General features: G+C 47.3%; 1 protein-coding gene across 1 annotated transcript; it reads left to right on the plus strand.

Moving 5' to 3' along the window:
- The first annotated feature begins 14,106 nt into the window (after positions 1-14,106).
- On the plus strand, positions 14,107-56,419 carry LOC136487784 (uncharacterized). The gene is made up of 3 exons (XM_066484897.1): positions 14,107-14,336; positions 29,700-29,984; positions 53,591-56,419. Exons 2-3 carry the CDS (start codon positions 29,936-29,938, stop codon positions 56,074-56,076), a joined length of 2,535 nt encoding a protein of 844 aa, XP_066340994.1. The 5' UTR covers positions 14,107-14,336; positions 29,700-29,935; the 3' UTR covers positions 56,077-56,419.
- Positions 56,420-72,089: the final 15,670 nt, after the last annotated feature.

The following is a 72,089-nucleotide window of genomic DNA, read 5'->3' on the forward strand; positions in this document are numbered from 1 at the left end:
TGAACTATGCATCCGGGACCTACCTAATTTGCTGCCACCCACAGCGGTACAATTCCATCGTTCTCAGGCAACAGCGTGTGCTTTAGATCCTAACACAAGGCCTCAACAATCAAGGAACATTGGAGATTCTTTTCTTGCATTATTCCTTGGCACGTGCATGGTATGCTGAGTCATCTCTCTTTTCTGGCCCTTTCCAGTTTCCATGCTTCGTCGCTTTGAGGAGGAGACGGTATGTACGTCTTGTCTGATCCATATGCTGTTTAATAGCCGCTACTTTTTTTTGCTAAGTCGACGGGACGGGAGAGAGTCCCTCACCTGGATTTCATTTCATTGATCGGCTCTGAAAACCTTAGTCTGATTGATAGCAGCTACTAATAAAGAAGGGGCAGCGAAATGGACCGTGGGAGTGACACTTGATAGGAGAAGAGACCTAAATGATCTATTTCAGCTTTTGGCATGTAGTGAGCATGCAGTCTCGAGACATAATGCAAACTTACTTCTCTAGTGCACCCACGGACACTGTCCACGGCCTTATCTCTATGGCATGCTTATTAGTGATCAAGTGATCGAGCCATCGAGGCGCGCTTAAATTATGTTTTTGGCCTACCGGCACTATCTATAGGCCGGTTTGTTTTTGGCAAGAGGAACTTACTTAAATTTTTGAATTGCAGTCCATTGGATTTTCTCTACTAGACCATGTCACGCTTTTAGCGACAGTCATCTTTGGGTAGACTTACTGCACTTAAGTCTCTTGGTAAATTAATGATCAAATTATCTGCCAATCGAACTCGTTGGCTAAAGACAGTAGACTCACTCCATTTACCCTTACTCACTAGCAGAAGTTATTTTGTCGATGAAACTTATGTTTTAGCAAAAAAATAAAAGAAAAGAATGAAAGCTTCATTACCCAAAAGGATTCATTACAATCAGATTGCAGACATCTCTGCAAGAAGCTAGGGGGAGAAAGCCAAGAAGAACTCTCTAATGTAGCTGAGGCATGCTGGGCGCAAAGATGCGCCGCGAAATTCAACGATCTCCTTGTATGTATTACTCTGAATGATGAGGCAGTCTAATCAACGGCCACTGCAGAACATTTCGGTCATTTTCGTACAGACAACCAGAAACAAGATCTTTGCCGTGTGTCCAAGGCACACGGCGATGTCCAAAAAACACTCGGCAAAGGCTTTGCCGAGTGTACACTCGGCAAACAACACATGACGTGCACAGTGACGGTAAAAGTTTATTTGCCGAGTGTTTTTTATCAGGCACTCGGCAAAGACGTTGTCGAGTGCCGAAACCAACGCTCGGCAAAAAAAGTAACGTGACAGCGCGGAGACGGCCACGGTGTGTTTGCCGAATGTCTAACGGCCTCGGCACTTGGCAAACATGACCTTGTTTACCGAGTGCCCCAGCCCTAACACTCGGCAAATAATGCATGTTTGCCGAGTGTCCCAGCCCAGACACTGGGCAAATAATCCATGTTTGTCGAGTGTCACATCCCGGACACTCGGCAAAGACTGGCCATTCCAGATCCATCTTTTGGTCTCTTTGCCGAGTGTCCAGGAGCTGACACTCGGCAAACATGCCTTCTTTGCCGAGTGTCACAGCGCAGACACTCGGCAAAGAAGCCATTTTAGCTCCAGATTGCACAGATTTTTGTCACGTGTCCGCTTTGCCGAGTGTATTTTGCCGAGTGTAACACTCGGCAAAGCTGCCACATATAGCCAGTTTATTTGGTTCGGTCACAGCCACGTACCACATTTAAATAAACATCACATATCACAGATAGTTCACAATAGGCATCACACGCTGTTCATATAGCTTTACCGACCACATAACAGATGCAAATGAACTTCCCAATCACAAATGCAAATAAACTTCAGAATCACAAGGACATAGTCGCTCTCCAGGCTCATCAAGAATGCAAATAAACTATGACCACGGTGACCACTGCCAGTCATAAGGCTCATTCGATGCCGTAGATTGATTCTGCACAAAGGAGAAGAGATAAATCATTAGTAGTGATTGAGAATGAAACATACAAGTATTAGAAATAAACTAGCAACGAGAAAAGTGATTAATTCTACGGAAACTAAAAGTAGCTAAGTTACAGTGATCGAGAACGAAACAGTGATTACAAGGTTAACTACAAACTAGAAATAAACTAGAAATTAGAAACTATAAACATACGCACATCACAAAGGAGAAAAGATTGATTCTGCATAAACTAGAAACGGTGATTATAAGGTTGTGAAGTGACTCATAGTGCCTGAAACAGTATTTGGAGCGGGTTGAGGAGGAGGGACTGGCATCGGTGGCGGAGGTTGACCGATTGCAGTGTAAACACCCCTCATATATTCATACATCCGCAGACGCTCTGCCTCTATCCTCTGCCACTCTACCTCCATCTTCGCCTCTAGCTCCTCCCAGCGCCTCGTTTCTTGTTTCAGCTGAGCCTATAATATTTCATCCCAATGTTACAATGCAATGCAAAAGTATGTAAAAATCAATGAACAATGAATAAAACAAAAATAACCTGGACTGCGTTCATCTCGAACCGTGTAGAGTCTGGCCGTGGGTGTATCGCCGGGCTGGAACTCATGCTCCATGCTCAAATCTGGGAGAGAGTGGGAGTACTGGCCGTGTCGATTGTGCCATCGCCAATCTAGAACCGACCATGCTTCTTGCCTCCTCCCGCCGTCATGACCACTTCTCCATCAAGGTCATGGGCACTCAGATCGTACTTTAGGCCATGGACCGCCCTTGCCATCGATGTGTATCCATCGAGGCGGCTGTGGACGGACTCGTTGCTGTACGCCGAGGACGGGTCCTTCAGGTTGTAGGCAACGTCGGCCGTCGCCTTGCCCTTGTGGGCCAAAGCATATGCCATGAACTAGGAGCAAGGCTCGCCACCATGTGCCATCGACCGTAAAAAAAGCAATATGATTAGAAATTATGCAGAATTGAGCGTTAGAATAAAGAAATGAATTCGCGTACCCATCTAGCTGCGTATTCTGAGAGGTTGAGTTGCCTTGATGGTGTGGTGCACCCGGCATCGGCAAACGCCGCTCCCGGCAAGCATTGTGATTCTCCTCCCACGCGAGGTCGCACCACCTGTCCACCATCCGATCCCAGCACTGCAGATCATAGGCGCACCACCACGGAGGCACCTAAGTCATCAAGTATATGACATATAAGAAGATGAAATTAAGCTTAATTAATCTCAGAAAAAATAAGTATTAATGTTCTATATTTACCTTCAGGTATTGTTCCGGGGTCAGCCTCAAGGTTCTTGGCGCACTTTTAGGGACCCTCACTCTAAGAATTTCCGCGTGGTATTGGATCACGGCCTGGATGCGCACCTCATAGTGCATGTCCTTGATGAGTTTCTTGGCGGCTTTGTCAGCCACAACATTCTCCTTGGCCTCGTATCCCTCCTCGCATCTAAAGATATCCTGCATATAGACGCGATGTATCCAGTAATTATTTCAAGAATGTCCAATCAATGCGATGTATTGAGCAATTAGTGCGAGAAATACTTACCTAAAGCTCGGCCTTGACATGCTGCGCCTTGTCGGCGAATACCCTGCTGTCCCGATCAGGGGCATCGGGGACGGCGGCATAGTGGGCCCACGTGTAGGCTGGCTCGATAGTTTCGCCGAACTGCACCAGGCCAGGGAACTTTTCCTTGATCAAAAGACTAAGGATGCCGTTCACATGGTGTGCGTGATCACCCCCACCGACCTTCCTCCAACCCCTGCCCAAGTGATTAAGATAAATTATTAGTTTCTATTGTAATTTTAAACATGTCAAATGAAAAATTAGTGATAACATCTAAAGTTACTTACTTGTCTCCATCGGGTTGAATCAGCGGGCGTCTCTCAAGAGGTATCGGTCGCCTTGGGAGGGTCGAGGGACCTCGCAACCACACACGCGACGAAGTAGAGGAAGAGGTACCCCCTGTCTCCTCCTCCACCCCTGCCTCCTCCTCCACATGTACCTCCTCTTCCTCAGAGGATGAGTGAGCGGAAGGTAACTCAGACGGCGATGAAGGTACAGGAAATGGTTTCCTCATCTTGCCTCCACCCTTCCCCCGACCCCTAGGTCTACCTCGAGGTCTCTTCCTAGACCCCTCAACTGCATCGGACCCTACAACTGCATTGGACCCTTTACGCGTCGCTGTCGCTTTTGAGTAAAGCGACGTTATCCTCGTCATACCGCCCACCATTGTTCAATCACCTGCAATTAAAAAGAGTAAACCAATTAGCACAGATAATACAACAAAATAGATGCAAAATAAACAAAACATACTTAGAAAATAACATGGTATGCCAAATAATAAATCAATTAGCACGGATCATACATGTATTAGAAATAATCATCATGATTGGGATTAGCTGGATCATAAGTCTCATCATCACTATCATGCATGTCGATATAATCATCCCCGTGCTTCGAAGGAAGAATGTCGTCATCACCGTCATTGTTTAGATGTAATCGCTGAAGTAATTCTAAGTCCTTCACATTCTGAACCTCGTCTTTGGCGTCCTCGTCAGCACCACTTTCATTATCTACTTCCATACCCTGAGCTTCGGTTAAGTCTATCTCAAAACTCCCTTCAAGCCCATCTTCTTGAAAGAACTCTCCGTCATATGTGTTGGGGTCTATGTTGTAATCTTGATTGTTTGGGATAAGTAGTTTACCGTGTGGCAATACCTTGTACACGACATCCCAACCCTTAAGACGGTCTACGGTTTGGCACGGGTGTGAGAGATAATAAACTTGCGTGGCCTGTTGAGCCACAATATAGACATCGTCTCCTGGTAAGACGAATGATTGTCGAATTTCAACTAGCCCAAGATTAGGGGTCCGTCTCATTACTTCAGGATCAAACCAATGGCATTTGAATATAATGGGATTAAGAGGTTTGCAACCTTGAAACATGAGTTCGTATATTTCTTCAATTCTTCCGTAATACTCAACCACATCTAAGCCTTGCGTAAAAACTCCGGTATTTGTGGTTCTTCGATTGGGCTAACTCTACTCGTGGCTTGTTGTGTGAAAGCGATATCCATTCACGTCATAACCGGTAAATGACCTGACCCTGTAGGCACAACTATCGGCAACCTATCTCAACTCGGCACTCATAGACGCATCAGTTTGTCCCTACAAGTTCAAGCAGGGTAGTTCGTTATATTAGTCGCATGTACGAGCAACTTGTAATCGGGGACAAATTGGACAGTACCTTCTGTTTGAACCAAGAAATGAAATCAGGCATTCCATTTCCCGCACCGTCTCTAAGAAGGGTCGAAGTTTCTTGTGGGGTAGGTTCCCTTGATTCACGCCAGAATTGTTCATGAAATTCCCTGTACCAACGAGAAACAAGGGAGTTGGACACCAAATTGTGACTACTTGAGAAAAAGTTTGTTGAGAACTTACATCATGTATGGCTCCACTTCGGATAGGGTGGTCCACACATATAGCATAATAGTGCACCACTCTTCATGTTTCAAGGTCTTGTTAGTCGCACCACTTGCACTTCCTAGTTGCCTCGAAAAATGTTAAGGTTCAATTCATCTTCGCCAGCATTGTAACGAGGGGGTGGATTATGCAAGCTAGGAAGGTTGACAGCATAGTATTTTGTTGTGAAGTATGACACCTTCTCCAGAATGTATGCCTCTGCTATGGATGCTTAAATTTTGTATTTATTTTTATATTTAGTTCAAAGAACCTTTTGAAATCTCTTAATTGAATAGCACCAACGGCCCTGCACAAGCCCCCCCATTCATGCCTCATACGGGAGGTGCAAAATCAAATGCTGCATCAGATTGAAGAAGCAAGGTGGAAAGATATTCTCCAACCTATAGAGCAACACATGCACCATTCTTTCCATGTCTGCAACCACAGTACGAGATAACTCCTTAGCACAAAGCTGGCGGAAGAAATTGCTCAACTCTGCCAGCACTATCCAGACATGCTTAGGGACATAGCCTCGAACTATCACTGGTAGTAGCCGCTCAAGCCATATGTGGTAGTCATGACTCTTGAGCCTATTGATTCACAAAGTAGTTAAGTTCACTCCCCTCTTTAGATTCGCTGCATACCCATTAGGGAACATTAATGTTTGGAACCATTCTAGTACTTCCCTCCTTTGGACCCTCATCAAAACGAAATCGGCCTTAGGCTTTCTCCATGACTTCCCACCTCTGGGAGGCGCCATGTCTAGCTTGGGTCTATTGCATAACCTCGCTTGATCCACTATAGCCTTAACATTATCCTTTGTCTTATCAGGAATGTCCATGATTGTACCAAAAATTGTCTCAGCGACATTCTTTTCAGTGTGCATTACATCAATGTTATGTGGAAGTAGAAGGTCATCAAAATAAGGGAGGTTTCACAAGCACGACATGTGAGTCCAGGCATGTTGCTCACCATATCCCAGAAAATGATCTCCTTGGTCATTGACCTCGAGAGCGTCTAACTGAGCACGAACTGTGGCACCAATCATCATCTGGGGTGCAGGGCCTTTAGCTACCACATCTTTCGTAAAGTTCTTGATGTCTCGTCTGAATGGATGGTCAAGAGGGAAGAATTGTCGATGTTTGTTGAACGAAGAATACTTGCCACCCTTCGTCAACCAAATGAACATTAGAGATGCCTTGCATACTGGGCATGAGAAGTTCCCGTGAACACACCAGCCGCAGAATATCCCATATGCTGGAAAGTCATGCAGGGAGTACTGGTACCAAACATGTATTTTGAAGTTTGTCTTTGTAGCTCGTCGTATGTCCATACCCCTTCATCCCAAGCACAGACCAAATCATCAATCAGAGGCTCCATGTGCACACTCATATTATTCCCTAGGTGTTCAGGAATTAGCAACGACAAGAATATGTTCTGTCATTGAAAGAGGACGCTAGGGGGGAGATTGAGGGTATAACAAACATGGGCCAACAAGTGTATGAGGCAGCCACCATTCCATAAGGATTAAACTCATCTGTTGCCAGTGCAACACGTACATTACGAGCCTCTAGAGCTTTCTCACGATGAATCATATCAAACCTTGTCCATGCTTCACCATTGGATGGATGCACCAGCTTCTTAGGATTGTATCGACGTCCGTATTTGTGCCATGTCATCTGTTTCGTGGATTCCACATTCATATAAAGCTGTTGGATCCTCGGTATGAATGGAAGGTACCGTAGGATCTTCATGGGGATTGCGAGCTGCCTCTTCTGACCATCACCAGAGTCTACCTCTGGGAACCTAGAGGATTTACACTTCACATAGTACTTTGATTCTGCATGTTCTTTCCTAAATAAGATGCATCCCTTTGGACAAGCATGTATCTGCTCATATGGCATCTTAAGTGCATGAAGGAGTTTCTTTGCCTCATACATGCTCTTTTGTAGAATGTGACCATTCGGGAGAAGGCTACAAAAAACTATCAGCATAACATCGAAGGCTTCTCGACTCAAGCTAAATTGAGACTTTACGGCCATTAGGCGTGCAATGGCATCTAGTTGAGAAACCTTGGTATGCCCATGAAGGGGTTGTTGTGCCACATACAACATATCATAATACGCCTTTGTGGTTGGCTCTGGCTCCTCCTCCCTACGTCCTTCATCGAAGTGTGCTTCATGATAGTCATTTAACATGTCTCCTACCCCGGCATCAGCATCATAATCCTTGATGCGTTGTCTCACGACCTCGTCTCTCATATGATCGGATTCACCATGGTAGATCCACCGGGTATAGTCTGCCGTAAATCCATTCTTGAAAAGATGTTTACCCATGACACCCTTTGGTTGTCGACGCGTGTTTGCACAAATGCTATAGGGACACCAAGTGGCACGTGCTCCTTTAACCCTTGCAAATGCTAGTTCCAAGAAAGCATCGGTCTTCTCAATCCATTCATCGATCAACGAACCCTGACTAGAGCGGCCCATGTACATCCACTCACGGTCATCCATCCTCTAACATATCAGCAAGTAATATAAAAATCAATTGCATCTATAGGTTCCTACGTGGTGGTCTAATAGGTGAAGATAGGTCCTAATCCCACCCGATGATGTGTAGATGGGGTTAGTTTCCATGCTCTACTCCTATCCGAGATAGAATTTCGACAGCACCTCCCCGCTGTTCTCCAAATACACGTCCTAGCAGGGAGAGTGTGTATCCAGAGAATAACCGGGAGATGCTACCGAAACTCTGTCTCGGATTGGAGTAGAGCATGGAAACTAACCCCATCTACACATACTCGGGCTATCTAAAAAATGTGGACAATTCGAAACAGATGCGGTTGTAGATATGCAAAGATTTGCATATTTCCAACCGTATCTCTTTCGAATAGGAGACACCTAGCTAGGTTACATGATATACGAACATCATACGGAAAGAGGGGTGTAGGATGCCTCACCTTGCTATCCTGAAAAGTGATGAGTCGAGGACGATGGGGAATGATCTTTACAATAGCCTCTCCTACAACAAAGGAACATAATAGTGTCAATTGTAAATTTTGGTAGACCTCCCCTGCATGGTGAGTTAACCAAAACCTGCAATAAACCAACGGCACGATGGTCGACAACCACATACACACCAAACCAACGACACGATGGTCGACAACCACATACACAGGTTATACCTTGCAAAACCACGGCATGTCCAAGGTATGGGACAGCGGGAGGACAAGGCACGGAGCGGCGGACGGCGGCGACAGGGCAGGGCAGGTAGCGGCGGCCGTGTAACCTATTATAACATAAAACAAACCATGTTATAACCAAATTATAACACTAGATATGACGATGGCTAGCTAGCTCCTAAACACTAGATATGATTTGCACTCCTGATCACTAGATGATTTGCAGGGTTTTTCTTTTGGCCCCTAAACACTGGATTCCCAGGCCATAGCTACTACTAGTGCTGTCGATTCACAGATGAGGAAGAGGACGAACGTCGACGAACCTTGCAGGCAGGGTCCTACGCCGGAGGGGAGCGCACCGGCCTCCGGAGGGAGGGCGCCAGTCGCCGGGGTGCCGGGGTCTAGCGAGGGCCTGGCGTAGGGAGAGCTGGGGGGCAACGGCGAGGTCCCGGGGCGGCGGCAGGGCAAGGGACGTCGGTGGGGCAAGGGAGGCCAGATGTGGCCGGCAGCACGAGGCGTGGCGTGGGCCAGCAGCGGCGTGGCGTGGCGTGGGCACGGGACGCCGGCGGCGGGGTGCATGGCATGGGACGGTGGTGGCGTTGTGTGTGCATGCGGGCGCGGCTGTGTATGTGAGTGTGTGTGCAGCCGGGGGTGCTTATGAGGGAGGTTTGCCGAGTGCTATATCGCGGGCACTCGGCAAACCTGTTTTGTTTTTTTTCATTTTCAAACCCTAAACTACTGCACATGTGTGGGGCCCGGTGAAGTGGTTTGCCAAGTGTCCCAGATTTTAGGTTTGCCGAGTGCCAGATCAGGGGCACTCGGCAAACTTTTTTTTCATTTTCCTTCTTTTCCATACGTGTTTTCCTCAATTTGTTCTGATGTACTTTGAAAATACCTTCTCAAATTCACTCAACAATATATATTTGATTTTTCTAGGAATATTATTCCATTATTTTATACAGTTATAGCTCAAATTCAATTTATATCAATTAAAATTCTATAATTGCACTTAATAAATTAAAATTATCAAACTGATCCAAAAAAAACCAAAATTTCACATGAAACAATCTTTATTCTCTATTGCCTATACAAAAAGTTTTGAAGTCAAACCTCAATTCGACCATCACTTTGACTCCAAATTTTACCGAATCCTTCTCGACGCTACGATTCTTTTTCTGAGATACTTCGATTTGTAAACATCATACGTGATAGATTGTGCGAAACTTTCTCAATTTTTGACCACAGCCTCCACGTATGATATCATGAGATCTTGACAAATCTCATGATTTTCAGACTTCGTTTGCTTTTTTCGAATTTAAAAACCATTTGGCCACATGTTCGTGGTCGTGTTTCTTGAACCAGATGTTCGAAATTTCTTTTCAATTCCCAGGTATGGCCTCACACTGGACTCAAAAACATGAATATCATTTTTCTACTCATTTTATTCTATGATTTGAATCACTTGCGGTTCAAATTTGACTTATACCAAAAAAATTCGTGAAACGCAATAAATTAATTAAATATAGCAAATCTTAACATGGAGTACCCATGTTGTATGTGGAGAGTAAAAAATGTTTCAAGGTTAGAAGAGAAAAAAACTTATTATTTTATGCAGTTATAGCTCAAATTCAATTTATATCAATTAAAATTCTATAATTACACTTAATAAATTAAAATTATCAAACGGATCCAAAAATTTACCAAAACTACACATGAATCAATCTATGTTCTTTATTGCCTATACAAAAAGTTTTGAAGTCAAACCCCAATTCGATCGTCACTTTGACTCCAAATCTTACCGAATCCTTCTCAACGCTACGATTCTTCTTCTGAAATACTTCGGTTTGTAAACATCATACATGATAGATTGTGCGAAACCTTCTAAATTTTTTACCACAGCCTCCACGTATGATATCATGAGATCTTGACAAATCTCATGATTTTCAGACTTCGTTTGCTTTTTTTAGAATTTGAAAATCATTCAGCCACACGTTCGTGGTCGTGTTTCCTGAACCAGATGTTCAAAATTTCTTTTCATTTCTCGTGTAAGGCCTCACACTGTACTCAATAACATGAAAATCATTTTCTACTCATTTTATTCTATGATTTGAATCACTTGTAGTTCAAATTTGACTTATAATAAAAAATTTCGTGAAATGCAATAAATTAATTAAATATAGCAAACAGATCCAGAAATATACCAAATCTTAACATGGAGTACCACATGTTGTATGTGGAGAGTAGAAAAAGTTTCAAGATCAGAAGAGAAAAAAAACTTATTTATTTGCCGAGTGTTTTTTCTTAGTTTGACGAGTGTTTTTTTTTCAGCACTCAGCACAGAGTTTGTTTGCCGAGTGCCATTATTTTGCCGAGTGTGTTTTTTGCAGCACTCGGTAAAGAGCTTGTTTGGCGAGTGCCCGATAGAATGCACTCGGCAAACATTTTTGCACTCGGTAAATCTGCTGTTTCCGGTAGTGAGCTATAGATAGTGCGGGTTTAAAAGAAGATACATATATTAATGGATAGCTGATTAATTGATGGCACCAATATATAATATATATTGTACGCATGTGCTCGGCTGATTTTGTTTATCAACTTGATATAAATATGATAGCAGTATATACACTTTGGAAATAACAGTTATGTAAATCTTCGCCAGCCATGGGTGGATGTTGACATAATAGGCTATGTTCTCAATGTCATCCACTTTGTTTTTTTTTGTTTAAAGAGTTGTTTGCTATTTGTTATCATCTTTGCTGGCAGTTGGTGGTTGTAATTCTAATAATGGATGGTTAAGTGCACAGCTTACGCAGAGGCCAGAATAAAAGCATTCTTAATCTAAAATATATGCCATGCCTGTATTGTACATCTGTTTTACTCCCTCCGTCCCAGAATAATTGCATTTCTGGGACTGGGCACGGAAACCTACAATGCATGCCAAATTACGAAAATGCCCTTGCAGGGAGGCGTTGGGTGCGTCGATGACACACGAGCAGGACCGAAGGATCGCGTGAACGAGGAAAACGAGTGGACAGGACCTTCTGGAGCCTCCCACGCTTTCTTCCTTTTTTGTGGTTTTCATATTTTCTTGGGCCCACACACTGGGCAAACGTTGCAGCGCTGCAACGTGTATGGAGGTGCAGATGTAGTAACCTGTGGCTGCTCAGTCTGTCACGCCAATGGGATAGCTGGCCTGTTGCCGTATGTGAAGGTGTTCAATTATTTCGGAAAAAAATTTGAATGCTAGACGTGTGATTATTTCGGGACTGAGGGAGTATGAATGTATTGGATGTCATGTTAGTCTGCTTTATTTGTAAATATTGATAATCAGATCTCAAAAAAATAGCAACAAGGACAAATCAAAATGAACATATATTTTCTATCAGAGGAAGTAAAGGGACATCAGCCCATGTACGTCTTCTTTCACACTCTCTTTCACCTCCCTTTGGTTGATTGTTATATCTCATAATATGCATCTAATCTTCTCTGGAGCCCATGAACTATGCATCCGGGACCTACCTAATTTGCTGCCACCCACAGCGGTACAATTCCATCGTTCTCAGGCAACAGCGTGTGCTTTGGATCCTAACACAAGGCCTCAACAATCAAGGAACATTGGAGATTCTTTTCTTGCATTATTACTTGGCACGTGCATGGTATGCTGAGCATCTCTCTTTTCTGGCCCTTTCCATGCTTAGTCGCTTTGAGGAGGAGACGGTATGTACGTCTTGTCTGATCCATATGCTGTTTAATAGCAGCTACTTTTTTTTTGCTAAGTCGACGGGAGGGGAGGGAGTCCCTCACCTGGCCCTTGTTTAGTTACCCCAAAATCCAAACTTTGGCACTATGCAAAAAGAAGATTCCCCGTCACATCAAACTTGCGGTACATATATGGAGTACTAAATGTTGACGAAATCAAAAACTAATTGCACAGTTTGGTTGTACTTTGCGAGACGAACGTTTTGAGCCTAATTAGTCAACGATTGGACAATTATTAACAAATACAAACGAAATGCTACAGTGCGCTACAGTGCGCCAGAATTCAGGCGGCGCCAATTCGGCCGGCAACTAAACGGGGCCCTGGATTTCATTTCATTGATCGGCTCTGAAAACCTTAGTCTGATTGATAGCAGCTACTAATAAAGAAGGGGCAGCGAAATGGACCGTGGGAGTGACACTTGATAGGAGAAGAGACCTAAATGATCTATTTCAGCTTTTGGCATGTAGTGAGCATGCAGTCTCGAGACATAATGCAAACTTACTTCTCTAGTGCACCCACGGACACTGTCCACGGCCTTATCTCTATGGCATGCTTATTAGTGATCAAGTGATCGAGCCATCGAGGCGCGCTTAAATTTTGTTTTTGGCCTACCCGCACTATCTATAGGCCGGTTTGTTTTTGGCAGTCCTTTGGATTTCTCTACTAGACCAAGGCACGCTTTTTGCGACAGTCATCTTTGGGTAGACTTACTGCACTTAAGTCTCTTGCAAAATTAATGATCAAATTATCTGCCAATCCAACTCGTGGGTTAAAGATAGTAGACTCATTCCATTTATCCTTACTCACTAGCAGCAGTTATTTTGTCGATGAAACTTATGTTTTAGCGGAAAAAAAACAGAAAATCTTGGAAAAGCGTCCTCTGCTGATGGGAGAATTCCCCACATCAACCGAAATTCAAATGAACATGCTACAGCTACATAAAATATCTACAGAAACGCAGTTACAATAATTTATTTACCTACTAGGGAAGATGTGTATATAACCCAATGATTGAGCACAATGATTGATGGAAACAGGTCTCTCCATCTTTATCCATTCATGTGCTCGACTCTCTTATTGGCCTAGCTATGTGTGATGGCGGGACAAGCCAAGCAGCAAGGCGGGCCAAGGTTGCCAAATTGACTTGGATCAAAGCTCCCATTCGTGGCCTGTGGAAAGTATGACATGCCCCCTCCTGCTTCCGTTGGAATTTAGCCTGCAAATTAAAAGTGTCGACGCTTTCCTTTGGGATTGTTCCTACAGTTTCCCACTTTCCAAATACGACACAAATTCTGCACGAAACCAGAAGAATGTGAAACATTTCAGAAAGACTATTCTGAAAACATTTCCAATCGTCACCTCCCGAGTCCCCGACATGTTAACAGAAAACTTAAATAGTTGTATAGAATTGCAAACCCTTGAGAGAGTGACTAAGTTTGGAGCGACTGAACTTCAAGGTTCTTTTATCACTTTTTACCCATTATATATTCACAACTCACGTAGTAATCCAAAGTTGGTATCTGTAGTTTCGTTCTTCTGCGAGACAGTCAACTTTCAGGTGACTGAAAATTAACTTTATTACCCTGTAACTCTAAACACAATGCGAATCTATAACTTTCTTACCACCTGAACCTACTTGCTTGCCCGTAGTGTGAGTATGTGACACATCAAACTTCTGCGCGGCTGCACCACTACACTACCAACTTACGCCTTCACAGCTAGCAAGCACCCCAGTCGACCGACTCGCCGGCGCTGCCTCCGGGTCGGGCATTCAGGAAACGCTCGTGGCCGGCCAGCAAGCGTCACAGTTCTGACTACCCATCTGCTGCTCTGTCCACGGAGGGTTTCGCCATCTGTGTGTGCCTGTCCCGCTCTGCTGCGACGCCATGGCTGCCAACGCGTCCTCCTTCGATCAAGCGGCGCCTCCTCTTCAAGGTATTGTGTAACTATTACAGTTGTCATTCTTTTGAGCGGAATTATAGCTAACACTATAGTTACACTACTTACTGACCAACGTCTGTATGCCCACCTTTATTTTCGGCCAGACTCCAGAAGTTCAGCTGCTGCCAAACATTAGCAGGCACACGCATGAACATCTGGACTGGCCCGACCTGGTAGGTCAGCCCTGCAAAGAAAAGCATCCACGAGATGTTAATACAGGCTGATGGTCGATTATCAGAACCCTACTCTCTCTCATGATACAAAGATGAATCTTACCGTAAGGTGGCACACATGTACTCGTCCACACACACTACCACCCTGTTCGCCTTGGCAGACACCTAATCAAAATTTTACCACTACAAACACTTGTGTAAATGGTAAGAGCCAAATTTGAACTGTAGTGTATGGAGTCGCAACCTGGGCTAACTTCTCTAGTGCACCCACGGGCACTGTCCACGGCCTTATCTCTATGGCATGCTTATTAGTGATCAAGTGATCGAGCCATCGAGGTGCGCTTAAATTATGTTTTTGGCCTACCGGCACTATCTATAGGCCGGTTTGTTTTTGGCAAGAGGAACTTACTTAAATTTTTGAATTGCAGTCCATTGGATTTTCTCTACTAGACCATGTCACGCTTTTAGCGACAGTCATCTTTGGGTAGATCGACTTACTGCACTTAAGTCTCTTGGTAAATTAATGATCAAATTATCTGCCAATCGAACTCGTTGGCTAAAGACAGTAAACTCACTCCATTTACCCTTACTCACTAGCAGAAGTTATTTTGTCGATGAAACTTATGTTTTAGCAAAAAAGAAAAGAAAAGAATGAAAGCTTCATTACTCAAAAGGATTCATTACAATCAGATTGCAGACATCTCTGCAAGAAGCTAGGGGGAGAAAGCCAAGAAGAACTCTCTAATGTAGCTGAGGCATGCTGGGCGCAAAGATGCGCCGCGAAATTCAACGATCTCCTTGTATGTATTACTCTGAATGATGAGGCAGTCTATTCAACGGCCACTGCAGAACATTTCGGTCATTTTCGTACAGACAACCGGAAACAAGATCTTTGCCGTGTGTCCAAGGCACACGGCGATGCCCAAAAAACACTCGGCAAAGGCTTTGCTGAGTGTACACTCGGCAAACAACACATGACGTACACAGTGACGGTAAAAGTTTATTTGCCGAGTGTTTTTTATCAGGCACTCGGCAAAGACGTTGTCGAGTGCTGAAACCAACGCTCGGCAAAAAAAAGTAACGTGACGGCGCGGAGACGGTCACGGCGTGTTTACCAAATGTCTAACGGCCTCGGCACTTGGCAAACATGACCTTGTTTGCCGAGTGCCCCAGCCCTAACACTCGGCAAATAATGCATGTTTGCCAAGTGTCCCAGCCCAGACACTGGGCAAATAATCCATGTTTGTCGAGTGTCACATCCCGGACACTCGGCAAAGACTGGCCATTCCAGATCCATCTTTTGGTCTCTTTGCCGAGTGTCCACGCGCTGACACTCGGCAAACATGCCTTCTTTGCCGAGTGTCACAGCGCAGACTCTCGGCAAAGAAGCCATTTTAGCTCCAGATTGCACAGATTTTTGTCACATGTCCGCTTTGCCGAGTGTATTTTGCCGAGTGTAACACTCGGCAAAGCTGCCACATATAGCCAGTTTATTTGGTTCGGTCACAGCCACGTACCACATTCAAATAAACATCACATATCACAGATAGTTCACAGTAGGCATCACACGCTGTTCATATAGCTTTATCGACCACATAACAGATGCAAATGAACTTCACAATCACAAATGCAAATGAACTTCAGAATCCCAAGGACATAGTCGCTCTCCAGGCTCATCAAGAATGCAAATAAACTATGACCACTACCAGTCATAAGGCTCATTCGATGCCGTAGATTGATTCTGCACAAAGGAGAAGAGATAAATCACTAGTAGTGATTGAGAATGAAACATACAAGTATTAGAAATAAACTAGCAACGAGAAAAGTGATTAATTCTGCGGAAACTAAAAGTAGCTAAGTTACAGTGACCGAGAACGAAACAGTGATTACAAGGTTAACTACAAACTAGAAATAAACTAGAAATTAGAAACTATAAACATACGCACATCACAAAGGAGAAAAGATTGATTCTGCATAAACTAGAAACGGTGATTATAAGGTTGTGAAGTGACTCACAGTGCCTGAAACAGTATTTGGAGCGGGTTGAGGAGGAGGGACTGGCATCGGTGGTGGAGGTTGACCGATTGCAGTGTAAACACCCCTCATATTTTCATACATCCGCAGATGCTCTGCCTCCATCTTCGCCTCTAGCTCCTCCCAGCGCCTCGTTTCTTGTTTCAGCTGAGCCTACAATATTTCATCCCAATGTTACAATGCAATGCAAAAGTATGTAAAAATCAATGAACAATGAATAAAACAAAAATAACCTAGAGTGCGTTCATCTCGAACTGTGTAGAGTCTGGCCGTCGGTGTATCGCCGGGCTGGAACTCATGCTCCATGCTCGAATCTGGGAGAGAGTGGGAGTACTGGCCGTGTCGATTGTGCCATCGTCAATCTAGAACCGACCATGCTTCTTGCCTCCTCCCGCCGTCATGACCACTTCTCCATCAAGGTCATGGGCACTCAGATCATACTCTAGGCCATGGATCGCCCTTGCCATCGATGTGTATCCATCGAGGCGGCTATGGACGGACTCGTTGCTGTACGCCGAGGACGGGTCCTCCAGGTTGTAGGCAACGTCGGCCGTCGCCTTGCCCTTGTGGGCCAAAGCATATGCCATGAACTAGGAGCAAGGCTCGCCACCATGTGCCATCGACCGCAAAAAAAGCAATATGATTAGAAATTATGCAGAATTGAGCGTTAGAATAAAGAAATGAATTCGTGTACCCATCTAGCCGCGTATTCTGAGAGGTTGAGTTGCCTTGATGGTGTGGTGCACCCGGCATCGGCAAACGCCGCTCCCGGCAAGCATTGTGATTCTCCTCCCACGCGAGGTCGCACCACCTGTCCACCATCCGATCCCAGCACTGCAGATCATAGGCGCACCACCATGGAGGCACCTAAGTCATCAAGTATATGACACATAAGAAGATGAAATTAAGCTTAATTAATCTCAGAAAAAATAAGCATTAATGTTCTATATTTACCTTCAGGTATTGTTCCGGGGTCAGCCTCATGGTTCTTGCCGCACTTTTAGGGACCCTCACTCTAAGAATTTCCGCGTGGTATTGGATCACGGCCTGGATGTGCACCTCATAGTGCATGTCCTTGACGAGTTTCTTGGCGGCTTTGTCAGCCACAGCATTCTCCTTGGCCTCGTATCCCTCCTCGCATCTAAAGATATCCTGCATATAGACGCGATGTATCCAGTAATTATTTCAAGAATGTCCAATCAATGCGATGTATTGAGCAATGTAGTGCGAGAAATACTTACCAAAAGCTCGGCCTTGACATGCTGCGCCTTGTCGGCGAATACCCTGCTGTCCCGATCAGGGGCATCGGGGACGGCGGCATAGTGGGCCCACGTGTAGGCTGGCTCGATAGTTTCACCGAACTGCACCAGGTCAGGGAACTTTTCCTTGATCAAAAGACTAAGGATGCCGTTCACATGGTGTGCGTGATCACCCCCACCGACCTTCCTCCAACCCCTGCCCAAGTGATTAAGATAAATTATTAGTTTCTATTGTAATTTTAAACATATCAAATGAAAAATTAGTGATAACATCTAATGTTACTTACTTGTCTCCATCGGGTTGAATCAGCGGGCGTCTCTCAAGAGGTATCCGTCGCCTTGGGAGGGTCGAGGGACCTCGCAACCACACATGCGACGAAGTAGAGGAAGAGGTACCCCCTGTCTCCTCCTCCACCCCTGCCTCCTCCTCCACATGTACCTCCTCCTCCTCAGAGGATGAGTGAGCGGAAGGTAACTCAGACGTCGATGAAGGTACAGGAAATGGTTTCCTCATCTTGCCTCCACCCTTCCCCCGACCCCTGGGTCTACCTCGAGGTCTCTTCCTAGACCCCCTCAACTGCATCGGACCCTGCAGCTGCATTGGACCCTTTATGCGTCGCTGTCGCTTTTGAGTAAAGCGACGTTATCCTCGTCATACCGCGCACCATTGTTCAATCACCTGCAATTAAAAAGAGTAAACTAATTAGCACAGATAATACAACAAAATAGATGCAAAATAAACAAAACATACTTAGAAAATAACATGGTATGACAAATAATAAATCAATTAGCACGGATCATACATGTATTAGAAATAATCATCATGATTGGGATTAGCTGGATCATAAGTCTCATCATCACTATCACGCATGTCGATATAATCATCCCCGTGCTTCGAAGGAAGAATGTTGTCATTACCGTCATTGTTTAGATGTAATCGCTGAAGTAATTCTAAGTCCTTCACATTCTGAACCTCGTCTTTGGCGTCCTCGTCAGCACCACTTTCATTGTCTACTTCCATACCCTGAGCTTCGGTTAAGTCTATCTCAAAACTCACTTCGAGCCCATCTTCTTGAAAGAACTCTCCGTCATATGTGTTGGGGTCTATGTTGTAATCTTGATTGTTTGGGATAAGTAGTTTACCGTGTGGCAATACCTTGTACACGACATCCCAACCCTTAAGACGGTCTACGGTTTGGCATGGGTATGAGAGATAATAAACTTGCGTGGCCTGTTGAGCCACAATATAGACATCGTCTCCTGGTAAGACGGATGATTGTCGAATTCCAACTAGCCCAAGATTAGGGGTCCGTCTCATTACTTTAGGATCAAACCAATGGCATTTGAATATAATGGGATTAAGAGGTTTGCAACCTTGAAACATGAGTTCGTATATTTCTTCAATTCTTCCGTAATACTCAACCCCATCTAAGCCTTGCGTAAAAACTCCGGTATTTGTGGTTCTTCGATTGGGCTAACTCTGCTCGTGGCTTGTTGTGTGAAAGCGATATCCATTCACGTCATAACCGGTAAATGACCTGACCCTATAGGCACAACTATTGGCAACCTATCTCAACTCGGCACTCATAGACGCATCAGTTTGTCCCTACAAGTTCAAGCAGGGTAGTTCATTATATTAGTCGCACGTACGAGCAACTTGTAATCGGGGACAAATTGGACAGTACCTTCTGTTTGAACCAAGAAATAAAATCAGGCATTCCATTTCCCGCACCATCTCTAAGAAGGGTCGAAGTTTCTTGTGGGGTAGGTTCCCTTGATTCACGCCAGAATTGTTCATGAAATTCCCTGTACCAACGAGAAACAAGGGAGTTGGACACCAAATTGTGACTACTTGAGAAAAAGTTTCTTGAGAACTTACAGCATGTATGGCTCCACTTCGGATAGGGTGGTTAACACATATAGCATAATAGTGCACCACTCTTCATGTTTCAAGGTCTTGTTAGTCGCACCACTTGCACTTCCTAGTTGCCTCGAAAAATGCTAAGGTTCAATTCATCTTCGCCAGCATTGTAACGTGGGGGTGGATTATGCACGCTAGGAAGGTTGACAGCATAGTATTTTGTTGTGAAGTATGACACCTTCTCCAGAATGTATGCCTCTACTATGGATGCTTAAATTTTGTATTTATTTTTACATTTAGTTCAAAGAACCTTTTGAAATCTCTTAATTGAATAGCACCAACGGCCCTACACAAGCCCCCCCCATTCGTGCCTCATACGGGAGGTGCAAAATCAAATGCTGCATCAGATTGAAGAAGCTAGGTGGAAAGATCTTCTCCAACCTATAGAGCAACACATGCACCATTCTTTCCATGTCTGCAACCACGGTACGAGATAACTTCTTAGCACAAAGCTAGCGGAAGAAATTGCTCAACTCTGCCAGCACTATCCAGACATGCTTAGGGACATAGCCTCGAACTATCACTGGCAGTAGCCGCTTAGGCCATATGTGGTAGTCATGACTCTTAAGCTTGTTGATTCACAAAGTAGTTAAGTTCACTCCCCTCTTCCGATTCGTTGCATACCCATTAGGGAACATTAATGTTTGGAACCATTCTAGTACTTCCCTCCTTTGGACCCTCATCAAAACGAAATCGGCCTTAGGCTTTCTCCATGACTTCCCACCTCTGGGAGGCGCCATGTCTAGCTTGGGTCTATTGCATAACCTCGCTTGATCCACTGTAGCCTTAACATTATCCTTTGTCTTATCAGGAATGTCCATGATTGTACCAAAAATTGCTTCGGCGACATTCTTTTCAGTGTGCATTACATCAATGTTATGTGGAAGTAGAAGGTCATCAAAATAAGGGAGGTTTCACAAGCATGACATGTGAGTCCAGGCATGTTGCTCACCATATCCCAAAAAATGATCTCCTTGGTCATTGACCTCGAGAGCGTCTAACTGAGCACGAATCGTGGCACCAATGCAGGGCCTTCAGCTACCACATCTTTCGTAAAGTTCTTGATGTCTTGTCTGAATGGATGGTCAAGAGGGAGGAATTGTCGATGTTTGTTGAACGAAGAATACTTGCCACCCTTCGTCAACCAAATGAACATTAGAGATGCCTTGCATACTGGGCATGAGAAGTTCCCGTGAACACACCAGTCGTAGAATATCCCATATGCTAGAAAGTCATGCAGAGAGTACTGGTACCAAACATGTATTTTGAAGTTTGTCTTTGTAGCTCGGTCGTATGTCCATACCCCTTCATCCCAAGCATGGACCAAATCATCAATCAGAGGCTCCATGTACACACTCATATTTTTTCCTGGGTGTTCAGGAATTAGCAACAACAAGAATATGTTCTGTCATTGAAAGAGGACGCTAGGGGGGAGATTGAGGGTATAACAAACATGGGCGTGTATGAGGCAACCACCATTCCATAAGGATTAAACCCATCTGTTGCCAGTGCAACACGTACATTACGAGCCTCTAGAGCTTTCTCATGATGAATCATATCAAACCTTGTCCATGCTTCACCATTGGATGGATGCACCAGCTTCTTAGGATTGTATCGACATCCGTATTTATGCCAGGTCATCTGTTTCGTGGATTCCACATTCATATAAAGCTGTTGGATCCTCGGTATGAATGGAAGGTACCGTAGGATCTTCATGGGGATTGCGAGCTACCTCTTCTGACCATCACCAGAGTCTACCTCTGGGAACCTAGAGGATTTACACTTCACATAGTACTTTGATTCTGCATGTTCTTTCCTAAATAAGATGCATCCCTTCGGACAAGCATGTATCTGCTTATATGGCATCTTAAGTGCACGAAGGAGTTTCTTTGCCTCATACATGCTCTTTTGTAGAATGTGACCATTCGGGAGAAGGCTACAAAAAACTATCAGCATAACATCGAAGGCTTCTCGACTCAAGCTAAATTGAGACTTTACGGCCATTAGGCGTGCAATGGCATCTAGTTGAGAAACCTTGGTATGCCCATGAAGGGGTTGTTGTGCCACATACAACATATCATAATACGCCTTTGTGGTTGGCTCTGGCTCCTCTGTCCTACTACGTCCTTCATCTAAGTGTGCTTCATGATAGTCATTTAACATGTCTCCTACCTCGGCATCAGCATCATAATCCTCGATGCGTTGTCTCACGACCTCATCTCTCACATGATTGGATTCACCATGGTAGATCCACCAGGTATAGTCTGCCATAAATCTATTCTTGAAAAGATGTTTACCCATGACCCCCTTTGTTTGTCGATGCGTGTTTGCACAAATGCTATAGGGACACCAAGTGGCACGTGCTCCTTTAACCCTTGCAAATGCTAGTTCCAAGAAAGCATCGGTCTTCTCAATCCATCCATCAATCAACGAACCCTGACTAGAGCGGCCCATGTACATCCACTCACGGTCATCCATCCTCTAACATATCAGCAAGTAATATAAAAATCAATTGCATCTATAGGTTCCTACGTGGTGGTCTAATAGGTGAAGATAGGTCCTAATCCCACCCGATGATGTGTAGATGGGGTTAGTTTCCATGCTCTACTCCTATCCGAGATAGAATTTCGACAGCACCTCCCCGCTGTTCTCCAAATACACGTCCTAGCAGGGAGAGTGTGTATCTGGAGAATAACCGGGAGATGCTACCAAAACTCTGTCTCAGATTGGAGTAGAGCATGGAAACTAACCCCATCTACACATACTCGGGCTATCTAAAAAATGTGGACAATTTGAAACAGATGCGGTTGTAGATATGCAAAGATCTATATATTTCCAACTGTATCTCTTTCGAATATGAGACACCTAGCTAGGTTACATGATATACGAACATCATATGGAAAGAGGGGTGTAGGATGCCTCACCTTGCTGTCCTAAAAAGTGATGAGTCGAGGACGATGGGGAATGATCTTTACAATAGCCTCTCCTGCAACAAAGGAACATAATAGTGTCAATTGTAAATTTTGGCAGACCTCCCCTGCATGGTGAGTTAACCAAAATCTGCAACAAACCAACGGCACGATGGTCGACAACCACATACACACCAAACCAATGGCACGATGGTCGACAACCACATACACAGGTTATACCTTGCAAAACCACAGCATGTCCAAGGTATGGGACAGTGAGAGGACAAGGCACGGAGCAGCGGATGGCGGCGATAGGGCAGGGCAGGGAGCGGCAGTGGCGTAACCTATTATAACATAAAACAAACCATGTTATAACCAAATTATAACACTAGATATGACGATGGCTAGCTAGCTCCTAAACACTAGATATGATTTGCACTCCTGATCACTAGATGATTTGCAGGGTTTTTCTTTTGGCCCCTGAACACTGGATTCCCAGGCCATAGCTACTACTAGTGCTGTCGATTCACAGATGAGGAAGAGGACGAACGTCGACGAACCTTGCAGGCAGGGTCCTACGCCGGAGGGGAGCGCACCGGCCTTTGGAGGGAGGGCGGCAGTCGCCGGGGTGCTGGGGGCCAGCGAGGGGCCTAGCGTAGGGAGAGCTGGGGGCGACGGCAAGGTCCCGGGGCGGTGGCAGGGCAAGGGACGTCGGCAGGGCAAGGGAGGCCGCGCGGCGGCCGGCGGCACGAGGCGTGGCGTGGGCCAGCGGCGGCGTGGGGTGGCGCGGGCACGGGAGGGCGGGCGTGGCGTGGGCACGGGACGCCGGCGGCGGGGTGCATGGCATGGGACAGTGGTGGCGTTGTGTGTGCGTGCGGGCGCGGCTGTGTATGTGAGTGTGTGTGCAGCCGGGGGTGGTTATGAGGGAGGTTTGCCGAGTGCTATATCGCGGGCACTCGGCAAACCTGTTTTGTTTTTTTTTCATTTTCAAACCCTAAACTACTGCACATGTGTGGGGCCTGGTGAAGTGGTTTGCCAAGTGTCCCAGATTTTAGGTTTGCCGAGTGCCAGATCAGGGGCAGTCGGCAAACTTTTTTTTCATTTTCCTTCTTTTCCATACGTGTTTTCCTCAATTTGTTCTGATGTACTTTGAAAATACCTTCTCAAATTCACTCAACAATATATATTTGATTTTTCTAGGAATATTATTCCATTATTTTATGCAGTTATAGCTCAAATTCAATTTATATCAATTAAAATTCTATAATTGCACTTAATAAATTAAAATTATCAAACTGATCCAAAAAAAACCAAAATTTCACATGAAACAATCTTTATTCTCTATTGCCTTTACAAAAAGTTTTGAAGTCAAACCTCAATTCGACCGTCACTTTGACTCCAAATTTTACCGAATCCTTCTCGACGCTACAGATTCTTTTTCTGAGATACTTCGGTTTGTAAACATCATACGTGACAGATTGTGCAAAATTTTCTCAATTTTTTACCACAGCCTCCACGTATGATATCATGAGATCTTGACAAATCTCATGATTTTCAGACTTCATTTGCTTTTTTCGAATTTAAAAACCATTCGGCCACATGTTCGTGGTCGTGTTTCTTGAACCAGATGTTCGAAATTTCTTTTCAATTCCCAGGTAAGGCCTCACACTGGACTCAAAAACATGAATATCATTTTTCTACTCATTTTATTCTATGATTTGAATCACTTGCGGTTCAAATTTGACTTATACCAAAAAAATTCGTGAAACGCAATAAATTAATTAAATATAGCAAATCTTAACATGGAGTACCCATGTTGTATGTGGAGAGTAAAAAATGTTTCAAGGTTAGAAGAGAAAAAAACTTATTATTTTATGCAGTTATAGCTCAAATTCAATTTATATCAATTAAAATTCTATAATTACACTTAACAAATTAAAATTATCAAATGGATCCAAAAATTTACCAAAACTACACATGAATCAATCTATGTTCTTTATTGCCTATACAAAAAGTTTTGAAGTCAAACCCCAATTCGATCGTCACTTTGACTCCAAATCTTACCGAATCCTTCTCAACGCTACGATTCTTCTTCTGAAATACTTCGGTTTGTAAACATCATACATGATAGATTGTGCGAAACCTTCTAAATTTTTTACCACAGCCTCCACGTATGATATCATGAGATCTTGACAAATCTCATGATTTTCAGACTTCGTTTGCTTTTTTTAGAATTTGAAAATCATTCAGCCACACGTTCGTGGTCGTGTTTCCTGAACCAGATGTTCGAAATTTCTTTTCATTTCTCGTGTAAGGCCTCACACTGTACTCAATAACTTGAAAATCATTTTCTACTCATTTTATTCTATGATTTGAATCACTTGTAGTTCAAATTTGACTTATAATAAAAAATTTCGTGAAATGCAATAAATTAATTAAATATAGCAAACAGATCCAGAAATATATCAAATCTTAACATGGAGTACCACATGTTGTATGTGGAGAGTAGAAAAAGTTTCAAGATCAGAAGAGAAAAAAAACTTATTTATTTGCCGAGTGTTTTTTCCTAGTTTGACGAGTGTTTTTTTTCAGCACTCGGCACAGAGTTTGTTTGCCGAGTGCCATTATTTTGCCGAGTGTGTTTTTTGCAGCACTCGGTAAAGAGCTTGTTTGGCGAGTGCCCGATAGAATGCACTCGGCAAACATTTTTGCACTCGGTAAATCTGCTGTTTCCGGTAGTGAGTGATAGATAGTGCGGGTTTAAAAGAAGATACATATATTAATGGATAGCTGATTAATTGATGGCACCAATATATAATATATATTGTATGCATGTGCTCGGCTGATTTTGTTTATCAACTTGATATAAATATGATAGCAGTATATACACTTTGGAAATAACGGTTATGTAAATCTTCGCCAGCCATGGGTGGATGTTGACATAATAGGCTATGTTCTCAATGTCATCCACTTTGTTTTTTTTTGTTTAAAGAGTTGTTTGCTATTTGTTATCATCTTTGCTGGCAGTTGGTGGTTGTAATTCTAATAATGGATGGTTAAGTGCACAGCTTACGCAGAGGCCAGAATAAAAGCATTCTTTATCTAAAATATATGCCATGCCTGTATTGTACATCTGTTTTACTCCCTCCGTCCCAGAATAATTGCATTTCTGGGACTGGGCACGGAAACCAACACTGCATGCCAAATTACGAAAATGCCCTTGCAGGGAGGCGTTGGGTGCGTCGATGACACACGAGTAGGACCGAAGGATCGCGTGAACGAGGAAAACGAGTGGACAGGACCTTCTGGAGCCTCCCACGCTTTCTTCCTTTTTTGTGGTTTTCATATTTTCTTGGGCCCACACACTGGGCAAACGTTGCAGCGCTGCAACGTGTATGGATGTGCAGATGCAGTAACCTATGGCTGCTCAGTCTGTCACGCCAATGGGATAGCTGGCCTGTTGCCGTATGTGAAGGTGTTCAATTATTTCGGGAAAAAATTTGAATGCTAGACGTGTGATTATTTTGGGACGGAGGGAGTATGTACGTATTGGATGTCATGTTAGTCTGCTTTATTTATAAATATTGATAATCAGATCTCAAAAAAATAGCAACAAGGTCGACAAATCTAAATGAACATATATTTTCTATCAGAGGAAGCAAAGGGACATCAGCCCATGTACGTCTGTTTTCACTCTCTTTCAACTCCCTTTGGTTGATTGTTATATCTCATAATATGCATCTAATCTTCTCTGGAGCCCATGAACTATGCATCCGGGACCTACCTAATTTGCTGCCACCCACAGCGGTACAATTCCATCGTTCTCAGGCAACAGCGTGTGCTTTGGATCCTAACACAAGGCCTCAACAATCAAGGAACATTGGATATTCTTTTCTTGCATTATTACTTGGCACGTGCATGGTATGCTGAGTCATCTCTCTTTTCTGGCCCTTCCCATGCTTCGTCGCTTTGAGGAGGAGACGGTATGTACGTCTTGTCTGATCCATATGCTGTTTAATAGCAGCTACTTTTTTTTGCTAAGTCGACGGGAGGGGAGAGAGTCCCTCACCTGGATTTCATTTCATTGATCGGCTCTGAAAACCTTAGTCTGATTGATAGCAGCTACTAATAAAGAAGGGGCAGCGAAATGGACCGTGGGAGTGACACTTGATAGGAGAAGAGACCTAAATGATCTATTTCAGCTTTTGGCATGTAGTGAGCATGCAGTCTCGAGACATGATGCAAACTTACTTCTCTAGTGCACCCACGGACACTGTCCACGGCCTTATCTGTATGGCATGCTTATTAGTGATCAAGTGATCGAGCCATCGAGGCGCGCTTAAATTTTGTTTTTGGCCTACCGGCACTATCTATAGGCCGGTTTGTTTTTGGCAAGAGGAACTTACTTAAATTTCTAAATTGCAGTCCTTTGGATTTCTCTACTAGACCAAGGCACGCTTTTTGCGACAGTCATCTTTGGGTAGACTTACTGCACTTAAGTCTCTTGCAAAATTAATGATCAAATTATCTGCCAATCCAACTCGTGGGTTAAAGATATAGTAGACTCATTCCATTTATCCTTACTCACTAGCAGCAGTTATTTTGTCGATGAAACTTATGTTTTAGCGAAAAAAAAACAGAAAATCTTGGAAAAGCGTCCTCTGCTGATGGGAGAATTCCCCACATCAACCGATGGCAAGAGTATTTTGACAAATTGTTCAATGGTGAGAATATGGACACAACCTTTCAGTTGGATGACTCTTTTGATGACACCAATAGGCGCTTTGTGCGGAGAATCCAAGAATCTGAGGTCAGAGAGGCGTTAAAAAGGATGAAATGAGGTAAGGCGATGGGACCGGATGGTATCCCAATCGAGGTGTGGAGATGCCTCGGGGACATAGCTATAGTATGGCTAACCAAGCTATTCAACCATATTTTTCGATCGAACAAGATGCCTGATGAGTGGAGGAGAAGTATATTGGTACCGATCTACAAGAATAAAGGGGATATTCAAAGTTGTATGAATTACCGGGGAATTAAGTTGATGAGCCATACTATGAAGCTATGGGAGAGAGTTATCGAGCATCGCTTGAGAGCAATAACACGGGTCTCTATGAACCAATTTGGTTTCATGCCCGGAAGGTCAACCATGGAAGCAATTTTCTTAGTAAGACAAGTTATGGAGCGGTATAGGGAGAAGAAGAAGGACCTACACATGGTTTTTATTGACTTGGAGAAGGCTTATGATAAAATACCAAGGAATGTTATGTGGTGGGCTTTGGACAAACATAAAGTCCCAACGAAGTACGGCGGGCTCATTAAGGACATGTACAACAATGTTGTGACTAGAGTTCGAACAAGTGATGGAGACACGGATGACTTCCCGATTAGGATAGGACTACATCAAGGATCAGCTTTGAGCCCTTATTTGTTTGCTTTAGTGATGGATGAGGTCACAAGGGACATACAAGGGGACATCCCTTGGTGTATGCTTTTCGCGGACGATGTAGTGCTAGTTGATGAAAGCCGGACAGGAGTGAATCAGAAACTGGAGTTATGGCGGGAGACTTTGGAGTCCAAAGGTTTTAGACTCAGTAGAACTAAAACTGAGTATATGAGATGTGACTTCGGCACTACTACTCGGAAGGAGGAAGATGTTAGTTTGGAAGGTCAAGTAGTGCCTAGGAAGGATACCTTTCGATATTTAGGATCAATGCTACAGAGGGACGGGGATATTGATGAAGATGTTAGCCATAGAATCAAAGCAGGGTGGATGAAGTGGCGGCAAGCGTCTGGTGTCCTATGTGACAAAAGGGTACCATAGAAGCTAAAAGGCAAGTTTTATAGGACGGCGATTAGACCTGCTATGTTGTATGGTGCAGAATGTTGGCCTACGAAAAGACGACATGTTCAACAGCTAAGTGTCGCGGAAATGCGTATGTTGCGTTGGATTTGCGGTCATACAAGAAGGGATCGAGTTCGGAACGATGATATACGTGAGAGATTAGGGGTAGCGCTAATTGAAGAAAAGCTTGTCCAACACCGGTTGAGATGGTTTGGACATGTGCAACGGAGACCTCCAGATGCACCGGTGCATAGTGGAATCCTAAGTCAGGATAGTAACGTGAAGAGAGGCAGAGAAAGACCGAAGTTGACTTGGGTAGAGGCAATAAAAGGAGACTTGAAAGGATGGAATATACCCAAAGATGTAGCCTTAGATAGGAGTGCTTGGAAGACCTATTCACGTGCCTGAACCTTGATTGCTTCTGATGGGTTTCAACTCTAGCCTACCCCAACTTGTTTGGGACTTAAAGGCTTTGTTGTTGTTGTTGTTGTTGTATGCTACAGCTACATAAAATATCTACAGAAACGCAGTTACAATTTATTTACCTACTAGGGAAGATGTGTATATAACCCAATGATTGAGCACAATGATTGATGGAAACAGGTCTCTCCATCTTTATCCATTCATGTGCTCGCCTCTCTTATTGGCCTAGCTATGTGTGATGGCGGGACAAGCCAAGCAGCAAGGCGGGCCAAGGTTGCCAAATTGACTTGGATCAAAGCTCCCATTCGTGGCCTGTGGAAAGTATGACATGGCCCCTCCTGCTTCCGTTGGAATTTAGCCTGCAAATTAAAAGTGTCGACGCTTTCCTTTGGGATTGTTCCTACAGTTTCCCACTTTCCAAATACGACACAAATTCGGCACGAAACCAGAAGAATGTGAAACATTTCAGAAAGACTATTTTGAAAACATTTCCAATCGTCACCTCCCGAGTCCCCGACATGTTAACAGAAAACTTAAATAGTTGTATAGAATTGCAAACCCTTGAGAGAGTGACTAAGTTTGGAGCGACTGAACTTCAAGGTTCTTTTATCACTTTTTACCCATTATATATTCACAACTCACGTAGTAATCCAAAGTTGGTATCTGTAGTTTCGTTCTTCTGCGAGACAGTCAACTTTCAGGTGACTGAAAATTAACTTTATTACCCTGTAACTCTAAACACAATGCGAATCTATAACTTTCTTACCACCTGAACCTACTTGCTTGCCCGTAGTGTGAGTATGTGACACATCAAACTTCTGCGCGGCTGCACCACTACACTACCAACTTACGCCTTCACAGCTAGCAAGCACCCCAGTCGACCGACTCGCCGGCGCTGCCTCCGGGTCGGGCATTCAGGAAACGCTCGTGGCCGGCCAGCAAGCGTCACAGTTCTGACTACCCATCTGCTGCTCTGTCCACGGAGGGTTTCGCCATCTGTGTGTGCCTGTCCCGCTCTGCTGCGACGCCATGGCTGCCAACGCGTCCTCCTTCGATCAAGCGGCGCCTCCTCTTCAAGGTATTGTGTAACTATTACAGTTGTCATTCTTTTGAGCGGAATTATAGCTAACACTATAGTTACACTACTTACTGACCAACGTCTGTATGCCCACCTTTATTTTCGGCCAGACTCCAGAAGTTCAGCTGCTGCCAAACATTAGCAGGCACACGCATGAACATCTGGACTGGCCCGACCTGGTAGGTCAGCCCTGCAAAGAAAAGCATCCACGAGATGTTAATACAGGCTGATGGTCGATTATCAGAACCCTACTCTCTCTCTCATGATACAAAGATGAATCTTACCGTAAGGTGGCACACATGTACTCGTCCACACACACTACCATCCTGTTCGCCTTGGCAGACACCTAATCAAAATTTTACCACTACAAACACTTGTGTAAATGGTAAGACCAAATTTGAACAGTAGTGTATGGAGTCGCAACCTGGGCTTAGAAATTAGTTGGTCATGGTTTTGTTAACTCCATGTTAACTCACGGTTGAAACGCCTTAGAAATCCCTGACATGAGCAAGGGCCTCCTCCCCTGCTGTAGTGCTGTTTCTCCTTCCAAAAAAAAAAAATCCCAAGTTGTATATAGTGGAGCTAACTTTCAAAAATGTAATTAAACTTTTTCAGATTTGTCAACTAACAGAATATATTAGGTTCTTTAATTAATGTACTCGTCCACACACACTACCATCCTTGTCAGACACCTAATCAAAATTTTACCACTACAAACACTTGTGGAAATGGTAAGAGCCAAATTTGAACAGTAGTGTATGGAGTCGCAACGTGGGCTTAGAAATTAGTTGGTCATGGTTTTGTTAACTCCATGTTGACTCACAGTTGAAACGCCTTAGAAATCCCTAGCATGAGCAAGGGCCTCCTCCCCTGCTGTAGTGCTGTTTCTCCTTCCAAAGGAAAAAAAACCCAAGTTGTATATAGTGGAGCTAACTTTCAACAATTTAATTTAACTTTTTCAGATTTGTCAACTAACAGAATATATATAGGTTATTTAATTAATTAAATTAAATTAAATTAAATTATTAAATAAGAAATAAGAATAATAAGGAATTTTGTTTATTAGAGTGTGCAGCAGAATCCGGTCCGGCTCACTATAACCACGAGCCTATGCCCCTCGAGCCCAAGTCCACTGGAGCCCACAACATATCTAGGCCTTAGGCCTAACTCAACCCAAAATACTAGCCTGATAGGTGAGGGTTGTTCCCGGCTTATATGTTGTGCTCCCCCACCATCAATTACCAATATGGGACTAAACCTAACAAAATTTAACTATATTCTTTTTCCACAAAACAATAGAGATATTGTAAATTGCTTACTGCATTGTGACTAGCTACATAATCTAAAAATAAGAAACAAACATTGTCGGTGTTTTGAACAGTCGACTAGTAAATTTGTATATTGCGTGTCTGACTCGGATGATGTACTAAGAGGACACAAGGATTATACTAGTTCAGACCGAATGTCCCTACGTCCAGTTTCAGGTTGCTCGTGTTACCAACACTGAGTTTGTAGTAGGGGGTTAAAAACTGGCGAGAGAGGGAGGAGCTTCCAAGTCTCTGTGGTTCGATTACTTGATGCTTCTACTGTTCGATATATCGGTCGATTGATCTCTCCCTCTGAACGATGTCCTGCCTTTCCTTTTATAGACCAAGGGGAGAGAACAGGATACCAGAGACCGAGACAAGAGAAGAGGGAAAAAGAAAGCGAAATAAGGCTCCGAGGGTGTGCCGTCCTCCTCTTCGTGTGGGTCCCGCTGACCCTGTAGATCGTGGCTGTAGCGGTGTCGGGGTCCTGTTGGCCGCTGCAGCATACGTGTGGGCGTCGTATGCCGTTCTTGTCTTCCGTCCCATCCGAGCGAACGGAATGGTCAAAGGGTCCCTTGATAGAGGCCATACGGGGGCTGGCGGTACAGTGCCAGTTAACTGACGCCGATCGACTAGGGTTGGACGATGGTCAGGCAAGGAGTTGGCAGCACAGTGCTAGCCTGTTGATGCGGTGGGCGACGTGAGTCTCCTAGCATGGCCTGATGCGACCGCCAGTCGCATCAGGACACGCCCGAGACGTGCTCCCGGGCGTGCGCCTCCACACCATAGTGGTTGAAGCGGTTCGGGTCCCACCCTGGGGCCACTGCTTTTGTTCGGTAGCAAATCCGACCCCCAAGGAATAGGCGAGGCGGAAATCTCACCCTCGGGGCCGGGCGAGAAGGAATCCGACACTCAGGGGTCGAAAGAGGCGGAGCCCTCCCTGTGGGATCAGATGAGTCAGAGCTCGCGCCCTAGGGTCGGAGGAGTTGGAGCCCACGCCTTAGGGTAGGACGAGGCGGAAACCTCGTCCTCAGAGTCAGAGCCCATGCCTTGGGGTCGGACGAGGCGGAAACCTCATCCTCGAAGTCAGAGCCCATGCCTTGGGGTCAGACGAGGCAAAAACCTCGTCCTCGGAGTCAAACAAGGCGTGGCCCGGCCCCTGGGGGTCGGACGTGGCCGCAGCTGCGTCCTTAACCATCGGATGAGGCAACGCGATGCTTATTAATCCTTTGGCTCGGATACCCGGGTATAGATATCCGACAGTAGCCCCAGAGCCTTTGGAGGTGTGAGACACTCCTGTAAAGGCTTTTTGCGATCTGTCGCTTGAGGGTGCAACCGGAGGTGGCTCGTCGTTTGTCTACGACTGCGTGTTCGGTCTCTTTGTGATGCCGAGCCCCCAAGCCCCGCGTGTAGCAGGGGTCCAGTCAGGGGGTCGGTTCGTCTTGTGATCGTCATCCCTCACGCGTCCATTCGCTAGAACAGAGGGGCTGAGCTATGCAGTGCTTTCCTCGCTGGACGGAGCACGGTGCTCGGTGAGTTGTTAACAGGCTTGTTCGAGTGGAGCCCCGGCATCCCCTTCATGGGGGCCCGGTTCGAGATTAGTTGGTGACTGACTCTAGATTCTTGGCGGCCAGTGCATATAGTTCTCGGATCCGTTCGACCGGTCCGAGGGCTCGATGCCTTTCTTCGGGGAAAAACTATGGACCTTTCATCATCCAGGACTCGAAACGAGGGTTGGGACGCCCGTGGTGCTTCGCGCACCCTGGGTATTGGCCGCTAGCAGGCCCGTCCTTAACCTTCCCTCACTCTAGGGTGCCCTAAAGCGGCCATGAACCCACTGGTGAGCTAGACTTCGAACTCCTAGGCGTTATAGGGCCGTGGGAGCGTTTTCAGCTCCATATCCCACTTACCTATGCCAGCCCATAGGTTTTGAAGGTGATCCATCGCTAGGTGGATCCTTCGCGGGGAAGATTTGGATAGGCATGCGCTCGTCTCTCGAGGCAGCGATGTGACTGATGCAGCATGGAACAGTGAGGGCACAACCCTTGAAGGAAGCGGATCTAAAAAGGTGTGGGGCATGTTAATTTTGGCGGATGGTTGGCCCCTCGCCTGTTCCGACCTTACCTTATAAACGGAGCTGTTTCTCCCTAGCCTCTGTAAGCACAGCCGCATCCTTGTCCCTTTAGTCTTTTTGCCTTTTGCTCTCGAGTTCTGGCCTTCGTTCCCCTATTTCCGCTCCGCCACCAGTGAAGTTCTCGCTCTCTAGCCCTACGCCATTGCCAGATCTTCTGCATCGCCATCCCCATCCCTCGATGGAGCTGTGGCTTCGCTCCAACATTCTCCACGTGCTCATGGAGGGTCTAGTTAAGAAGGGCCTTCTCCGCGCAAGGACTGTGGTGATGGAGTGGATTGTACCTGGTGGCGAGGATGAGCCATCGTCGCTTGATGGCTACGTCGTCTCCTTCATCCCCTTCCATGAGCATGGGTTCTTGACTCCTCCCCACCGATTACTCTGGGGGTTACCGCACTACTATGGGCTTGAGCTGTAGCTTCTGAATCCCGACAGGATTCATCACATCTTAGTCTTCATTGTGTTGTGCGAGGGGTATCTGGGGATCGAGCCCCACTTTCGAGCTATGGAAGTACTTCTTCGCCATCGAGCTGCAGAAGAAGGAGAGGAAGAAGCCGGACCTGGCGGTGCCGATGGGATGTGCGAGCATCCATCTTTGAGGCAACCGGTTGTCGGAGTACATGTCCATCCCATTGTTGAAGTCCAACAAGGGGTGGCATAAGCTCTGGTTCTACCTGAGGAATGACGACACCACCCCCCCCCCCCCCCCCCTGCCGATCTTCACTAGCCGCCTGATCGATGAGGCACTGGACGTGTGGAGGTATGGGCCCATCACGAAGGAGCAAAAGAGGCTCGGCAACCTTCTCAAAGCCATCGCAACTCTAAAGGGCCACGGTCTTCGCGGGACTAGCATCGTTAGAGCATACCGCGTTAGGAGGCTGGCCTCGTTGATGGCGCGCTCTTTCTATGTACAGGATGACACCGGATTCCACGCCTAAAGGGACGGTGATGGTCGTCAGTGAGGCCCTCAGCATCGGTGAAATGGCACAAGGCATCAAGGAGGTGATGGAGTGCCCAGCGAATCCATCTGTTGATCTTGTCCTAGTGTACCCGGTCCTAGGGCATCCCATGATGTGGCCGGATGCGGCTTTCATCGAACTGGTAAGCCTTCTTCGAGTTTCTTTCCTTAGCCGACCCTCCTCTATTCTCAGATTCTAAGCACCGAGATTTGCAGCCTGGCTTCTTCGCCCATGAGTCCGACCTACCACTGCCAGAGGACACAGCCAGGAGGGCAGCGAACCACACCATGGTTGAGGCAGCGAAGGCAAAGAAGGAGCGAAAGAAGGCGAAGAGGGAGCGAGCAAAGCTATAGCGCAGAAAGCCCCGGCAAGGCTCGGAGGAGAGCGATGGTGATGAGGAGGAAGAGGAGGAGGACGAGTCCGACCCCAACATCTCATGGGGCGCGCTTGCGCGCAAGGATGAGCAGGCCAACATGGGGTAGGCCAACTTGACCCTGATTCTACAGCACGCCCCGGCACAAACCGAAGAGGATGCGCCTCCAAGATCGGTGGGGGAGGACATGCTCCCGAGGTGGGAGGAGCAGGTCCGCCCTGCTCCGACCGACCCCATCGAAGGATCAAAGCGACCAATTGCTGACGTGGCAGAGTCAGAGTTGAGCGACCAGCCCCCAAAACATTCTCGGATAATGGCATCAAGGTGAGTTAATGACTTCTTCACCCTTTCATTGCGTTCTCGGATTTCATCGTGTGATGTTGGTGCTTTCCGCAGGACTGGCCCCAGCAAATTCCAGGCGTTGGCGCCACAGAAGATCCTGGCACGTCAGCCAATCCCCTAGGAGCCAACTAGCGTGGTGCTAGGGGCGCGCCATGATGGTGCCGAGGAGGACATGGTGCCGCCTGAGGAAGTGGGGGAGGCAGAGGCGCTGATTATGTCGGAGGAGGTGCTCGTGGAATCGGCACCCACGCACGGTCGATGCTCGTGGAATCCCTATAGATGTGGCGACGGCTTGGACTTTGGAGCCCAAGCTGCCATCCTCCTCTGCCATCGGAGGGTCCGCTCCTGAGGGAGCACCGATGACGGAGGAGGTACCGTCAGCTACCGTCGGGCCAACGCCGATGGTTGCGACGACCAACCCCTCGGTTGGAGCAAGGCCCTCCCGGTCCCTTGTCTGGCAGGGAGATGATCCGCTTGCATGGGGAAGAGACCGGGTCCTTTGGGCCAGGCAGCTAGATTCGAGCGACTCAGTGTTCACCCTCGATGACCCGACGGAGGTGAATGACTGGATGAGCGTATGCTCGGGACTTGAGTCCGCAATCTGCTCTTTGACCGATGCGTTGGGGGTGTTGAAGGATGACATCGCCCTGGCTGGCCAGGTTTGTCATGTCTTCGTGTTTTCTACTTTCGAGCCATGTTTATATAATTCTAACCTGATTTTTCTGCAGTCCCTTGCGATGCGCAGCCAGGAGAAGTCTCTATTGCTCCATCGTGAGAGGGAGGTCTGGGGGCTTGCTGCCAAAGTGTCGTGGCTGCATGAGGAGGTGGTGAGCCTCTAGACCAAGGAATGGGAAGCCCGTCAACACGCCAATGAGGCCGAGGACAAGCTCAACATTATGGTCACCAAGGCCGGGGAATATGCTGTGGAGCTTGGACGACTCCGCCCGGCCCTCGACCTTGCCCGTCAAGAGAGCACCGACGCTCGGCACGCGCTCAAAAATGAGTAGAAGTTGAAGGAAGAAGCTGAGGGCCTAGCCGCTGCCTTGGCTAGGGATGTTGGCATGCTCTAGAGGGAGAAGACGGTGCTTGAGGAGCAAGTGAAAGGTGAGGCTCTGGTTACCTTTTTGCTTGGAGTTTGCAGTCGGTTTTCTGACGCTCTTTGGCGTTCGGCTTGGGCAGTCCTACAGAGGCAACTCTCCGAGGTGCGGGGTCAACTCCAGTCGGAGAGCATCGACCACGACACCTTGCGTGCTGCCATTGGGTTGGTCTTCAATGACCTTGGGGTCACCCTAGCCGTGGAAATGAGCTCGCTCGCAGTCCAGGTTACCCAGATCCCAGATTGGGCGCGCGCACTCGCAAGGGAGGCCCTGTACACTAGCATCCATCATGGGTTCACCATCGCCCGCTCCCACTACAATAACATCATCCTACCAGTGATTAGTGAGGGCTTCGCACCAAGCTACACTAACGCATGGCTACACTCTTATTTCTAGGTCTTGTCATAAAAAAGAAAGGTCGGATGGGAAAATGTTCTTGAGTATATGTACTCCTATCAGCCAACGAGTAAAACCTGACCCTAGGTAGTTACCGGGGTCGGGTGTTTACTAAAGACTGATTAGATCAGAAGCGAACCCAATAGGAGGTAACATTTTTTAGTTTTTGCAGAAACATTACTTAGTTTGATAAGCATGTTGGAAGCTTTGGAATGGGAAGACTAAGGGTAAAAGCGACGTAGCTGCTTGATGTTCCAGGCGTTGGCGATGTCTTTGCCCTCATCAGTCTTGAGCTTGTAGGTGCCGGGTTGGAGTACTTCTACGATGATGTACGGTCCTTCCCACGGCTCCAAAAGGTTGTGGCGATTTTTATAGCTCTGGATGCGGCGAAGGACTAAATCGCCTACACCGAAGGCATGACCCCGCACGCGTCGGCTATGGTACCATCATAGTGCCTGCTGGTATTTGGCCGAACAGAGCAGGGCGATGTCGTGTGCTTCATCAAGCAGGTCCATGGCATCTTCCAAAGATGCTTTGTTTCCCTGCTCGTTATAGGGCTTGACCCTTGGCGCTCCGTAGTTGAGGTCGGTTAGGAGGATGGCTTCAGAGCCATAGACCATGAAAAATGGCGTGTAATCGGTTGCCCGGATGCTGGACGTCCTTAGGCTCTAGAGTACCGAGAGGAGCTCCGCGACCCACTGTCCACTAGCTTTGTGGAGTCGTTTGAAGATCCTAGGCTTAAGGCCTTGGAGAACCATGCCATTCGCACGTTTGACCTACCCGTTCGTGCGGGGGTGCGCTATGGCAGTCCAATCAACGTGGATGTGGTGGTCGTCGTAGAACCAGAGGAATTTCTTCCCATGAACTGTGTTCCATTGTCGGTTATGATGGAGTTTGGGACCCTAAATCGGTGGATGATGTCTGTGAAGAACAACACGACCTGCTCGGATTTGATCACGGTGATCGGCCGAGCCTCGATCCACTTCGTGAACTTGTCCATGGTGACAAGTACGTAAAGCCCCTGGGTGCCCTCTTGAGGGGACCTACCAAGTCAAACCCCTAGACCACGAACGGCCACGTGATGGGGATCGTCTAGAGCGCTTGGGCCGGTAGGTGAGTTTGCCAAGCGTAGTACTGGCATCCTTTGTAGGTGCGTACGACGTGCTCGGCGTTGGCCACCGCGGTTGGCTAGTAGAAACCTTGCCGGAATGCATTTCGACCAAGGTTCTAGGTGCGGCATGATGTCCCTAGACCCCTCCATGGATGTCTTCCAGCAGGTCCTTCCCCTGCTCGGTGGGGATGCAACGTTGTAGGATTCCAGTGGCTGCGCTTGTAGAGCTCCCTTTGATGACGACGAAGGACTTGGTGCGACGCACGAGCCGTCGAGCCTGCATCTTGTCGGCAGGGACCACCTCGTGGAGGAGGCATTCAAGATAAGGTGTTCTCTTGTCGGTTAGAGGGTCAAGCTCCACCACTGGGTGTTCGACGAGTTCCATGACCTCAGGGTTGGATGGAACTGAGGGTCAGTCAGCCCCCGAGCCCAGAACTGGTGGCTCGTTGCCGGTCTATTCTGGTTCTCATATCGGACCGAGGGCTTGTGCAGGTCGCTAGCGAAGATGTCGGTGGGGATCGGCTCTCGGCTCAATGCCATCTTTGCTAAGAAGTTGGTTGCTTCGTTGAGCTGCCTTGAGACATGGTTGAGCTCGAGGCCATCGAACTTGTCCTCCAACTGTTAGACCTCATGACAATATGCAGCCATCTTGACATTGTGGCAGCTTGACTCCTTCATTACCTGGTCGATGACCAGTTGCAAGTCGCCTCGGACGTCAAGCCATCGGATGCCTAACTCAATGGTGATGCGCAAGCCATTGATGAGTGCCTCATACTCAGCCACGCTATTTGAAACCAAGAAGTGGATGTGAATTGCGTACCTCATGCGCACCCCAAGGGGGGAAAATAAAACTAGCCCGACCCCGGTGCCCTTCTTCATCAGTGATCCATTGAAGTAAATCGTCCAATACTCCTGATCGATGGTTGTCGATGGCATCTGGATATTGGTCCATTTGGCCACAAAGTTAGCCAGTACCTGAGACTTGATGGTCATTCATGGGGCGTATGTGATGCCCTGTTCCATCAGCTCGAGCGCCCATTTCATGATTCTCCCCATGGCCTCTCGGTTTTGGATAACCTCGCTGAGGGGGAAGGATGACATGATGGTCACCTGGTGTGAGTCGAAGTAGTGGAGCAGCGTCCTCTTGGTGATCAGGATGGCGTATAGGAGCTTCTAGATCTAGGGGTAGCGTGTCTTGGAGTCAGACAAGACTTCACTAACGAAGTACACGGGCCACTATACCTTGACAGCGTGTCCCTCTTCTCCCCGTTCTACAACTAAGGCAGCGCTGACCACCTGAGTCATAGCTACGACGTAGAGTAGGAGCGGCTCTCCCTCAGTCGGCGGGACTAGAATTGGGGCCTTTGTCAGAAGCACTTTTGAGCTTGTCAAGCACCTCTTGAGCCTCAGGCGTCCACGCGAATCGGCCGGTTTTCTTTAGGCACCGGTAAAGGGGGAGCCCCCATTCGCCGAGGTGCGAAATGAAGCGACTAAGCGCTATGAGGAACCTGGCAACCTTCTGAACTCCCTTCAGGTTGGGAATCAGGCCCATCTTCATGATGGCTAAGATTTTTATTGGGTTGGCTTCGATACCGTGCTCAGAGATGATGAATCTGAGTAGCATGCCCATTGGGACCCCAAAGACGCATTTCTTAGGGTTGAGCTTGATGCCATTCTCCCAAAGCTTCTAGAAGGTCTGCTCTAGGTCGGCCATGAGCTGGTCGGTCTGCTTGGACTCGACTACGATGTCGTCCACGTAAGCCTCAATGGTCCACCTGATGAGGTCTCCAAAGAATTTGGTCATTATATGCTGGTACGTAGCCCCGGCGTTCTTGAGTCTGAACGGCATCGTAACGTAGCAGAACGATCCGAACAGGGAGATGAAAGAGGTTGTGAGCTGGTCAGACTCTTTCATCGTGATTTGATGGTACCCAGAGTACGCATCAAGGAAGCATAGGGTTTTGCACCCTGAGGTCGAGTCAACTACCTGATCTATGTGTGGTAAAGGAAATGAATCCTTTGGGCACGCCTTATTGAGGCTCGTGTAGTCAACACACATTCTCCATTTCCCACTTTTTTTTTACCAGAATAGGATTGGACAACCACTCTGGGTAGTATACTTCCTTGTTGAAATCGGCCGCCAAGAGCTTAGCGATTTCCTCGCAGATGAGCCTCTGCTTTTCCTCGTTGAAGTGGAGCAGGTGTTGTTTGACCGGCCTGGAACCCGGCCTGATCTTCAAGGCATGCTCGGTGACTTCCCTCAGAATTCCCGGCATATCCGAGGGTTTCCACGCAAAGATGTCTCGATTGGCGCGGAGGAAGTCAACAAGCGCGCCTTCCTACTTGGGGGTCAGATCGGTCGAAGGTTATGGGAGACCCTGACCATTTGAGGAAAGCGGGCGTGGCGAGCATGGCTTCGTAGACCTCGGTGCGTGAGCTTCTTTTAGTGCTTGGAGTCGTATGCCTCCGGCCCACCGAAGATCATGAGGCAGCCATCCAGCAACAGAAAGCCACCATCCTTCTCTCTGGCGTCGTCAGCTTCTGCCTCAGGCTTCTTCTTCTTCTCCCATTTCTTGGAGCCGCAGGTGAAGAAATGCTTCATGAGGGAGCAGTCCTTGTACATGTATTTGATGGGGCAGGTGTGGTTTGGGTGTGGCCCCTTGAGCAGCTTGTCGAAGTGATCGGGGTGCCCTCAGCCAGCGCTCGACCAGCTTTTCGCTTGGCGGCGGCCACGAGCGAGCCCTCATGTAGTTTCTAGTTCTTCTTGTTTGAACGGTCGGAGGGCCCTTAGACGGTGTCCTCGTCCTGCTTCGCCTTGCCTCTGGAGCGATCGAAAATTGCTCCAACCGCCCCTTCGTTGGAAGCGTGGCTGGTCGCGATGTCAAGGAGTTCCTCGGTAGTCCGTGGGCCCTTACGTCCCAACTTATGGACTAGGGACTCGCAGGTGGTCCTTGATAGGATGGCTCCGATGATGTCGGCATCGATGACATTCGGGAGCTTGTTGCACTGCTAGGAGAAGCATTGAATGTACTCATAGAGAGTCTCTCCTGACTTTTGTTGGTAATTCTTCAAGTCCTAGGGGTTCCCAGGGCACGCGTAAGTGCCCTGGAAGTTCCCCATGAAGATTTGTTTTAGGTCCGCCCAACTCTGAACGTAGTTGGGCGGAAGGTGCTCTAGCCATGTTCGCGCCGAGTCGGCCAAGATTAGGGGAGATTGCGGATGATGAAGTCATCACTGTCTGCACCGCTGGCCCGGTAGGTGAGCCAGTAGTCCTCGAGCCATGAGCTGAGGTTTGTTTTCTTGGATTATTTTGGGATGTTAGTCGGCGAGTGGTATCGGGGCGGGAGCGCCACCTTGAGGATATGCCAACCGAAAGCCTAGGACCCCGTCGGTTCGGGGCTATGACTTCGGCCCTCCTCACGGTCGTAGCGCCAACCACTGTGAGGGTGGTAGCCATGGTCGGCTGCCTTCTCTCTGTCACCCTGTGCACACCTTTGGGCGTTCAGGGTGAGCCGAGCATCATGGTCGTGGTCGAGACGCCCTTGGATCGGGGCCATAGTGGGCCTTCCGCCACCCTATGATGATGGCGCCTGGTGGACGGATACATCCCTGGCACGATGTCTCGAGGACACGCGTTGGCTGGCATCGAGCTCGTGTCACCGAGACATCGAGTTCTCTTCCTGCTGCACCGCTGCTCGCTTGAGCAACGTGCGAATCTCCCGATGAGCTTGGCGCTCATCGGGCATCGTGGGCTCTGGCATGCCTTGGATCATAGCTGCCGTGGCGGCTATGTTCTGACTGACACGGGCAAAGTTTGGGAGGCCATCGTCGTCCTCGATGATCCTCCTGTGTACGTCGCAGGCCATGGCACGTGCGTGCCCACCATCCGCGTGGTGAGCGATCTCACGCTCGAGCTCCACTTGCTCCTGTTCTAGCTAGAGCCACACGTCCTCGAGCTCCTTCTACCGCGCTCGCAACTGCTCCACGTGTGGGGCCCTTGCTTCCCCCTCGGCCTCATCGTCCTGGCCATTTGAGGGAGTGGCTTCCCCACCGTGGAAACCTTCGTCGTGCACATTGCGGGTTTCCACCATGGAGCACTCACGCGAGGGGTGTGGCTCCCCCTGCTAGAGTCGAAATCGGAGACGGTCTCGGAGCCTTCCGCGATCATGTCGTAGGACACCAAAACATAATCCGTCATCGAGACCCTTGGGGTTCAGAAGAGGTGGAGCCCTCCCCGTGGGACCAGACAAGTTGGAGCCGGGCGAGAAGGAATCCGACCCTCGGGGTTCAGAAGAGGTGGAGCCCTCCCCGTGGGACCAGACAAGTTGGAGCTCGCGCCCTAGGGTCAGAGGAGTTGGAGCCCACGCCTTGGGGTCGGACGAGGCAAAAACCTCGTCGTCGGAGTCGGAGCCCACGCCTTGGGGTCGGACGAGGCGGAAACCTCATCCTCGGAGTCGGAGCCCACGCCTTGGGGTTGGACGAGGCTGAAACCTTGTCCTCAGAGTCGGACGAGGCCGCAGCTGCATCCTTAACCATCGGATGAGGCGACGCGACGCTCATTAATCCTTTTGCTCGGATACCTGGGTATAGATATCCGACAAACCCTGTGCGCAATATACACCACTGCATTCACATAAGGCATCGGAGAGAGTCCCTGTTAGACAAAATAACCTCTGGCGAAAGAGCCCACAAATCCTCTCATAAGTCAATTGTTTTTTAACATCAACTGCATAACTTGTTTATTATTTCATTGTCACTCTGGTAAATGATACAATGTATAGAACCACCCTTCAAATCATCTGTTGTTGTTAAGCCTGAAGGTAACAGCAAGCAGTAAGTCGAAAGTAAGGACGTACAACAGTAAAGACTGGAGCTCAAGAACTCCTGGAATTCACTAATCACTCAAAAATTCAACCCTTTGTACGGTGGGGGTGGAACCCCTTTTATAAGGAGGCCAGGGGGTCATTTCTAGTGCCCTAAATGCCCTAAACGGCAAGCAGGCATTCTTTGACCAAGTCTCTTCTCCCAGCCGAAGATCCGTTCATCCGGGCACTGTCCAGTATCTTTGTTCGTATCTTCGAGTTGGCCTTCAGCTTCGACTTTGGTAGAGATGTCAAATAGCTTCGCTTGATCTCCCAAGACTTGAGTCTTATCATCGAACAAAAGTCCTTTGGCCCGTTGGCAAGGGAGGCTAATCTCGCAGCTATCTCTGATCATCCCTTTGGGTCCATCTTTGCCTCGTTCCTGCGGATCAACGAAGACATGTCTTCTGCAAAAAAAGGTTGATCGATGATGTCAACTCGCCCTTGTTTCGAGGTTAAATCGATGTATGGTTAGTTTGGCTTTTGAGCCTCTTACTCTTTTTGAGCAAGGCTGCACTGCGCCTTTCATTTGAAGTTAACTAGGCTTAGTGCCTCTTTTGCTCTTTTCGAACAAGCAATATGAGGCGTCGACGTGCCTTTAGTTGGAACTTAATTAGGCTTAGTGCCTCTTTTGTTCTTTTCAAACAAGCCACGTTTTTATGTGATTTGTTTTGACTTCGCAGATGTAGCTTTTGCGTGATGTTAGATCTGAATGGGCCTTGTTTTTGCAAGGCTCACTCAGTTCTAGCTTACACTTCTTGAATGTTAACGCCTGGCCTTGGCAAGTCGTTTTTCGATGTTGGACTCAGGTTAGGGAGATATACTGTTTTATATTTGCAAAAAAAACAGTTACAATAGGTGCCGCCACATTAAAAAACTCACCCCCTCTAGGGGTCTCCTTATGAGGAAAAGATTACGGACCTTCCAAAGTTAAAAGAAATGAAAAGGAAAATGCTCGTGGCAGCTTCGTTTATAACCGCACGAAGTTGTCGTCCATGTTACAAGTAGTATTTGCGTAAGCTGTCCGCATTCCGTGAATGTGGTAGCTCTTGGCCATCTTCGTCGCCCAAGTGAAAGGAGCCTGGATTGTTACTTCAAAGAACTAGGAATGGCCCCTCCCACTTGTTCTGTAGTTTACCCGAAGGTGCGCTCGGGTTTTTTCGGAGTACCCAGTCTCTCCCACATTGATGTTTTTAGCACAACTTTTTTGTCTCTCAACTTTTTGGTTTCTGCCTGGTACTTTGTGAGATTTTGGTCTGCCTCCAACCTATATATCTCCACTATGTCCTTGTCGACAGCTTCGCTGCCCTCGGGTGCTCCTTGTTGAACTCGAAGCCCTAGTGGAGAATTTCTTCTGGGCACATTGCCTCTTCCCCATAGAATAGCTTGAACGGTGTAAATTTGTTGCTCTTTATATAGAGGTATCATGAGCCCGGTAGCTTCTCGATCCATTTTCCTTTTCTCTGGCAATCTGATAAACACTTGTGAATTGCTGAAAATATTAAGCCATTCACCCTTTCCACTACACCATTTGATTGAGGGTGGTAGACTGAGGCAAACTTTGCCTTCATGCCCATGGTCATGCAATATTCTCTGAATTTCTGGCAATCAAATTGTTTGCCATTGTCCACGATGACCTCTTTGGGTACACTGAATCTGCATATGATTTGTTGCCAGAAGAATTTTCTAATTGTCTTTGCAGTGATGTTGGATAAAGCCTTAGCTTCAATCCACTTGGTGAAGTACTCAACTGCTACAACTGCATATTTCATATTTCAAGTTGCCTTGTGCTATTGGTAGCGGTCCCATGAGGTCAACCACCAGCGCTGTAATGGCCATGTTGGCGCAATCAGCTACGAAGGTGACGATGGGGCATTCTGGTTGTTTGCACATTTCTGGCATGCTTCGCAGGTCTTTACAGTGTGCGTTGCATCTGTGGTCGCCATTGGTCAATAGAATCCTTGCCTAAAAGCTTTGCCTATACCAGTGCTCTGGCACCAAAGTGTGCGCCGCACAAACCACTATGAATTTCGCCAATTAGCTCCTTGCCCTCGTCATGAGAGATGCAACGAAGCCAGGGAGCTGTGACACCTTTCTTGTACCAGCACACCATCAACAATAAGGTATGCTCTGGCTCTTTGCTACATTATTCTCAGTCATTTTCGTCTTTGGGCTCGTTGTGACCTCAAAGATAAGCCATGATTGGAGATCGCCAATCCTCGGCGCTTACCAACTTCGTCTGGTCATCGTTTTCTCTTACCGAAGGTGTTGTAATGTTCTCAAAAAAGACATCTAGTGGTAACTTGTCATTTTTGGCCGCAGCCTTTGCCAGCGAGTTAGCTTCGTCATTTTGGAGCCTTAGAATATGCTCAACATTAAACCCCTTAAATTTTCTCGAAGCTTCTAACCACTGCCAGGTACTAGATGAGTTCAAGCTGCTTGGCAAGGCATTCTTTCTCCACTTGATCAGCCACATCCTTGGAGTCTGTCCTCACCACAAATCTCTGAGCCCTAAGGGCCCTTGCTTTCCGAAGCCCTAGTAACAAAGCCTCGTACTCGGTTACATTATTGGTGCTTCTATCATCGAGGTTGCAGAACACTAACCTCGCTACATAGCGCATTTTGGCACATGAAGGTGAAGTCACTATTGCCGCAATCCTAGCTCCTTTGTTCACCCAAGCTCCATCACAATGAATGAACCAAGCCTTGTCCTCGGTAATGGGTGTTGGTTCTGGTGATGTCCAGTCGACTATGAAGTCCGCGAGGACTTGAGATTTGATTGCAGACCTCTTCTCGAAGTCAACCACATATTTCGAAAGTTCTGCTGCCCACAACCTTAGTCTGCCTGAAGCTTCTCTATTGCTCAATAGTTCATTTAGTGGTTGATCTGTGAGGACTCTGATCGTGTAAGCTGTTCTGGTGATGTCCAGTCGACTATGAAGTCCACGAGGACTTGAGATTTGATTGCGGACCTCTTCTCGAAGTCAACCACATATTTCGAAAGTTCTGCTGCCCACAACCTTAGTCTGCCTGAAGCTTCTCTATTGCTCAATAGTTCATTTAGTGGTTGATCTGTGAGGACTCTGATGGTGTAAGCTTTGAGGTAATGCCTGAGCCTTCTAGATGCTATGGCCACTGCATAGGCTATCTTTTCTATCTCTAAGTAGAATAACTTCGAGCCTGAGAGTGCTTCAGACATGAAATAAACTAGATGTTGGATCTTTCACCCACTCGATTGCTTCTCACAGACCAACGTGGCACTGACTGCTGAATGTGAAGCTGCTATGTATAGTAGCTAGGGAAGGTTCCTTTGGGTCTGGAGTGGTTAGCTTCGTCATGCTCATCAAGTGTAACTTGAGTTCTCGAAACGCTTTTCACTATTCAGGCCCCCATTCGAACTTCCCACGTTCTTGATCAGCACCGCGAAGAAAGGTAAGCTTTGCTTGGCTGACTTTACCAGGAATCTGTTCAAAGCTGCTATCCTCCTAGTCAGCTTTTGGACATCCTTGATGCACTTTGGGCTGCTCCATGTCAGGTATTTTTTGTATTTTGTCAGGATTAGCATCGATTTGGCATGAGGAAACCAGGCAACCTAGGATATTCCCCTTTGTGACCCTGAAGACACATTTCTCAAAATTGAGCTTAAGACCTGCCGCTCTCATTCTTGCGAAGGCTACTGCGAGATTAGATATGTGGTACTGCCTCTTCGTGTTCTTGATTAGGATGTCGTCCACATATGCGAGGACAGTTTTGAATAACTCTTCCTTGAAAATTTCACTTGACATGCAGCAAAATGTGGTGCCCACGTTCCTGAGACATTCCGGCATGCGAACGAAGCAATATGTGCCCACTAAGGTGATGAAACTCATTTTCTCCTCATCCTCCTTCATCCACATTTGGTGGTACCCAAAAAGCAATCCAGGAGAGACATCATTTCACTGGCTGCTGCCTCATTCACAAACTTGCCAATCCTAGGAATTCGGGTAGTCATTTTTTGGGAAAGCCTTATTGAGATCAATGAAGTCTATACACATCCTCCACTTGCCATTCTTCTTGAGTACTAGAACAGTGTTTGCCATCCATTGCGGGTACTTGACTTCACAGATTACGTGTGCATCTAGCAATCTTTGCATCTCTGCTTTCACTGCTTGCAACTTCTCATCGGACATCTTTTTGAGCCGTTGCTTCTTTGGCTTTGTTTTGGGGTCTATATCGAGCCTATGCTCAATGATGGCTATATCCACTCCTTTGAGACGTTGGCTGACCAAGCAAAGGCATCATTGTTGTTACGCAGAAACTCCATGAGTCTGCTTTCTTCCATCGGTTCTAGATCAGCACCGATGGTAACTAATCTATCGAAGACATCATCTTCGAGTTGCACTTTTTTGGTGGGACCAGCTTCGATCATGCTTTTCTTCTCATTATCCCTTGGCAAAGTGTCCTCGGGATATTCTGGGTCTTTCTCATAGCCTGCTGACTTGACCCCCTCTTCGAGCAAGTGCACATTAATTATGTTGCCCTAGCATATAGGTCTTCTCAATATTTCTTGCCTCTCTTTGATCCCCGAAGATGGTGATAACTCCCTTGGGAGCTAGTATCTTCATACAGAGAGGAAGGACTGGCGAATGACAACATCGATAGCATTTATGACTCCTCTGCCGAAGATTACATTGTCATCAAAATTCATTTCCGCCACATCGAAGGTGATTTGCTTGGTTCTTGTGTTGAGGGTGATGCTGAATGATACTGGTAATGTGATCTTTCCCAAGGCCTTGGTTCTCTTGCCCCCAAATCCAATGAGTGGAGTGTCCGAAGGTTCGAGGGTGTTTGGGTTGATGTTGGTCATGCTTCTGAGTGTGCTAGCAAAGATGATGTCTACTGATTTGCCAGTGTCCACCAGGATCTTGCCAATGGTCCAGCCTGCTATGTTGGCTTTGATGGCCATGGCGTCGTTATGTGGGTAATTTTTTTTATCTTGAGATCCTCTTCGGCGAACGTGATGGGTATATGGGATCATGGAGTCTTCTTGACTAACCCCTCAACATAGATGTTTGACCTGACGGAAATAGTCCCTTCGCTGCCTCTTATTCTTGAAGTCAATAGAGGATCCGCCGGTGATGGGCATGACGTACCCAAAGCTGGGTATACAGTGTGCAGTGCTCGTGCTGCTTTCTTGTTTTGAAGTTTGCTGAGGGGCTGGGGGTAGCTCCTCAACCTTGATTGGTTGGGTTTGGGTGTGAGTAGTTGGGTTGGCTGGAAGTTGTAGTAAGTGGTAGGGTTGGGAAGAATTGGGGATAGAGTTGGGAAAGTAATGTTGGAATGCAACCGAAGGTTGCATGTACGTGCTTGCCGATGTGGAAGCATGTACAACATTTGAATTTAGGGCTGGGAATATAGGATGGTATGGTTGTGCAGGAATAGGGGGTGTGTTTTTGTGGCTTGCTGGCTTGCTGGCTTTGAGGCACCCTCGAGCTTTTCAGACCGCATTTTCTCCACTGTCTTTTTGATGTCACGGCATTGCTCATTGTCATGCGTTGAGTTCTTGCCATGATAGGCGCAATAATGAGTTGGATTGCTCGATGGTGCTCTACCTCTTCCTTTGCCTCTCTGGCTAGGTTTGTTTTTGGGTTCTTGGAAGGAATTGTTGGGAGGGTTGGGTTGGTATGAGGAGGGTTTGAGTTGGTTCGAAGCTCCAACTTCGACTTGCATGACATATTGGGCTCGGTGTTGTGGGTAGAAAGGTGTTCTATTGTTTGGTTTTTGGGTGGGTTGGTTTTGCTGTTTTTGGATAGCGTCTCTAGCGAGCCTCAAGCGATTATCATTGTCTGCTCTGTAGTACTTCTTGAACTACTCATAGAGCTTCCCCAGTGTTGCTGGTGGTTTTCTTGCAATGTGCTGCATGAAGGGACCATGGCGGAGCCCTTGAATTGCTACATGCTTGGCCAACTCTTCTGAGATACGTGGAGCCTAAGATCTCAGTGTTAAGAATCTTTAGAAGTAGCTTTCCAACGGTTTTTTCGGCTGTTGCATGATTGACATCTCTCCATATGACATCTCCTGGCTCTCCATGATAGTGAAGTTTTTGATAACTTCTCTCCTCAAGTCTTGACAGCAGTTGGATGGACAACCCTGGCAGCTTTGTGTACCAATTGAGTGCTGCACCATTGCACAAATGATGAAAAACTTGGCCAGCACTACATCCTCTCCACCTGCCGAAGTTATGGCAGCTTCGTAGGTCATGAGGAATTGTTTGGGGTTGAAGAGGCCATTGTATCTGGGAAGAGTGCTGGGTTTGTAGGCAGGGGCCACTGGGCCAGTTGCAGCCTTTTCTGGGAGTGGGCAAGTGTAATCGATGGGCCTGATGTGTAAGATTTGCTGGCCTGAGCCCGAAGCTGTCACATGATGTGTACCAGCGGTTTGAGTGGTTGGGGGATAGTCGTTGGATGGGTTTCATATAGCTCGACTTCGAGCTCTTGCACTTGCCTTCTTGCTTGCTCGATCTGCTGCCGGATCTGAGCTGCCCTGTTGTTGGCATCGCTCGCACTTCGCTTCTCCTCGCTTGCCTTAGCTCTGCGAGCATTCGGCGTATCATCAACCACTCTTGCACCTGCTGCTCTTCGAATTCCGCCAAGGCCTACTCGAGCTCCTTTTGAGTAGTCTTGATCTCCCTTTGTCTCTCTTCGTGGATGGCCCAAAGGTTTGGCTTTGACCTTTCTCAGCTTCACAGCATGGGTGATTGTCTCTTCTCTAGATTGGACAGGCTCAAAGACCCTATCGGTGACTTAGTCATTGGTGTGTTGGTTTTCTTGGGTGTGGTGGGTGTTCTCAGCTTTGCTCTGCTATGGGACGGTTTCGATGGCCAGTGGCTTCTTGGTGATCTTCTTTGGTGGCATCATGGGATTTTCTCGAGCACACACAAACGATGGGCGCCAACTGTTGATGTTAAACCCGAAGGTAACAATAAACAGTAAGTCGAAAGTAAGGGCAATAGTGAAGACTGGAGCTCAAGAACTCCTGGAATTCAAATCACTCAAAAATTCAATCCTTTGTACAGCAAAGGTGGAACCCCTTTTATAGGGAGGCCAGGGGTCATTTCTAGTGCTCTAAATGCCCTCTAAAAGCAGGCATGTTTGGTGTGACCCCTAGGCAAAAATGTCAAAAGGTTACAATGGTAATTACACTAGGTCATGCAAGACTCTCCTTATTATATTCATTCTTTGACCACGTCTCTTCTCCCAGCCGAAGATCCGTTCATCCCGACGCCGTCCAGCATCTTCGTTCGTATCTTCGAGTTGGCCTTCGGCTTTGACTTTTGTATTGACGTCAAATAGCTTGGCTTGATCTCCCGAGACTTGAGTCTTATCATCAAACGAAAGTCCTCCGGCCCGTTGGCAAGGGAGGCCAGTCTCGCAGCTATCTCAGACATCCCTTTGGGTCCATCTTGGCATCATTTCTACGGATCAACGAAGACATGTCTCTTCGTCTGTTTGATTCCAGCACGAAGGCAATACATTTAAGCTCAGAGAGGCGTTGAGAGATGGAGCCGTTAGAGCCCCACCCGTTCCCTTTAGGCGCTCGCCCACCCCCTCCAAAAAATCAACCAAATCCACCAAAATCTCCCCTTAATCCCACCAAAATCCATCTTTCAGCTACGGATCCGCCCCCACCTCTTCCTGATCTACCATCTGGTGGGTTGTTTTGCTCTGGTCATGGCTGCAGTTGGGGTGGCGATTCCTCTGTGGCGTGTAGCCGGCGGCCGCCACCGGCCGGGCCGCCTTTGCCGGGTGCGGGCGCTGCCATGGCTGCCGAAGCTGCGGGTGTGGACGCTGGCATGTCCGCCCAGTCGCCCGGGATGGTGGAGCTCGGATCCCGTACAGGAGAACCCAGCGACAGCAGATCCGCTCCAACCAGCGACGTAGTTTATGGCTGTGGTGGGGATGGCGCTTCCCTTCCAGAGGGCAGTCGGCGGCCACTACCGGTAGAGCCTTCGACGCCCGGTGCCGCCCCGAGGTCGGGGGGTGCTTCGTCCCGGGCATAGCTCAGCATGTCCAGTTTGATGCCTCATCCGCGGACTCTTCTGGTGACGAGGCATCCGATGGCTGCGCCTCCCCTTTCTTCGACCCTCTGTTGAAGGGGAAGGGCGAGATGCAGGCGGCCATAGATGCGCGGCCTCCTCCGCGTCGTGGTGGCTTCATGGCTAACGCCCACCGCCCGTCCGCCATGGTAGCTACCGGCCCTGCTCTGGTGTCTGCTGCTGCTGCAACAGTTGTTTGGCCACAGCGTGTGCAGTCCATCACTGTCGAACCTTCGCTATCCCAGGCGGCTGAGTTTGGAACAGCCAAGCGTCGGTGTCGTCGCAGTCGAGTCCAGCGGCGTCCCCAATGCCGCCAGGATGACAAGTCGTCCTCCCGTAGACGCATCCCTGTGCACCAGCGTTTGGGGCCTCGTATCGCCTGACCCGACGAAGGCGTCGCCGTGGCCTCAGGGCAGAGGGCTCCTGTGCATAGGAGGCTTGGCCCCTTCCGAAGGGCCTCCTCGCCGGATCGTGATGGGTGTCAAGAGGTGCTGCCCCGTCAGGGCGTCGCAGCCTCGCAGCACCACCGTCAGGTTCAGTAGGTTGTTGGTTGGCGCTTCCCCGACGAGCTCCGAGGCCGGTGTCTCAATTGCCTGTCCTAGACACACCGCATGGCGACATGCTGCCTCCCATGCCGGTGCCTACGCTGCAATGGTTTGGGCCACCTGGCCCATGCCTGTAAGCGTCTGCGAACGGTTCCTGCTCCAGGGGTCGGCGATGGGAGCTGCCGGCGTCGTCGCTTGGGCGGACAGGTTGGTCGTCGACTACAGCCACCTGCCCACGTTGGTCCGGCGGAGACGGGTGGGGCTATGCATGTGCCGTCAGCCGGTACGCCTGTCGGCCGAGGCCGTCAGCGTCGACGCAAGAGGCGCCCAAGACGGCCACAGGAAGGCACCAACGCCCCCTCCACCGACGCTGCAGCCGACCTCGTGCCAGCCAGCGGGACGTGCCTTCCTTGGGTTGACCCGTTGACACCAAAGGAAGGCACCAACGCCCCCTCCACCGACGCTGCGACCGACCTCGTTGTGCCAGCCAGCGGGACGTGCCTTCCTTGGGTTGACCCGTTGATGTTGTTTGTTTGGCCTCACGACATGCTCCCTGTTCGCGACGCCACGGATGACCCGATGCTCGAGGAGTTGGTAGCCTCGATCGCCCCTAGCCGGATCGACCCGCAGTTGGTCGTCTTGGAGGAGCCTTCGGGTGTGGGGGTCCCAGCAGGAGGGTCCCTCCTTCCGGCATAGCTTTGTGCTGGCCCATCTCGCTCGGCCCCTTCTTCGGACGAGGAACGCTCGGACCACGCGAGGACGCCGTCCAGAGTTCCATCCCCGCCTATGGCCTTGTCGCCCATGGGCACGGCGGCGGCTGTGGCGCCAGCTCCGGTGTCACCAAGTGGCATCTCGCAGTATCTATAGTCGCAGCTTTGCTCTGCCATCACGGAGCCGATCTTGGTCGAACCTCCACGTCTCCGTGTTCCTAGGAGGCGTCGTGCGGTTGAATGCACATTCTCACCGCCACGTCGTAGCGGGAGGCTTGCGGCCAAGAGCAGATGTAGAGCCTCCAACCCGACCGTGCAAGCCCAGAACGTGATGATGGCAAAATGGGGACTCCGCCAGCAGGATCAGGTGCCGCAGGCAGATGCGAATGGCGATTTCGATAAGTACATGGCCCTATTCGGCGAGCCTCTCTCGGAGTCTAAGCGCGAGGCAATCAGGATGCTCTTCCCGGCAAGCTGCGCGATTGGGGGCATCCAGCTGGTGGAGGGGGTTGACCTCGAGGTTTAGCCTACCTTGGGGTACCCGCTCTAGGTCGTCCAATCGTTGCCTATGGCCTAGTTTACTAGCTTGCTGTACCTTAGCCCATTGTTTCTTTTAATTCCCCTTGTGGTAGTAGCCGGACTTCGTCGTAGTTTTCTTTAGTTTTTTCGCTTCTGTTTTTCTTCCTTCTCCTCGCCTAGAAAACCTTTGGTTACCTAGTGTTGAGCCATTTGTTGTTTGGTTCGGTGTTGTCTACTTCCTCTTAATGAAATACGTGCTACACGGCACGTTCGAGAAAAAAGGTAATATATTTTGAAAAATCTCAGAAGGAAGTTCACAGCGCACCTTGGCCTGGATCCAACCACTTTTCAACTATTTATCAACTTTTTTTACTAACTCGATAGTGAGCCAAGTCAATAAGCTCTTGCCCATTGGTCTAATAGGCTACTGCAAATTCAACACTATTGGACTTCACCTAGACCCAATCAATTAGCTTTACAACCTGACTTCTTGAGGTTGCATGTATGCAAAGCCTGCCTTAGCATATGGTCCAAATATTCAAGAATACATCTATAGTCAAGTTTAAAAAAGATTTAAAGCCAATACCATATTCTACTGGCCTGCCTCTCTGATCTACTATCCGCCTGCCAAGGAAGCACCACCGAAGACTGGCTTCTCCGACCTTCCACCTGATCCTAGGCGATCCCGGATCGACAAGCCGACGCAGCTTTTTAAGAATACACCACATGTCACACGGCAAGGCATATAAAAAGAAGCCTATTTTTTTCTTACCACCTGATAGAGGTTCACACAAATATTGTGATGTCATCAGGAAAAAATACTTTCTTCCTAAAGCATCATTAATAAGGAAATATATAAAATATGCAAGAAAAGAAGTTATTGAGCTTGATTGCCAAATTCCCATTAAACTGACTATAAGGCATGCTACTACACAAGAATTGATGGTACATTATAACGCTGTAAAAAATAAAAGAATGCCTATACACTTTGTCTCATCAATGGGATGCAAATTATCATGATTGCATGGCTTGTTATGTTCATGCATGCTCCCTATGCTAACCTCACGTAGTTTTCTTTCTCCTATCTTCTCTTACAATATAGTAGCCAGCAGGTGTGTATTGTAAAGTCTTCTATTGTTCTTATGCTTGAAGCTTTGCTCATCCTTGAACTTACTAGCAGGACAGCAAACCAGCGAAGCTATCAGCATGGTGAATATTGGCAAATTAATTGCATCTTTCTTCATCATGTTGAAATGGGATATATATATTCTGATCCGCATTGAGTTCTTAGTGGCAGTGGTTACAGCAATGTTCCTAGTGATGTTTACATTGGACATTTACCGCTGCTGGTCTCGCAGCTCGATCATAATCACCATCATGCGGACAGTTGATGGCCTGTCCGATCTCATAGTGGTATATCTCATGGGAGCCATGCAATCTGCAGGTTTTACGAATCCAATGTTCCCAGTCTGGGCCATTGTGTTGGTTAGTCTCCGTTCCAGCCTTGGCTATCTCTCCAGGTACAGCATCATGGACCGTGAGCTGCGGCTGAAGGACGTGTCAAATGTGATAAATTCCATCGGATCAGCTGTCCTGAATGGCATGATTGGCAAGGAGTTCGCAGGGCCACTCTGGACACTCTGGGGCATTCTGCAATTGAGGAGCATCTACAGATATTTCGCGCATCGCAGGGCTGTCAAATCCTTGTGGCATGGTCTAAGCTCAGAGTTCTTTCCAGAGTACCTGCACATGGGTCATGACGATGACCGTAACCGGAGCAATGACTTTGACAATGACGACAACAGTAAAAGGTACCTGGTTTATGGCGAATCCAACAGGAAAATCAACATAAAGAGGCCTCTGTATGTTTTACAGGTTGATGACAGTGACCATGCAACATTGATCACACTGGACAAGATATGGAAATGCTCTAAGTCATTACCGGGCTATGGATCCAGCAACAGCTGCAGATACAAGGATATGAGCCTGGCCTTCTCCTTGTCGAGGCTTCTTCGCTGCAGGCTTGAAGATGTGGCACTGCACTCAGAAAGTATCCCCAGGACACGGCATCTAATTACCTCAGAGATCATTTGTAAACATGCTGCTGAACCAGAGATGGAAGCAGCACAGCGGGCATTTCGAATCCTGGAGTTGGAGCATGCATTTGTCAAAGACTATTTCTACACCTTCTACCCTATGGTCTTCTGGCGTGGGCTTTTCTCTCTCTCCTTGAGCCTTCTCCAATCCATCACAACCATTGGTGTCGCCTTCTGGCTGGCTGTTGACATCTGCAAGGTCTACAGAGTCACCGACAGGCTACTTAATAATAATAACAATAAGAAGAAGGTTGTTGTGCTCCATGTGGGTGAACACAATATTGATGTTATCATCACATGGGTGTTCATGTTCTTCATGATCTTCAAAGAGGTTTGGGAGATGGTCACATACCTGCTATCAAACTGGACAGGATTACTACTCTTGTGCAAGTACGTGCGGAACCAACGGTGGTGCCTAGGGAATGAAGGTCTCACGAAGAATCTGACAAGTTCATTCTTCACCTCTAAAGTTGCCAACCCATGGCATGGATGCATCGATCAGTATGAGTTTTTGCAGTCATGCACTTACAAGCCAACCTTCTGGAAACTGGCCCACACTCTTACCTTGGGAGTGATTCCAGAGAAATCTGATGGGAAGATACCTGGTGATCCCATCAAAATCCCTGAATGTGTAAAGGCAGCAGTCCTAAAGGAACTCGGTCGTCTAGACCTCACTGGCCACCACCTGCCCAGAGACTCACTCAACAGGTTTGCGCGGTATGAATGGGCCTTACTGAATCTGCACACTTGTTCTCAAGTCATCTTAGTGTGGCACATTGCTACCAGCCTTTGTGAGATCAAGCTTGCGCAAGACAATCACATTGACTTAAGTAAGCCCAGGCGCTCTGCCTGGTCATCTATGAAGAAGCTGAGCATGTGTTCTTCCCTGCCATTCCTTGTTGATGAGAACACCCTTCTGCACGGCCGTCTCAAGACTAATTACCGCACTGCAAACAGCTTGTCACGGTACTGTGCTTATCTGCAGGCTTTTGAGTCTGAACTGTTACCAGACAGTTTTTTGTTACCAAAAGTGATCTTTGAGAAGACCTTACAATATGCTTGCGAGGAACTCAAAGATTGTGACTCAACACAGTGTAGGTACGTCAAATTGATGGCAATAGCAGAGGAAGCAGGGCAAGATAGTGAGGATGGTAAGCTCGGCATTAACATAGTGAAGCAAGGTGCTATATTAGCCAATGAGCTGATCAAGCATGAGGATGAGGAAAACCGTTGGGACATCCTAGCCGAAGTGTGGGTGTGTTTACTTGTGCACGTTGCTCCCAGTTGGAATACCGAAGCACACAAGTCCAAGATTCAGTCAGGAGGCGAGTTCATAACCCTGCTTTGGGCATTGCTTTGGCATTGTGGCATCGAGAAGAGTAGCATGTGGCGAGAGGACAATGCATCCAAAAGCAACACTCAAGCTCCTCATGTAGGAAGTACTGAAACCAGAAACACTGAGTTTGTTGAGGAACAAACTAATGTGGATGAGACCAAGACCTCTGAAGAGCAAGCACAAAGGGAGAGTTTAGCAAAGAAAGGAACACCTCCTTGCAGCGTGACAAATTAGTATGCGTGCATACTATGGTAAATGCATGACCATGGGCACCTTCAGTCAGTACTTCAGTATCTGCCATAACTAGTACATACAGTATCGTATCACTTTGCTTTTCGTAGTGAACACTGGCAAATTCACTGGATCTCAGCTCAGATTGTGTGGCTGATGATATACATGAATGCATACAAAAGGAAGCCCGTTGACATGTTTACTGCATCAGCAGGAAGGAAATGTTACACAATTCGCAAAGTGTGTACAAAATGACCACTGTTTGGGCCCTCAATTTGTTGTTGTCCCAATCTTGCTGTTCATTGTTTGTGCATCCATCGTTGTTTGTTGTGTATATAGCAACATAGTGACTGTGTTCCTATAAGGGAATAAAAGATGGATGCATGTTGGATGCTGTTTGTGCTTTAAGAATTCTTGATCAAGTTAATGGAACTTCAAAAGTATTCTCTATGGCATTTCGGTGTTAATGTCACACTGGCAGCGATCTACAAAGAACAAAGGTAGCTAATATAACGGTTGGAAGCATTCCATGAACCATCAAGCATGCTATGTTTTGCACGAACTTGATGTGCTATAAATTCCTGGCCATTACATAGTATCTCACTATGAGAGTTGAGTTGGTCGGTCCCCAATTTTTTAGAAGAAGGGATTAGGAAATTAAGCATCTAGGAGATTTCGCTTTTGCTTGCTCAATCAATCATTAGACCTACCAATTCATCTCCCCTTTCTTTCTGCTGGTAGATCGCTCCAATCAATTGTTAAACAAAATTCCAGAAAACAAAGAGAACCCTCGCGTGTGCTGGGGAAGTGGGGATAATGTGCTTTTGCAGCGTCACATACCTCCATCCGTCGAAGACGCCGGCGGCCGTCGCATTTAATTTCATCCTTGAGAGACGAGGATTGGGTAGTCCATTGATTGAGGCCCCCGCCGGATCAGCGAGAGGACCACGCCTCCCATGCACCGGCATTTCTCCCTCGTCGGCGTCAGGTCAGGCTCCTTCAGCAGTACAGCTTCGGCGGACCGGGGGCAACGGCGGGTAGCCCACGCCGACCCGCCTCAGTTTCAAACACGCGGCTGCTCGCTCGGCTCGTAAAAAGGAATCGCCGAATCCTGACCGCCTCCTCCAATCCTTGCTGCGGGATCCAGTGGAGTTGTTGACGGGATGAGGCATTTGCGCTTCCTGCTGGGGCGGAAGGAAGGTGACGGCGGTGGAAGACCGACGCAAACCAGGGGTCACATTGTAAAGTCCCAGGGCTATGCGTAAATATACATGGGTCGTGTTCGGCTTGCTGAATCTTACCAAAACTGGCTGAAAAATACTGTTATGCCTGAATTGTTGTGAGAGAAAAACGTTGTTTCGGTTGAAAAAACAAGCCGAACAAGTCGAATATGGGGTAAGCTGAACGGGGCCATAGTACTTGAATATTTTTGCAGCTCTGATGCACTTTGTTTTTTTGGATCGGTAAATATTTCAGTCCGGGCGTCTGTCCGTCCTTGATAGGCCTGCGCACTACCGTTGTCGGCTGAATAGGTCTGTCTGCTCTCTCTCCTCGTCTCTCTTAAAAATATCTCCCCAATACGTTCGCCCATCGCGTGCTTTATTGCACTGTGCAGTCATCCACTCGCCCCAATCTACGTCATTGTTGCGGCCATCTCCTCTCGTGTGCCCCCGTCCTACACGCTGCGTCACGCCACCGTTCCTCGCCGCTGTGGCCAATTCCATGTGTGTGCACCCATCATGCGTCGCGCTGCCCACTTTGCCTTGCTGCCACAGCCATCCACCGCCGCGTCGCCCCCACTCCGTGCTCGCCTGACGCGGCCACGGCGTGCACCGCGCCACCAACCACCCCGACACCACTAGGTGAAGGTCGTCGCCGGTCCGGACATCATCTCCTGCGGTTGGCCAAAGACACCACATCATGAAGAAAGCGCATGTTGCGTATGTTTGTTTCAGATGTTTCAGAGGTATGTTGCAAGTGTTGTATATCGATGTTGCAAAAGTAAATCAGGACGTTGCACATGTTGCAATGGCTATACATGTATGTTGTAAGCGTTTGTTTCAAATGTTTCGTCTGTTTCCGACTTATATCGTAAAAAGTTTTTTTTGTTCCAAGGACATGCTCCGAAGACGGCACTACATCCATGATGATGATCATTGTGTACTTTGCTCCCTTGGTGTGGTAGAGGACTTGGATGACCTCCTCTTCTGCAGTTTTGCCCGGCGTTGTTGGCAGGCGTTTCAAATTCAGTGGGATGAACAGTTGGAGCTCTTCCCACGAGTAGCTCAAGCTAGAATGGATTCCAGCCTCCCGTTCTTTATAGACCTCGTCATGATAGCATCCTGGGAAATCTGGAGGATTAGGAACGACAAGATCTTTCATGGCAAACAGCCCTCCTTCAGTGTTTGGTTAGCAAATTTTAAATTTTAATGTAATCTTCAGTCAATTAGGTTCAAAGGAGACTTGATGTCACCCTTCTGTGCTTGGCTAGATGCTTTAGTTAATACTCCTGTAAGAACTCTTTTTGCTCTCCTTTTATAAAATTTTCAGCACTGTGGGGATCTCCCCCACAGTCCTTTCAGTCAAAAAAAATGTGTTGCAAGTGTTTTCATGTTTCAAGCGTTGAATAGGACGGCCAGAGTCACACGGCGCACATCCACAAGCAAGGGTACGAGCGCGATACGGAGCAGGTGCAGGCGTAGGCGGTCCTCGCATGCGCGATACAGAGCAGGATGCAGCGCGGGGTAGGGCGAGGCATCCGGGCGATGCGGACGTGGGAGACGAAGATGCACACGACATGGGGTGCAGCATGGGTGTCCGTCCGGACATCCGGGCACTAGCCGACTTGGGATTGGAATTTCTTGACCAGCCACCAGCAAAGATGAAGCTACACCCATATGAGAGAATAAGGAGATAAGAACTTAGAGGCTCATCACTGATGCGATCAAATCTGTTCTGATCTTTCCGACAACAAAAACTCAGGGATCTGGGATGTGCAGAGAAGATAAATGAACAAGTTGTTACATCAAGTGAACAATCCAAAAGCCATGAGGCATCCTTGAGCTCGGTTTGCCATGAAGAAATGCGTTGCTTGTACTGAAGCGAGCTGTTGGAAAGGCAAGTTAATTTATCTTTTAGGTATTATCGTTTATGAATAAAGATTGGAAATTGATTGAGGAAAGGTTCCAAAACAAGCTCAACATCTGGAAGGGCAAGTTGTTGTCAGTGGGTTGCAGATTGGTGTGATCAACTCGGTTTTATTGAGCCTCCCAATGTTCATGATCTTGTTTTTGAAAATTACTATAGGAATCCTTAGAAAGCTAGATTATTATACATCTAGATTTTTTTTGGCAAAGATATATGAACATAAAAAGAAATACAGACTTGCTAGATGCAACATAAAAAGGACTAGGCATTTTGAATTTAGAAGTTTAGAATAAATGCCTATTAAAAGCTCGTACTATATTATGTCGTTTGCTAAAAAAGTAATATAATCTAGGGAGTATTTTAGATTGTTTTAGTAGTGATATAAAAAAGTTGCTAGGTAGTATATTTTGCATCTTTATTGTAGTGGAAAGTCATTGTCTTCCAATAATTAAATTTTGCTATATTCTATAGTATATTTGATTGTTCAATCTATGATAGAATGCATCGTTGATTGTTCTATGTTATATTTTGGACAATTTCAGCAATAAAAGTAATTGTCCCTTGACATATTTTGGCTACGTTGAAACATCGGTTTCTAACAAGAGTGAGAAGTGGGCGGAGGCCTTCGTCTTAGGTTGGGGTCTCCGCCATAGATGGGCGGAGGTCTTTGAACGCGGCGCACTCCTGTCGGACAAGATCGTCCGTCAGAGGCTCCGGGTAGAAGGTCGCTAAACGAGGGATTCGGTAGGCTTTGGCAAAGTGGGAGTAAGAAAGGGGCGGAGGCCTTCGACTTTGGCCGAGGCTCCGGACTCTAGCTTCGGCGGAGGCACTGCCTGAAAGAGAGAATGAGGATCCAATACGGACTCACGAGACTTAGGGTTTCATTGCTTCATCCCCCCAGCACGGTTACAAGTGCTCCCTATTTATAGGGCTCAACTACCACTTTACAGAGTTTACAACAGTGCCCCTCAACTGCAATGGTACATTCCAGGAATATTCCAGCCCCAGTATCTAACCTCAGGGGTGTTCTCATCACACCGTCTCGCGATGTCTTCACCTTGGGCCTAAGCCGACACCCACTGGAGGCCCATCAACTGTCCTCACGTATGCCTTGCTGACTTGATCGTCCCGCACCTTGGTGGGCCTCCGACGCCTCGGGGAACACCTTCGCCATGATCACTGCACTAGGCATCCGTTGTCCCGGGGAGAGCCTCCGCCGTCTTGGGGAGAGCCTCCGCCGGCCGGGCCTCCGCCGTCTTGGGGAGAGCCTCCGTCGGCTAGGCCTCCGCCGTCTTGGGGAGAAGCCTCCGCCGGCTAGGCCTCCGCCGTCTTGGGGAGAGCCTCCGCTGGCCGGGCATCCGCCGTCTTGGGGAGAGCCTCCGCCGGCTAGGCCTCCGCCATTATTCCTTCATCAGGCCTCTTCGAGGGGGAGTTGACCCATACTCCGTATAGGCTCCCCCAACAGTAGCCCCTCAGCTACTAGGCTATGGACGGTACTACATGACCTGGTAGATGTTCATACAAGAAGAGGCACTATACAACCTAGATCTTGGTTGCGAGGATTGCCCTCCGCAACCCGTTCATGCACGCCTCGCTAAAAACTCCATCCCAAAAACCCTGTGGGAAAAAAGGGCATGGAGAAAAGAGCACGCGCATGACTCTAACCTATACATGCACTAATTCCTTAGGCTTTCAGCTCTGGGTGCCTTTATCTTCCAGATTTCTTCATCTATGGCCTTTGGCTCCTTCTGCTGCTTCTATAGCATGGTTCATCGGCTTCGCTCAGTGCTCTGGTCTTCATTTCTAGGACCTTCACGATGCGTAGGTCTGTATCCTTGAGGCCTTTGCTTCTGATGTCTTTTTGGCACGCAGGTGTGTCTCCAAGGCCTGATTGTATGAGCCTTCGTCTGTGTCTCTTCTCGGTACAGAGGTCTTCACCTTCGGGTCTTCCGCCATTGGTGTCATCTCGGCGTGCGGGTCTCTGCCTCCGAGGCCTCCCCAGGTCTTCATCTCTGGGGTCTTCGCCTCTAGTGCCTTCATGATGCGCAGGCCTCTGCTTCCAAAGCCTTCATAGGTGTTCATCTCTGAGGTCTTTACCTCCGAGTCTGGTATCGTCTTGGCGTGCTGGCCTCCGTAGGCCTTCGACTTTTCTTCGGGCGGAGGTCTTCATCTCCGATCCTTCTTTGGGCGGAGGTCTTCGACTTTTCTTCAGGCAGAGGTCTTCATCTCTGATCCTTCTTTGGGTGGAGGTCTTCGTCTTTTCTTCAGGCGGAGGTCTTCGTCTCCGATCCTTCTTTGGGTGGAAGCCTTCGTCTTTTCTTCAGGCGGAGGTCTTCGTCTCCGATCCTTCTGTGGGTGGAGGCCTTCGTCTTTTCTTCAGGCGGAGGTCTTCGTCTCCGATCCTTCTTTGGGTGGAGGCCTTCGTCTTTTCTTCAGGCGGAGGTCTTCGTCTTTTCTTCAGGCGGAGGTATTCGTCTCTGATCCTTCTTTGGGTGGAGGCCTTCAAATAAATCTTCGTTCACGAGCGCCAGACAAAAGGCCTCACGCTCCTGAGTGGTTGGTCCTCCGGTGCACTCCCCTAGCCCCTCTTGGCTGGCGTTTGTGGCCGAGTTTTTAGCCGCGATTGGTGTAGTCGACGTAGTCATAGTAGTCGAGGTAGAAGGTTGTTGTGAGGCCTTCAAACCGTTGCTCACGAGCACCAGGCAAAAAGACTTGATGCCCAGAGAAGCTGGTCTGTTGCTTCCCTAGCCCTCTTGGCTAGTGCTCGCGACCAGGTCCTTAGTGACGCTTGGTGTAGGCGACGCAGTTGTAGTAGTGGAAGTAGGTGTTCAGAACCAAGTTTGCCGATGTAGACGTCGACGAAGGTGTTGTAGAACTTGGTGTCGAAGGTGTCGACGGAGGTTCTTGAGCCATATTGCAAAAGTTGTTTGACAGAGGCGATGTTGTTGTACACGATGAAGGTGTCGATGAAGCCCCTCATGCCGTCGCGTTGGCGGAGGCTAGTTATCATGGTTTTGCCGAAGGTCCTCCTGCAAAGCTGCTTGGCGAAGGCCAAAAGGTGTTTTTGGTGGAGGCGATGTGATGAGGACACCACGAGTACATCTACACCAGCAGCACCTCAGGCGCCTCCAGTTGATCATCTAGGGCCAATCACTCGGGCCCGTGCGAGAGAATTAAACTTCATCATGCTGTTAAGGAACGAAGGGCCAGTGGAATAAGAAGATGGCCCAACAGGGCAGCCCAGGTGGGGCGCCTAGGGCTGGCAGCCGCCGCCTTTTTCCTGGTGGCGCCCCCCCCTCCTGCCGTCGATCTGGACTCCAGGGGCTGCGCCCCCTTTATTTAGTCGGAGTCCCTTTTGTTTACAACTCGAGTTTTGTTTTACATCTAGCTTTAGCTACTCTCGAACACGGCAATTCCGCGCCGTCTTTGTGTGATTCAGAACTCCACCTTCGAGCGATAATTGTGATTGCTCGCGTCTTTTTCTTGTTCGTTTTTCGATTGCGTGCAGGAAACGATCTTCGTGATCAGGCTGATCTCGCACCGGCGAGGTTGGTAACCATCAGGAGTTGGTTCAGTGATTGCATTGGCGCTTCGGGTTCGCTCATCGTAGTCGGATCGTGAGGGTCTACTTCCACCAGATCGAAATTATCTCCACTCACCGAAAGATCGGGCACTCCCCTTCTATCAAGTGGTATCAGATTTCCAGGTTGATCGGTGAGCTTTATCGAGTGTTTTCCCGATTCATATTTGTTCATTACCTAGAGTCCACAAAAGCCAAAAAAATATTTTACTTTCCGCTGTCCTATCAACCTTTGTGCCTTTGCAATTTCGTTCCAGTTTCGCATTGTTGAGTTTGTTTCCGTGGTCGAGTCTTGTTGCTGGTTTAGGATTGTGTTCGTGGTCGTAGTTCAACCGCACCGTTGCTATTCTTTGTTTCCGCCGCTATCCCACCCACCGTTCCCAAACAACAAGTCGAAGCCACCATATTACTCGACTTGCCCCCGCTAGCCGCCTTGTGTGATCTCTCGCCGCCGCGCTAACCCTAGATAGGTTGCCAGCCGCTGTTATTTCTCCTGCATCGCAGCCCTCCTTACATCATCTGGCGCCTACCTACTGCTGTTAGTCACAGGGACGATTGATCCTGTGATCGGTGTTGGAGTTTAGGGACGCTTTGCCCTAACTGCCGCCGCCGTGTTGTGCCTTCCGAAAAACATAACTTGAGATACCTTCGGTAAAACAGGCATAACTTTTCGCTCGTTTGTCAGAAAAATCTGAAATTTTTTGTGGAGCATCTCGACACCATTTGGAGCCGACCCAAACTTCCCCAAAAAAATTCGGGAAAATATAGAAAAAAAATTGTCAAGGGTTTTGCACGTTTTTCAGAGAACGTGTTGTTTTTCTGTAGGCCACATAACACCTCAGTTGTAGGTGCCAATTTTTGTGGTTGCATCTTTTGTGATCCTTGTTCAGAGAAAAATATAAAAAAAAATAGTGCAAAAAAAAAAAAAAAGTTGATTCCTACTAGTACCTTTTGGAAAAAAAAAGAAAAATCCGGGCTATTTGCTTGTTCTGTGAGTTCTTTCCATCGTCCTTTGTTTCACCTTGTTGCGCTACGTCTAGGACACGTCTTAGCCAGCACTTGTGACTTGTACTTTGGATACTTATTGAACATTCGCTAATCTGCATTCGTTAATTGCTAATCCTTGACTTGAGTGCGGCCTACCCAGAACTCCACATAGTTCTACGACGAGCTGACTTTGTTCCCAGGCAATCGCTGCTCCAATCTTTCGCGAGTTCCTCCGGTCGGTTGTGGGTCGCCCCTGTGTGCTAGGTAAGAACGGATAAGACATTGATAACAGCACTAGTGTGAGCGCCTTGTGAACCGTTACACCCTATTTTGGCATCGGTTTTGTGTTTGCGCTAACCATGGCAGGCGACGGCGACGACGTGAAGGATGAGCTGCAGGACATGCGGACACAGATTGATGGACTTGCCACCGACATCAAGACGATGCATGAACGGATGGATTCCACGGTCACTACGTCGAACGAGCGGTTCGATCAGCTAGACCTCTCGCAGACAGCCACCAAGACCACGCTCGACACCATCGTGTCACGCCTCGACTCATTGAGCACGCTGGTCGCAGATCTCCAGAACGATTATGTTGGTGACACGGAGCAGGACGGTGGAGACCGTCAAGGCCGCGCTCGCCGTGTGCCACGCCGTCCCGGTAATGATTCTTTTGCTAAGATAAAATTTAAAATTCCATCTTTTAATGGCAAATATGATCCTGCTGCATATCTTGATTGGGAATTAGAAGTCGACCAGAAATTTTCATGCCATGATATTCCTGCTAATTCTCAAGTTAAAGCTGCTATTAGTGAATTTACTGATTTTGCTTTAATTTGGTGGCGTGAATATAAACAAAAACATCCCGCTACAGTTCCAACCACATGGGATCAATTAAAAGCTGCTATGCGATACAGATTTGTACCTTCTTATTATGCTCGCGATTTGCTTAATAAAATGCAATGTTTTCAGCAAGGTTCACAATCTGTAGAGGACTATTACCAGGAATTGCAAAAAGGCATGATTCGGTGTGGGTTAGTTGAGGAAAACGATGCTGCTATGGCACGTTTTCGTGGTGGTTTAAACCGTGAAATTCAGGATATACTTGATTACAAAGAGTATTATGATATGACCACATTATTTGAATTTGCTTGCAAAGCTGAACGTCAAATACAGGGACGCCGCTCGAAGCCATATTCTAACTCTTTTGCAGGACGAAGCTCGACATCCGGTTCAGCACCCGCGCCCCCTGCACCGTCCACACCCACCACTACACCACGTGAGCGGGCAGCCACTTCTGCAGGTACTCCTCCGTCCACAGGTGCAGTTCCTTCCACACGCCGCACACGGGATATTCAGTGTTTTCGTTGCCAAGGATTTGGCCATGTGTCTCGGGAATGTCCGAACAAGCGTGCCTTGCTCATTCGTGACGATGGTGAGTATTCTTCCGCTAGTGATTCTGACGATATTCAAACCGCTATGCTTGCCACTGACCATGCAGCAAAGACGGACGTACATGTCAACCCGGACGACGCCGATAGATATGAAAGTCTTGTTGTGCAGCGTGTTCTTAGTACACAGGTCGCTACGCCTGAGACGAATCAGCGACACACTCTTTTCCATACCAAGGGCGTTGTGCAAGAGCGATCCATTCGCATCATCATCGACAGCGGCAGCTGCAACAATTTGGCGAGTACCGCGCTGGTTGAGAAGTTGTCTTTACCCACTCGTAAGCATCCACATCCATATCACATTCAATGGCTTAATGATGGTGGGAAAATTAGAATTACTCGTTCGGTCCGTGTTCCTTTCTCCATGGGTGCTTATTCTGATTTTGTCGATTGTGATGTTATTCCCATGGAAGTATGCTCTCTGTTACTTGGGCGACCTTGGCAATATGATACTGATAGCTTGCATCATGGTCGTTCCAATCACTATTCTCTCATGTTTAAGGGTCAAAAAATAATTATACATCCAATGACACCTGAACAAATTCTTAAAGATGATCTTGCTCGAGCTGCTAAAACTGCTAAACAACTTGCACCATCGACCTCTGTTAATTCTGAAATCAAGTTAAATGCTCCTGTTTTGCTTGCTACACGTGCTGATTTTGATAAGTTACACGATGCTACTTTGCCATGCTATGCCCTTATATGCTCTCGTGTGCTCGTTTCCCTTGATGATACACCGTCTTTGGATATTCCCCCTGCTGTTGCTAACATTTTGCAGGAGTACGCTGATGTCTTTCCAAAAGATTTGCCACCAGGCCTTCCACCACTTCGTGGCATTGAGCACCAGATCGACCTCATTCCCGGCGCACAGCTCCCGAACCGCGCCCCGTACCGTACAAATCCGGATGAGACAAAGGAGATCCAGCGACAGGTACAGGCGTTGCTTGACAAGGGTTATATTCGTGAGTCTCTTAGCCCTTGCTCTGTTCCTGTGTTACTTGTTCCAAAGAAAGATGGCTCTTGGCGTATGTGTGTAGACTGTCGTGCTATTAATAACATTACCATTCGCTACCGATATCCTATACCACGCCTTGATGATATGCTAGATGAGCTTAGTGGTGCCATTATTTTTACTAAGATTGATTTGCGTAGTGGCTACCATCAGATTCGCATGAAATTAGGTGATGAATGGAAAACGGCTTTTAAAACGAAATTTGGGTTATATGAATGGTTGGTTATGCCGTTTGGTTTGACGAATGCTCCCAGCACTTTTATGCGTTTGATGAATGAAGTTCTGAGGCCCTTCATAGGATTGTTTGTAGTTGTCTATTTTGATGATATCCTTATTTACAGCAAGTCTATGGAAGAGCATTTAGACCATTTGCGTGCTGTTTTTGATGCGTTGCGTGCGGCCAATTTATTTGCTAACATCGAAAAATGCATGTTTTGCACACAACGTGTCTCGTTTCTTGGCTATGTTGTTACTCCACAGGGCATTGAGGTGGATAGCAGCAAGATCGATGCCATTCGGGCGTGGCCTACACCGACGACGGTCACACAAATTCGAAGCTTTCTTGGCCTTGCAGGTTTCTACCGCAGGTTTGTTCGTGATTTTAGCTCCATTGCAGCGCCTCTACATGAGCTTACAAAGAAGGATGTCCCCTTTGCTTGGAGTGATTCGCAAGAGGTTGCGTTCAGCACCTTGAAAGATAAGTTAACCAATTCTCCTCTCTTGCAGTTGCCTGATTTTACTAAAGTGTTTGAGCTTGAATGTGATGCTAGCGGTATTGGGCTAGGTGCTGTTTTGTTACAAGAAGGAAAACCTGTTGCCTATTTTAGCGAGAAATTAAGTGGTGCTAGCTTGAATTATTCTACTTATGATAAGGAGCTTTATGCTTTAGTGCGCACTTTGCATACTTGGCAGCACTACCTTTGGCATCGTGAGTTTATAATTCATTCTGATCATGAGGCTTTAAAACATATTCGTACCCAAACAAACCTGAACCGTCGTCATGCTAAATGGGTAGAATTCATTGAGTCTTTTCCTTACATTATTAAACACAAGAGCGGGAAAGAAAATGTTATTGCTGATGCTTTGTCTCGTCGCTATACCATGCTATCACAGTTAGATTTTACAATTTTTGGCCTGCAAACTGTGAAGGATCAATATGTGGATGATGCTGATTTTAAAGATGCTTTTGCCCATTGTATTCATGGCAAACCATGGGGCAAATTTCACATACAGGACGGGTTCCTGTTTCGCGCTAACAAGCTGTGTGTTCCAGCTAGCTCGGTTCGTCGTTTGTTGTTACAGGAAGCGCATGGAGGCGGTCTCATGGGGCACTTTGGCGTCTACAAGACGCATGAGGTGCTGGCTGCTCATTTCTTTTGGCCCCGGATGCGCGCTGATGTTGAGCGCCTTGTTGCACGTTGCAATACTTGCCAGAAAGCTAAGTCACGATTGAACAACCATGGTTTGTACATGCCTTTGCCTGTTCCTACTTCCCCTTGGCTTGATATTTCTATGGACTTTGTTTTGGGATTGCCTCGAACTAAGAAGGGGAGGGACAGTATTTTTGTGGTTGTTGATCGTTTCTCCAAAATGGCTCATTTTATACCTTGTCATAAGACTGATGATGCTAGCAATATTGCTGAATTGTTCTTTAAAGAGATTATTCGTTTGCATGGTATTCCAAATACAATAGTCTCTGATCGTGATGCTAAGTTTCTCAGTCATTTTTGGAGATCACTGTGGAATAAAATGGGAACTAAATTGCTGTTTAGCACTACTTGTCACCCTCAGACTGATGGGCAAACTGAGGTGGTTAATCGAACTTTGTCAACCATGCTTAGGGCTGTTTTAGATAAAAACTTGAAACGTTGGGAGGATTGCTTGCCTCATGTTGAGTTTGCTTATAATCATGCAACGCATTCTTCTACAAAAATGTGTCCCTTTCAGATTGTTTATGGTTATATTCCTCGAGCGCCCATTGATTTGTTTGCTCTTGATGCTGAGGACGCTCCACACATAGATGCCGCTGCACATATTGATCAAATGATTAGCTTGCATGAACAAACTAAACAAAACATTGCTACTGCTAATGCTAAATATCAGGTTGCGGGTAGTAAAGGGAGAAAACATGTTACTTTTGAACCGGGTGATCTGGTTTGGTTGCATTTAAGAAAGGATCGTTTTCCTACTTTACGTCGTTCTAAATTGATGCCACGTGCTGCTGGTCCTTTTAAAGTACTAACCAAGATTAATGATAATGCTTACATCCTTGACCTGCCTGCGGAGTTTGGTGTTTCCACGAGTTTTAATGTTGCAGATTTGAAACCTTATGCGGGCGAAGATGAGGAGTTGCCGTCGAGGACGACTTCAATTCAAGAAGGGGAGGATGATGAGGACACCACGAGTACATCTACACCAGCAGCACCTCAGGCGCCTCCAGTTGATCATCTAGGGCCAATCACTCGGGCCCGTGCGAGAGAATTAAACTTCATCATGCTGTTAAGGAACGAAGGGCCAGCGGAATAAGAAGATGGCCCAACAGGGCAGCCCAGGTGGGGCGCCTAGGGCTGGCAGCCGCCGCCTTTTTCCTGGTGGCGCCCCCCCTCCTGCCGTCGATCTGGACTCCAGGGGCTGCGCCCCCTTTATTTAGTCGGAGTCCCTTTTGTTTACAACTCGAGTTTTGTTTTACATCTAGCTTTAGCTACTCTCGAACACGGCAATTCCGCGCCGTCTTTGTGTGATTCAGAACTCCACCTTCGAGCGATAATTGTGATTGCTCGCGTCTTTTTCTTGTTCGTTTTTCGATTGCGTGCAGGAAACGATCTTCGTGATCAGGCTGATCTCGCACCGGCGAGGTTGGTAACCATCGGGAGTTGGTTCAGCGATTGCATTGGCGCTTCGGGTTCGCTCGTCGTAGTCGGATCGTGAGGGTCTACTTCCACCAGATCGAAATTATCTCCACTCACCGAAAGATCGGGCACTCCCCTTCTATCACGATGTTGGTGAAGTTACCGAAGATGGTTGCGGAGCCCCTCATGCCGAAGAGCTTGGCGAAGGCGATGCCTACATAGACGCCGACGCCGCGTGTCGAAGGCCGGAGAAGTCGTAAAAATGCAACTGAGTTGATCTCCTACATTTTTAGGGACTTAGATTGGGCATTATAGCTTCGTCGAATATCGACTTGCTTTGCAAGTCTTTCGACACCCGGAAAGGCACTGGCTTTCCCACTAGCTGCAAAAGATGGTTAGTCATTTATATGATACGTGAAGGTAGCATGAGAGCCTTAGCTCCGTGACCTGGTGCCCGTGTTGGTTCAGGACTTCTTCTAGGATTTGATGTCTCAGCATGACAGCCTTAGCTTCGTGACCTGGTGCCCGTGTTGTTTCAGGACTTCTTCTAGGATTTGATGTCTCAGCACGACAGCCTTAGCTTCGTGACCTGGTGCCCGTGTTGTTTCAGGACTTCTTCCAGGATTTTGATGTCTCAGCACGACAGCCTTAACTTCGTGACCTGGTGCCCATGTTGTTTCAGGACTTCTTCCAGGATTTTGATGCATAGAGTCATGGCGCCCATGTATTCTCGGGACTTCTTCCGGGTGACCCGGGCCATGCATTGCAATGTACTTACGCAATATATGTATGTGATGATGAGAATGATAGCATTTGCGCAAAAATATTTAAAAGGTGTAAAGTTATTATGCATCGAAGGCTGCCATTTGTGTACCTGCACGAGTATGGATGTAACTAGTATTGAATATATAAGTAATCAGTTCCCTACGAAGGTTAGACAGAATAACATTGGGTTGATGCATATTAATATATTATAAATACTTTAAGGAAGAAATTTGAACAACGCCACCTACAAAAATGAGGGAAAGTGTTAGCGTTAGAGGGCTCAAAGGTTTAGTCACTGCCGAAGGTGTAATGCTGATGGAAACCAACTAACTGACGAAGGCCACTAACTGATAGAGTTTGCTCACTGTCGAAGGCCTATGACTGATGTAGGCTGCCTAAAACCAATAATAACTGACGGAGGCTCAAACTGATGAAGGCCAAGGGCTGACGAAGGTTATTGACTGGTGAAGGCCAATACGTGTCGAAGGCTGTGGAGAACCAATGATAAGGTGCACTGACATATAAGCGAAGACCAATAATCGGCGGAGGTTGTTGGCTGTCGAATACCACTTACTAGAGAAGGCCATTTATAGATAAATATTCACTGACTCATAGAGGATCACTGAGTTTTCTGATAAGTGTTGAATATTCCATGAGAACCACTGACTGACTGATTCAAAGATTTGTTGGACAGATATGTGACGAAGGCTGATCACTTAACGAGAAGAATTGCCTGATGAGGAGTACTGGCTGATTTGTCTTGAGGAGGTGCAAACGCGCATATAACCAATGAAATATATTCTAAGGGGGTTAACTTGGGAGGATAAGAGATACTTACAGTGCTGGTGACCTGCATGTTAGTAAAAAAAAAGATTCGACGAAAGTTTAAAATTATTTTAAGTTAGCCGGGTCAAGGCCAGACATGTATAGCCACTCAGGCCATGCTTTTGATGCGGCGAAGGCCACAACAAGTTTTTTGGTCACATTGGTGACAAGTTGTACACCAAGGTTGGTTTACGAAATTTGCCTTGAAAGGCAAAGGTTAGACAAGAATGTGTAAAAATAAATGACAAGGGCGAAATTTGTTAGGATTATAAGCTGATGAAAGGTATTCTCTTATGCTATTTTGATACCTGTGGTGTTGTAGTTCAAGAATTCAAAGTTGTGAAAAGATAAGCAACCTAAACCATGCCGGAGGTTAGCGTATAGATAAATGGATGAAATATATTATATACGAAGGTACAGGTGTTTGAAAAATTCTTTGGCCTTCGCCAGGTGGTTTCGATAAACAGCAATAATGATTATTTTATTTACATTTGCATGCATACTAGATTATGTTATGAGATCGGAAGGTAAAGGGCTTGAGTCCCACGTAAATGTAACATACAACTTTTGCAGAAATTTTTAGATGGGTGGCCGAGTTACTTAGCTGCGGTTTTGCGTCGGAGGTCATCCTTCGTTGCCATCATGCTGGGCCGGCAGCTGCAAATAAAATCAGTTGGCAATTTCTGAGAACTGAACTGATAACTTATCTGGGCCTTCGTGTTACGCTAAGTTAGATAGCAGTGGTATCTTGCAGCAGTTACAGCCTTCTCCGGATTAGTCGTTAGCAGTCAATCAAACTACAGCCATGCCACGATGCGGCTCTTGTCACCGATGCGTTCTGTGGGCCTCCGACCATAGAGGGCGGAGGTCTTTGGCATCCAGATCCTGAGTGTTGTCCGAGGCGGAGGCCGAACGCTGGAGGACAACGCCCGGCCGAGGCGGTGGTCTGAATGATGCCTCAAGTCGGTGGTTCGGTCCACGTTGTGCATCTGAATCTGCAACCAGCCAAGGCGGTGGTCTGAATGGCTTGCTGGCCTGCGCGGTCGTCGGAGGTTGGACCAGGTACGTGCTTGTGTTCTAGCCAGAGGCCTTGAGTTTTGTACGTTGCTTGTTGGAGTTTCTCCTGGCACCTTCGCTGGTTGTTAAGCAAAAATAGAAGAAGCAAAAAAAATAGAACATGCATGTTTGACATGTAAGTGAGGGGATGTTGATACTAAGAAGTTGATATTGAAATGGTTTACTCCACACTCAGAGCCCGGAGACGCGAAGGTCCCTTGTATGAAGACGTGCGAATTCTGGCGAAGGCTAAAGATCTTCTGTTTGTTGTTGTTGTTTTATGTTTTTTTTTACTTAACGTCCGAAAGGTTTCAACTCTCAAATCTTTGGTCGGAGGTTATA

This window comes from Miscanthus floridulus, chromosome 10 (genome assembly GCF_019320115.1).
Source record: "Miscanthus floridulus cultivar M001 chromosome 10, ASM1932011v1, whole genome shotgun sequence".
Lineage (NCBI taxonomy): Eukaryota > Viridiplantae > Streptophyta > Magnoliopsida > Poales > Poaceae > Miscanthus > Miscanthus floridulus.

Bases quoted from the DNA above. Each gene is read 5' to 3' on its own strand.
- LOC136487784 (XM_066484897.1), top strand. From the start codon at position 29,936: ATGGCTGCCAACGCGTCCTCCTTCGATCAAGCGGCGCCTCCTCTTCAA. The intron at 29,985-53,590 runs GTATTGTGTAAC...ACTTACTAGCAG, and splicing joins AGCGGCGCCTCCTCTTCAAG to GACAGCAAACCAGCGAAGCT.